This window comes from Suricata suricatta, chromosome 8 (genome assembly GCF_006229205.1).
Source record: "Suricata suricatta isolate VVHF042 chromosome 8, meerkat_22Aug2017_6uvM2_HiC, whole genome shotgun sequence".
NCBI lineage: Eukaryota > Metazoa > Chordata > Mammalia > Carnivora > Herpestidae > Suricata > Suricata suricatta.
The window spans coordinates 94,456,834-94,528,775 of NC_043707.1; the positions used below are offsets into that span (position 1 = coordinate 94,456,834).

At 42.3% G+C, this 71,942-nt stretch overlaps 2 protein-coding genes and 1 long non-coding RNA gene across 4 annotated transcripts in view; 1 reads left to right on the forward strand and 2 right to left on the reverse strand.

The window, feature by feature from the left end:
• Positions 1–27,190: 27,190 nt before the first annotated feature.
• Positions 27,191–57,961, forward strand: LOC115299891 (cytochrome P450 2J2). Its single transcript, XM_029949427.1, has 9 exons — positions 27,191–27,482; positions 37,564–37,726; positions 40,524–40,673; positions 41,075–41,235; positions 43,697–43,873; positions 45,922–46,063; positions 48,555–48,742; positions 51,760–51,898; positions 55,930–57,961. Exons 1-9 carry the CDS (start codon positions 27,273–27,275, stop codon positions 56,106–56,108), a joined length of 1,509 nt encoding a protein of 502 aa, XP_029805287.1. The 5' UTR covers positions 27,191–27,272; the 3' UTR covers positions 56,109–57,961.
• A 2,646-nt stretch (positions 57,962–60,607) lies between these two features.
• Positions 60,608–65,150, reverse strand: LOC115299412. Its single transcript, XR_003912176.1, has 5 exons — positions 64,917–65,150; positions 64,485–64,768; positions 63,604–63,831; positions 61,190–61,472; positions 60,608–60,776 (listed from the first exon to the last, which is right to left on the reverse strand). It is a non-coding gene; the product is annotated as an uncharacterized LOC115299412 (long non-coding RNA).
• Positions 65,151–66,251: 1,101 nt separating this feature from the next.
• Positions 66,252–71,942, reverse strand: part of HOOK1 (hook microtubule tethering protein 1) — a 65,237-nt gene continuing 59,546 nt past the window's right edge. For both annotated transcript variants that reach the window (XM_029948778.1, XM_029948777.1), the window contains exons 21-22: positions 71,417–71,485; positions 66,252–69,747 (exon numbers count right to left, since the gene is read on the reverse strand). In XM_029948778.1, the coding sequence (XP_029804638.1) occupies positions 69,577–69,747; positions 71,417–71,485 (240 nt within the window). In that variant the 3' untranslated portion in view covers positions 66,252–69,576. The remainder of the gene's footprint in view (positions 69,748–71,416; positions 71,486–71,942) is intronic.

Below are 71,942 nucleotides of genomic sequence, written 5' to 3' on the forward strand. Positions count from 1 at the left end.
AGCAATCTGCGTGTTCTGTCTCCCCTCATGAGTGCCCCTCGAGCCTGCCCACCTCCCCGACAGCTTCATCTTTTGGTGACAAGTTCACAGAACAGCACACACTGTTCCTGTCTGTTCACCCAGTGCTGATGACCAGAACTGGGGTGTCCCATGGCTCTGCTGGCACCCTTGGGCACAAGACCCAGTGCCCAGCTTCCCTGTACCTCCTGTATCTCTTCCTCATCTCTCCTCCCTGGTGCTCCACTAACTCTGCCAGCTGTCTTCTGCTAAGATGGTCCAGCTATCTCCTTGTAGGGGACAAGTGGGACTGAGAAGGGAAAGAAATGAAGTGGGGATGTAAGACAGAGAAGAGACAGCAGAGAGAGGAGGATAACAAGGGGAAGGAGAAAGAGAGTAATGAAAAGATGGGGCTCTAAAATAATTTCAAATATGTTTACGTGATGCCACTCACATAATACCATCTCTTGTTTGATGACTTGGAGGATGTTTTTTAAACAAACATTTGGGGGAAGGAGCAAAGAGGGGCAGACACTAAAGGGGTTGTGTTGAAAACATAGTACTAGTTTCAAATAAGCCATTTTGGATTCACCTGTTTCCTTTAATGCAATGTTAACCTCAACGAATGGAGATCCCAGTGGGCTACCTGCATCTCTTTCAGTTCAGATTCTGCCCATTTGGGAGAGCACAGAAGGATCATTCCTGCATCAGAAGCTATGTGATACATGACCTGGGGGCTTCCTAGGGATGCGAGCTTTGCAGACCTGGCCAGGCTGGAAGACTGGCTGCAAGCTGTCTTTTCACGTGCTTTGGAAATGTTGAACCTTTGATCTTGATCACAAGACACAAAGTATTTAGGTAGGTAAAAATATTAACAAAATAGTATAATACTACCTCCAAGGGCCAGTATTTCAGTACTTCAAAATAGCATGTCAGAGCATAAGCCCATCCTGTCTACGCCCCGTGCAGCCCATTCTTCCTCATGAGATAGGAACATGAACATGAACTTTGCTCCACGACGTAGACATAGGAGGCAGAGGCTGTGCCGAGTGTGTTTTCCATCTCATTCAAAATTAAAGCGCGGAAAGCCCAACCTTGCTCACAGATACATGCTCAGGGACGGCACACACAAAGGCGAGCCTCCTCTGCAGAAGGCAGATAACAAGGCAGGTGCGGGCAAGCAGAGGCTGTGGCAGCCTGTGAGGGAAACGCCAGCCCAGAGGATGCCTTGATAACAGAATCCCCATCCCTGCTGCTCACGGGAGGCCACGTTAATGCAGCTTAAGGGTTATTTTCTCCTTTAAAGAATAGGTTGGGTTTTAAAACCTCATCTTCTTCCAGCTGACAGTCTCATGCTCTGCCAAGCTCTGTTAAATACTGACTCATTGGAAAGGAACAGCCCTTTCTAAAGGAGAAATTGGATGTGTATTTGTGTAAACTTCCTTTAAGAGGTTTGCATAAACCCCTTGTGATTACATGGCCTGGAGATTTGTTCTTGGCTTTGTGGCCCCTCCAGCAAGGGCTTTCTTTAGGAGTTATCTCAGCTCATTCTTAAAACTTGTGTAAGCCTTTGTATCTGGCGTTCTCAACCGAAGCCATAAAACTGCATCTGCTCAAAGGCTGGCTGGCTCAGAGATGGAGGCTCAGGTCACATTTCAGCAAGAGAAAAAGGAAGATTAGATATACACTGTAAATGCAAAATGATTGATTTGGGGAGTAGTTTTGCCTGAAGACCTTAGATTTCCTTGATCTAAATACCTTGTCCTTTTCAACCATCCACCAATAACACTGAGACATAAATGCCGTGACTTCACAGCACGTTAACAATCATCCAGAAAGTAAAAAATGCAGTCACAGGTGTTTGGTTTGGTGACATGGATGAAAATGTATATTATTTACCTCTTTCCCTCAACATGAATTAAGCCAGCTCAGTTGGTGTGTGAAGACAGTCACAACTGGAGTGTCATCTGCCTTCATTCCCATTCACTGCTTTTGCAAAGATGCTCCTACATAGAAATCCAACTGTTTTGTTTGCTTGTTTTTTCTTTATCAGCCCCACCTGCATTTTCCCAGGAAAGCCTATGGAGTCCTCACCATCAACCATTCACAGGTTAGTTACATGTTTGTACTTAAAACATTAGATACACCATTAGTGCAATAAAGCAAGAAGAACATGGGCTTTGGAGTCCAACAAGCCTGTACTCGGTTCTCAGTTCTACCACTTACCAGCTGCACAATCTACCTGAGCCTCAGTCTCCTCATCTGTAAACTAGGGATAGTAAGAATTTTAAAAAATGTACATCATAGGATTGCTTTCATAATTCAATTAAATGAAAGAATAAACATTCTTAAGGTGCCCAGGATGTAGCAAGTCTTTTATAAATGTCTTCATGAAGGACTTTAAGTAAAGATTGCCCAGGAAGGCTTTGGACACAGGAAAAGATGAGGAAGGAGAAGAATGTTCCCATGAAAAGTTGAGGCACCAGCCAATGAAGCTGAGCCTACATTACTACCTGGCTGAAGGTCAAGCTTAACCAATGCTACTTCTATCTTCTACCCTCCTGACCCTGGGTCAACTAGTGACAGGACCAGGAGGGATCTATGATACATGTCAGAAGGTAGATGTTGAACATCACCACTCTTCCAAAAGAAATTAACCCTGCCATACACCAAAGATATGGGAATTTATTAACACAAAGTCATACTACTTGTGTTGATCAGAGTCATGCTGTAACACTAAGCTCACTGCCATCGTTCCACTGAGATGTTACCACCAGGACAACCACACAACAGGCATAAAAGAAGGGTATCTGGGGAGTCCATACAGCAGAACAGAGAAACCGGACCACTCTGGTGGTGGGTGGCCACTCACAGTGTCTCTTACTCTGTGTCTTTTCTCACAAGCATAATCACTCTCTTCTTGGGTTAGTGACATAGAGTTAGAGTAGCCCAGGTGTCCGCTCTCTGAACACTGCTCTTCTCTGTCCACAGGCACTCTGCAGTTGATTTCATCTAGCCCATGGCTTTGTATATACCACCTATATCCAGAGTTTCCCACTTATCTCCCCAGCCTGGCCCTTTCTTCTGAACGGCAGGCATCCAACTCATTACCAGTAATCTTCACTTGCATGTCTAAGAGTTACCTCAACCTTAACAGTTCCAAAAATGAACTAATTCCCCACCACCATCACAATTCTAAACCTTTCCCACCTTCTCTCTAAAAAATGACAACTCAGTTGAACCTTAGAATCATTCTTGATGCCTCTATTTGTCATATTCCACATCTATGCTATTAGCAAGTCCTATAAACTCCTATCTCAAAATATATTCTCATTTCAACATTTTCTCGTGACTTTCCAAATATCATTCTGGCCAACGCTCCCCTACATTATTACAATAGACTCTTAACAGGCCCCAAGCTTCAACTGCACCCTCTTGCAATATAAATTGTCTTTCCACATAGCTTGAAGAGTTTATTCTTTTAAAACATAAGGTAAGTCATCTCATTTCTCACTCAAAACCTTCCATTGGCTTCCAAGGCATTCAGAATAAAAGGCAATCACTTTGAAAATCCTCATAATCACTCAAATTTTGCTGAATTAATGAATCTATAATTTTTAAGTAAATTCACAATATGGAATATTCATCCTATTTTCCAGAGGAAAGAAATCAAGATTTCAGGGGACATCAGTCCAATTGGTGGCCAAGCATGAACTTTATATATTTCTTATATTTGGAGAACTCCCCATATTATGCATGTCATCTCCAGAGTAGAAGTCAGACTTCATTGTTTCCAGTCTCCCTTACAGGTAGGAGAGTGGTCTGTGACCTAGGTCCTGCCCATTAGTTGTCACCTTGGCAAGACTTTCATTCACAATGTACAGTGTAAGGAAGCAGACACTGGTCGAATCCATTCCTGGAGTGGGTAGATGGCAAACAGGGGTGATGTAAGCTTCCATTGACATCAGTGCCACAAATCCTCAAGGTAGTATTCACATTCTCTGTCTCCACACCACCAGTGCCTGGTAGAAGTGAGATGGAATGAAAGGGAGTCTGAAAAAGCATTTGCGTATTGTTCTCCCCGTGCAACCATCAGACCCTATTCTCTATCCAAGCTGGCATCTCTGTGACCTCCTAATACTTGTTTACATTTTGCTTTAAACCAGTTTAAATGGGTTTTCTTTATTGCCATGATTAATCAGAGACCCAATCTCTCAGCACCTTGAAAAAAAGGAGGCAACTGGTCTTCTGCTTGCAAAAAGTGGACCAAGTAAATAAAAACCATCATTAATAGTCTCAGATTTCATTTCTTAGGTATCAAAACAGCATAAATGATGGTCAGTGTTTTGCATTATAAATGTGAATTTATAGAATATGCCTGCACCAATAGAATACAACTTTTATGTGTTTATTTTTCAAGTGAAATCTTATATTGTACCCTAGTATCTAAAAGCATTCTAATAAAACATTTTAAAGCTGTCTTGTTTATAGATGAGAAAACTGAGCCCAGGGAGAAAGTGATTTGTACAGGAACTTATAGCTTTTCATAAGCAATGCAGGGCTAGTCTTAATGCCCCTTGACTCCCAATCCCATGTAAGTTCTAATGCAAGATGGTGTCTCAATGGAAAAGAGGGATTCAAACAGATACTTCTACAACAATGTGCATAGCACCATTAATCACAATAGCCAACTGATAGAAAGAACCCAAATGTCCACCAACAGACGAACACTCTACTTATGTGTCTAGATTCAAATGTCACATAGGTGAAAAACATGCCTGCATTTATTGCATTCAGGAACATGCAAAATGTTAAGGTCTGCAACATTCCTCATGTGAAACCCTCCAATGTCTTCCTGTCACTCTTGGAATAAAATCTATACTTCTTAGTCTGGCCTGCAAATCTCTACAAAATAGGACCGTGACTGCTACTCCAAGCTCATATTCTATTCCCTTTCTTGGATTAGACTCTGGCCACACTGGTCTTCTTGGTCAGTATACAAACTTACCAAATTTTCACCACATCAGAAACACTCTGCGCATGCTTTCCCCCAGCTAGGATGCTCTCCCCATGACCTTCACATGGCCACCTGCCTCCATCCAGGTAGGTCCCCATTCAAATGCCACTTTCTCAACAAGGCCACTGCTGACTCAACTACCCCTTCCACAATCTCTCTCTAGCCAATTACTCTACTTCATTTTCTTTCACAGCAATTGTCACTACCAGAAATAATATCATCTATTTATTTGTTGCTTTTGTCTTTTGTTTTTCTCTAGAATGAGGGCACTCTGGGTTTTGTTTGTTTTGTTTTGTTTCAGGCTCTATATAACTCATCATGGCAGTCCCAGGGCTTCAAGCAGTGTCTAGCACAGAGAAAATGCTCAATAAACAGTTGCTGAACACATAAATGAACGCTTCCCCTGCTCATCACCAGAGCATAAGCTTCCGTAAGATAGGTTATGGGGGCTTAGTGAGCATTCAATGGAGAGCAGACCTGGACTCTGGGACAAAGGGCAGCCCCCCGCTGTTGTAAGGGGTTTGATTCATCACATACGTCCTGGCCATCATTCATACTCTACACCCAGCAAGATGGAGTAAGGCCAACCAGAGGAGAGCTTTTCCTGGACTTTTCCTAAATGTTCTCCAACTCTAAGATCTTGCTTATTTCTCTCACTCAGCTGACCACACAATCTTTGAGTCTCCTCCAGTTGGTGAGAATCCTTTCCATGCTGTTGCGCCGTCTACCTGAATCTCTTTCTCTAAAGCTAAGTGCCCCGTTTGTTTGCTTACGGTACTGCGCGAATGTATTTACTTACGTTCATTCAAACCAATCACAGATACAAGAAGGATTATGTCTTGTTCGCTGCTGTATCTCAAGCGCCTGGCTGTGCTGCGTGGGGTCTGGTGCACAATTAGGACCTCAGCACATATTTGTTGAACGGGAGAATACATGAATAAATAGTGGGTCCCCATTTGTGTTCCCTGTACATTAACTGCGTACCATGTGCATAATACACAGGGCTAGACAGCAAACACTCACTAGAACTAGTCTCTGCTCTGGATTTGCTCCTGATTTCCACTGCCATTGTCTTCTCTGGTTCTGCCTGGCTCCCTGATTAGGGTTCCTTCTAAAACCCCTCTCAGCTGTCCTCCTTGCCTCCAACACCAATTAGACAATGGCTGATAACTTCACCTGGCATTCTGCATGTCGGCATCTGGATTCCCCCACCCCTAACAAGTCCCATGCCTCCTCTTGAATCTGCCATTGCTAAGCACCAGCTGATGATTGCCCAGACAGAAGCCATCTGCTGGTTATTAAGGAAAGTTAAATAAGCAAAGGAGCTCCAGGGAAGTTTAGCAAAAAAGAGCACCATATGCATAGAGAATTGGCAACCGGTTGGCCCCTCTGACACCAGGTTCATTATGGCTACGTTAAGCATGCTTCACTCGAGATTATTCAGCTTATTGGCTCGTGGGAAGCCCTTCTGATGAATCTACCCTCATGCTCCTCCCTCGTGCAAAAGCAGCCCCATAACACTTCATTAATACTTCTGTCATTCACTCTGTCTCAAACATAAGTCTCATCAGGGACCAGGGTGGGCCTGATTCTGGGCACCAGTGAGTTCAACGCACATAATACCTTTGGAAGTCTGTATTGTGTTGTTTATCATGGTGAGCAAAACTGACACCAACCTTGTTCCTATGGAGATTATAATAGAGTCATTGAAACCATGGTCTCAACGACCGACAAGGTAAGAGAGGTAGAGATCCAATCCAAACTGGTTCTCAAAGGTCATTAAAGGTCAAAACCAAGAATGTCAAAATCATCACTTACAAACTGAGCCAAAGCTACAATACTATAAGGCAAAGGCCAGAATTTAGCTGCATATGGAACAGGAGAAGAGCAAGATCAGGGGAGAAGCCTAGAGGGTCCTGAGTGACTATGCGGAGTAGGGCCCAGGCTCTAAGATCTTGCTTTTAATGACCAAACATTTCCCTGGGCACAGAGAAGCTGGAATGGTGTGTAAGAAACAGGGTGCGCTCATTTGCATATTTCTTCATTCAATGTTTGGTGATTAACTATGATGTTCTAGCCCTCATGCTATATGACCCAAAAGCTAGAGAAGTAAATAAGATCTAGGCCCAGGTACAGGGTTCTTGTAGGCTTATGTAAAAGACAAAGACTCCACATACTAGTTAAAATATTAAGACAATCAGAAGTTTCTGGCTTAGTTACCTGAAATAGAGAGGTTTTTTGCCTTATTTAAAAACATTTTTTAATGTTTATTTATTTCTTAGAGAGAGAGCTGGGGAGGGGCAGAGAGAGAGAGAGAGAGATGCACACACAGAATCTGAAGCAGGCTCCATGCTGTCAGCACAGAACCCAATATGGGGCTCAAACTCACAAACTGAGATCATGACCTGAGCTGACATCAGACACTCAACTAACTGAGCCACCCAGGTGCTCCTTCCTTTATTTTTTTAATGTGAGACCTTAAAGAGAAATGTTGTGGAGGGTTGAGTTGAATGACTATTTATTTCAAGGTTAGAATAGTAGATAAGGTAGCATTTTTTTTTCTGGGCCTTAAAAGCCACATGGAAATTGGACACACAAACATGTAGTCAGGAAGAGCTTTAGAAATGAATAACAGGGAACTAGAAAGGCAGTGTAGTACAGTGGTAGGGAACAGGAACATGTAAGTCAAATTGATCAGAGCCAAATCTTGGCCCCGCCACATATAGTTGAGTGAGCGTGAGTAAGTTATTCAAGCCCCGCTCTATCTCACTTTCCTCAGCCAGTGTGGAGATGGCTTCAAATATGGCAGCTATATTCCCCTCCCCCCCCCGCCCCCCATACTCCCTATAAAGTGACTTTGCCACTCTTCCCTTCTTAAGGAGCCAACAGAATGCGGTGAATATAATGCTGCATCAATCAGGGCTTAGGCTTTCAGAAGCCTTGTGGCTTCTGCTTTCCCATCTTGGATGCTGTGGAGAGAAACTCAACCTAGACTTCTGAGTGGTGGAAGACCATGTGGAGAGACTGGCCACATGGAGGAGAATCAAGGTGCCTCAGCAGACGGCCAGGTCCAGGCCTCAGGTGTTACATGGCACCACCTTGGATCTCCCAGTCTCAACCACGCCACGGCAGGCAGCACCATGTGGAACTGAGTTAAACGTACTCACTGGGTTCTGAACGTCCAAAGTCCTACCCAGAGAGTCGGGAATGATGAAATGACTGTTGTTCTAAACCCCTATGTTTTGGGATGATTTTGATGCCTATTATAGCTGGCCAACAACCCAACTATCTAACTCATTCTATATACGTCACTACCACAGGAGGTGGCAGAGTTTGGTAAGCAAAACAGAAACAACTCCATGTATTCCAGAAATAAGGAATTCCATGTGAGCGTAAGGACTTGAACATTCATTGGAATAGCTGGGGGAGCAAATGTCAGGGAAGCCAGCACGGAAGACTCAGCCTTGGCAATTGTAAAGGGTGATTCTAAAGAGCTTGTCATAAAGTTGATGAAGATCTCTGTGAAGTTCCCACCAATTATGTAGCAGCAAAATAAATGGTGTCAAGAGCTTGTAGGAAAACCTCTGAGAATCCTTATCTGCCCTGGCTTATGGCTGCAGCAGACTCTTCCTTCTCCCTCCCTTCCATCTTCCAAATCCCCTGCTAGTGCTGCTCATTGGCCAGTTCTAACCCGAAACCCCATAGGAAAGGGATTCCAGCAAATGGAGTCCATAGCTTCTTAGAGTCCTTGGATGGAGCACTAGTGACCTCAAGTTGACAACAGAACTTGCAGCTCAAGGAATAATTCACTAATTGTTAGAAAGTCTGGATTCTCCTGTTCATTTCTTGAGTTGGACCGTGTTCCCTCAAATCCTCTCAAGTTAGATGATAGAGAATAGGAAGGAAGGAAGGAAGGAAGGAAGGAAGGAAGGAAGGAAGGAAGGAAGGAAGGAAGGAGGGAGGGAGGGAGGGAGGGAGGGAGGGAGGGAGGGAGGGAAGGAAGGAAGGAAGGAAGGAAGGAAGGAAGGAAGGAAGGAAGAAGGACGGGAGGGAGGGGGGAGGAAAGAACGAAGGGAGAAGGAAGGGAAAAAGAGAGGAAGGAAGAAGGAAAGAAGGGAGGAAGGGAGGGAGGAAGGAAGGAAGGAAGGAAGGAAGAAAAGAAACCTATGTATCCAAGAATATCCATGGGATATTGTCCACAGATGATAGCAGCAGTCCTAGGGCAAATCCAGGCAATGGAGCAGAACAACCTAGGGTGATTGGGGCCATTATGAAAAGTTCCTGGCAAGAAGTCTCCTGCAAAGGAAGAGTAATAAGGGCTTTTGGCCATCAAAGATAAAGGTGTCCCACAGAGATGGGGACCTTGCCTCTTTCATGGTTGGAGGTGACTGAGGTTTATTTATGACAGAATTATTTGGGAAATGTATGCAGTCTGCAGACTCCATGGTAGTTATTGGCATTCACTCGTTCATTCTAAAATCACTTTTTGAACTTCTCCCATGAACTAGGAACTTGTCAACGGTTAAAAGTTTCTTTCCTGGTCTTGCAGAAAATTGGGCAAATAAATCAAACATCTATAATAAACTAAAATATATGTGTGTGTGTGTGTGTGTGTGTGTGTGTGTGTGTGTAGCTGGGGGGAATGTAAAGATGTAATCCAAGCACCAAATGAGAAAGCAATTGATTCTAGGGTTTAGAGATAGAATTTGGAAAAGCTCAAAGACAAATGGCTTTTATATGCATACTTTTCAAAGATGGTTAGAAATTTACTGCAGACAAAAGAGGTCAAGGGCGTTTCATGCATATGCAAAAGCACAAAAATGTGAAAGTGTACAGTGCCACCTGGGACCCATAAGTTGTCCAGAAGGTCTAGAATCAAGTATTTCAGAGGAAACAGTGCTCAGAGTCAGGGTAGAGAGTGGGTTCTGTCAAGTTTTAAAGACTCCTGAAAGCAATTTTGGAGAGTTCAGATCCCGGCCTTTAAGTCAGTAGTTTCTAAATGGACTTTCATTTGTACCAAGGGTTGAACAAGACTCTGTGAGATACTGAAAAAAATGTTTGAACTTCTGTTATTATTGCTGACAATAGCCATGAAAATGAAGTACTCAAACTGAAATAGAATAAAAAGTTTCAAAAATACTCACGCATATCCAATAGTATTGCTCTCACCATAAAAATATGAGTATGAATACAGCAAAATGCTTTGCAGTGTTAATTAAAACATTGTAAGAATTGTTCTTACTTTTAATTATTTTTATTTTTATATTTTATAACATACATGATTTACAACTATAATTGTGCCTAATATGATTTATAAAGACCTAAATGAATCTATGTTGTGGGTGCAACCTGAAAAGCATTCTACTAATAAATGTGCATAATCAAAACATTTGAAGGGCACTCGGAAGTAATGGAAAGCCAGCAGAAGTTTTCATGCAACTTAGTAGCCTATTAATATCAATTTATAGGCATTCCGCTCTGGCCACTATTTAGAGAACGATTGAAGGAGAAAAAAATGAAAACAGGGAAACCATTTAAGAGGAATGTCCAGTAGTCAAGGAGGGAAATAAAGGTGCTTGAATTGGTTGCTTTCTGCTGTTTAAAACTCTTAAGAATATTTGAAGTATTTGCAGTTAATATTTGAAAGCAAAGGCACTGGTCTGCTAGTGGGTTGCATAGTGCTAGGGCCTGGAGTGTGTGAAGGTTCACCCTGCATTCCTCCAAAAATAACTCAGGCTCTTGGTAGCAGGGGCACAGGAGTCCCACAGTATTTTTTAGCTAAAAGTTATGGAGATTTACTCTGGTATAAAGGGAGTCAAAAGGCATTCCAGGTCATGAGATCGTACATTCAGAAACCCAGAGCAAAGAGTGTGCCTGGCATGCACAGGGAACAGAGAAATACCCTTGGATGTGACCAAGGATAGAAAGGTTACTTGGCCTCAGATCACAAAAGGCTTGGAATGCTATGCTCCCTAAGGAAGTTTTATTCCATGATCAGTTTAAACAAGGGATGTTCTCTGAAAAAAAGACTGGCATAGCTAGAGTTTCATCAGTGAATGGCCTTAGATCTGGGGGCTCGGTGTTTGGAAAGCAACAAAGAGCAAGAGTTTGCCCGGCAACTAAGTTTCTGTAACTTCATCTTATGACCACATGGGGGCGGACTCAACCCATTGTTTCCCCAAAGTTCTCAGGCTTCTCTGAACTTACATCAGATTTCACCTGAGTGTCCTAAGTAGTGACACACTCTGGTGGTGGTCAGCATTGCCTGTCTTTGGGAGAATGCACTTTTCGGAAATTATGGGTGCTTTAGGATTTTCATTAATAGCCTTGAGATTCCCAGGTCAAATTCTTATCTGTTCTTTCAGTTTTCAAAGTGCACAGATGACATCCCATAGGATCAATAGCCACGGTAAACACCAATTGTAAACACCACTTGCTTTACAAAGATCAGCCCACCATGTAGTCTAACCCCATAACCTCCATCTTACAGATAAGAAAGACACAGATAAGTCCCAAGCTGGGCCACTGCCAGAGGAAACAGTACAATTGGGAAATGAAAGGAGGTAGAGAGGCAGAAAAACAGGAAAGATTAGGAGCATAGGTAATCTGTGTCTCAATCCTGTCTTCACCACTTATGTATGGCTGAATAACTCTGGGCAAGCTCCTGATCTCTTCCGGGCCTTTGCTCCCCTGTCTCCCCTTCCTCAGATTAAATTAGTTTCTAAAAATCTATTTTTAATTGCTTCCAATGATGCCAGTATTTAACAAGTACCACATGCATTTGGTGTTTTATAATTTCAAAGATTATATTTTCACATTTAGAAATTCTATTGGTGCTAGTGTAAGTACAGGTTATTTTGCTATATGTGAAATACCCCATTTTTACCTTACAAAGGCGAATCTTTTCACTATCTTTCTGAATATTTGACCTACTTTCCTTAATGTCTCCTTCAGATTGCTTCATTTTATTCCAAGAATGTGAATTCCAGTCCTTCTCCTTCTTCCCCTCCCTCCTCCTCCTCTTTCTTCTTCATCTTCTGACACAGTCAACAAATACTTATTAAGGAACCACTATGGGCTAGTCACTGGTGATACCACAGTGAATGAAACAAATTAAAAACAAAACCTGTTTGTGGAGTTTGCATTCTAGTGGGGAGCGGAGGGAAAAGGAACAGACACCAGTCAGAGCGTGTAGCATGCAGAATGAGAATTTGTGCTGCAAAGGAAAATGGAATAGGAGGAGATTTGTCATTTTACACAGGGCAGTCAGAAAAATCCTTCTTGAGATGATAATTTCTGAGCAAAACCAGAAGGCAGTTAGGGACAGAGCTGTGCAGGGGTCTGGCTGAAGAGCTTTGCAGACAGAGAAAAGAACAAGTGCAAAGGCCCCGAGCCAGGAGGTGCCCGGCACATTCCAGGAAGGTACCATGACTGCAGCAGATTGAAAGGGGGGACAAGAGACAAGGTCAGGGAAATGACAAGAACCAGATGACACTGGGCCTTTGGGGACATCATGAGGATTAAAGCCCTTCCGGCAGATGTACGAGCAGATGAATGACATGACCCGATTTTGTTTTTTAAAGGACTGCTGAGGCAGAAGCCTCTCCCTTGCTGTCCTGCCCAGGGCTCCCTTGCAGTGTACTGAATAAACTTCGAGTTTTTTTGTTCTGCTTTGAGTGAATTCTTTCACTGCCCATGCCACCGGCCTCCACGAGATGGTGTCCTCCCACATTTGGTGACCTCATGGGGAACTCCTGCCAGACCAGGACTTGCCCGGGATTTTCCAGGCATTTCTCCAGACGTTCTCTCCGTGGCCCCAGCTCTGGTCCTCCCTGGGGCGCTGACTGCCTCTGGCCAAGGTTACTCCACGGCGAGGATCTGAAGCCGCACAGGGAACCAGCCAGACCACCCTTGCCCAGAACGATGCGGCATTGCCCCCTCTTGCCCTTAGAAGGGATCTTTCCCTCCCTCTCCTCTTTTTTCGCCCCTTCGGCAACCTAACCCTAGTACAGATAACTGAAGATCTCTGGCCATGGTGGCTCCCTGGTGTGGTCTGAAGGTCCGAGGGTGAGCAGGTCAGACAGCCAGTTCCTGTGAGGGCAAAGGACCCCTTTCCTTGCCCTTCCCCCCATCCCCCCAAGGCCTCCATTCCCAACGTGTGGCATAGTTGGGAGCAGAAGCTTATCCAGGGTGAATCTGCACCTGTTATGGACTCGAATGGGACAGCTACCGCCTTGCTTTTTTCAGGCCCCCCTCCCTTTTTTTCCTTGTGTCCATGGATCCAGCGTCCTCCTTGATCTACAGGCAAAATACATTCCTACACATCTGAGTGGCTTCCTCCCTCTGGGACCACACAGCCCAAGGATGGTTTTCCTGGGAAGAAACCTGGTCATGGCTATCCTGGCTTCTTCCCTTGTTAGGACCCCTGGCCCCAATACTCATATTCCTGATCACTGGTCCCACTCTCAATCCCTTTGTTAAATTTGTCTCTTCTAGAATCCAACAATTCCATATACGAATGACGGCTCAAGAAGGATTCCAGCCCATGCCATCGGAGGAGCCCCTTCCCCTTAACTCCCACGGACCTGGACACCAAGGAATTTCACGCACACCTCCTACCAACACATGAATAAAACACCATGCTCTGGACTCGTCCTGCACAGAGGCCACGATGGGCCCACAAGTCTAGGTAGGGACAGCGTGTCTGCCCCCAGCACGAAGCAGCTACTGAAGATGAGACCTCCACCCAAATGCCAAAGATTCGTCATTGTCCACCCGTCAGAGGGGAATGTAGAGGCCACGTTAGGGCAGCAGGTTTGAGCAATGGCGACCTGAGTCAGGTAAAAGGGTTCACAGTGATCACGGGGTGAATGCAAGCAAGCTCCTTAGGCGGCCCAGCTCAGGATAGCCATAGGCCCTGGCTGACCAATGGGCAACGTACAGCCGGGCACAGTGCCCATACCTCACACTCCCCTCACCCTTAACTAGAGCCGCCCACTGCCGCCCCCTGCCCACGGCCTCCCCTTGGCCAGCCTACTCACTGCTCCCTCGCAGTGTATTCAACCAACTTCCAACTCAATTGGAAACAAAAACAAAAACTGCACAGGCCTGAATCTGCATGCATGTTTCAAAAGGCAACCACAGGAACAGGAAGACCATGCTTTTGCATCAAGCCACAGCAGAATTCAAAGAAAATGTGGCTAAGTTATATGACAGCAGCCAGGATGGTTTTTCTAAGCATGACACAAAGCTGGGAAGCCCTAAAAAAAAAAAAAAGATTGGTAATTCTGACTCTATGTTAAAAAACAAGCATTCTATATGGTAAAAATACTATAATCAAAGCCAAAAGACCAGGAGAAATGTAAGGAAAATATTAATATCATAAATCATAGATAAAAGTCTACTATTGGGTGTAGGTCACGAAAAATAAATGTAAATGTCTTTTACAAAGATATGCACCACATCACTTTTGAGGTTCAAAATAATGTAATTAAGAATAGTAAGTAATAAAATTGAAACCAAATGCAATCATTTCTCATTAATCCGATGAGCAAATAGCCCACAGCTCTAAGCTGGCAGGGGTGAAGGGAGACAGATCCCCTCATGCAGAGGTGGTGGAGACTCTAGAAAAACCAGTTACATCAGTATTTAAATGAATGTAAGTCTTTGATCCAACCTGTCTACTTTTATGAATTTACAGATGTTTTCACTCAAGAATGTTGAAAATGCACGACAGGTCACCTGGGTGGCTCAGTCGGTTAAGTATCCAGTTTGATTTCGGCTCAAGTCATGATCTCACGGTTTGTCAGTGAGAGCCCCACATCAGGCTCTGCACTGACAGCACGGGGCCTGCTTCAGACTCTCTGTCTCCCTCTCTCTCTGTCTCTGCCCCTCCCCTGCCTTCTCATTTGTTCAAAAACAAACAAACAAACAAACAAACAAACAAATAAATAAATTTTAAATAAAAAATAAAATAAAAAACATTTTTAAAATGCTACAAGTGTCTTCCCTGAACAATTGTTTATAATTAAACTGCTAAAAACAACACTAATGTTCATTGTGGGGGGCAATATAGACAGTCATTTTTAAAAACTACTTAGATGTAGGGTCACTGGGTGGCTTTTTGGGTGAAGTGTCCTACTTTCCACTGAGGCTCAGGTCATGATCACATGGTTCGTGGGTTCCAGCCCCAAGTCGGGCTCCACGCTGTCAGCACAGACCCTGCTTAGAATTCTCTCTCCCCCTCTCTGTCTCTCCCTCGCTCGTGTGCACATGTGTGCACACGCTCTCTCTCTCTCAAAACAAATAAACTTTAAAAAAACCTACTTAGATTGTTACATACTGACATTAAATGATCGCTAAGACGCTTTATTAAGCGAGAGTTGCAGGATCATATCGACAGTGAGGAACTACGTGCACATTAACACGACTCAAGCCTGCGCTCGGAATACAGAGGCATGCGCACCCGCAGCTGAGTCCTGCGCAGAGCCTCCGCTTCACCCACGCCCGCCCCCTCAGCACCCCACGGCCAGGCTTGCCTTCTCGCCACTCCGCGGGGACCCTCTGAGAGGGGCAGTGACTTCCACACGGTCTACTCGGAGAGTCACTCCCGCTGTTCCTCCCTTACTTTTGTCTCCGCAGATTCAACACATTCGCATTTCCTCCTGGGAAATCCATCCTCTCATCTCCTCGGGGATGCCAGCCTCCTCTTTTCTCCTCCCGCCCCTGGGGTAGGCTGCCAGCCCCTGCGGCCACCCCTTGGCAGGATCCTGCAAACTTCTCTTGGCCCACCTGAAACCATGGAATGAACTCATCCAGACTTGCTCACACTGGCTGGCTGCTTAATGAAACTTCAACTTCTGAATGTACTTTCGCAGGTTTGTTTACCCGGCTTCTAAGAACTACCTGCTCACCCCTGGTTTGCCCCCACCTCACATTCCTCGTCCTCCACCCCTGTTTTCTCATGAGCAAGCTGTGGGCCGGTAAAGCATCTGTTTTACCATCTGCGCCTTCAGACTCTCCCTGGTGTGAGCAGTTACACAAAAGCCTTCCTCTGTTCTCCGCTTGGCAGGTCTTTCCTTCAGGAGGCTTGTTTGCTCCTTCTCTCTTCCACTTCTACGTGTTGGCATCCCAGGGACTCTCTCCTGGGACCTCTCCATTCCTCCATACATACCCTTCGTCAGTGACATCATCCAGCCCGACAATTTCAACACACTTCTTCCCAGAACACCAGACCTGAACATTCAACCGTCTACTCGACATGTCCACTTGGGTATCTAATAAATACATCAAATCAAAATGGCCAAAAGGGAATTCTACATTCCAAATTTAACATCAATTTCCCCCATCTTTTTTTAATGTTTGTTTTTGAGGGAGAGCACGAATGGGGAAGGGAAGGGAGAGGGGACAGATGATCTAAAGCAGGCTGCACAGAGCCCAATGGGGGCTCGAACTCACAAATTGGGAGATCATGACCTGAGCTGAAGTCTGGTGCTTAATTGACTGAGTCACCCAGGTGTCCTAAGCTTTCCCCATCTTAACAAATAGCTTCCTAATTTTGACTTTATAAGCTCTAGAGTCATGTCAAAATTAGGAAGCTATTCAACCATTATACAGGATTGATTATCAAAGTGGGGGTTTCTAGACAGCAGAAGATTGGTGAAAGAAATGATCTTACAGCATCTCAGGAAGATGACTTAAGTTTCTTTTATAATTATCAGAGGTATTTACAAAAAGTAAGCCAAGTTAAATTTTGCTTAGGTTCATAAAATAAGCTAGATTGTATGTTGCTTACATGACTTACATGGCATTGTCTGCTCAGGGAATTTTCAAGTTTAGGCTCTATTTTATATTTCGCCTAACAACCTTTGAATATTCTAAATCCTAGCCTTTTCTGGACCAGCATTAGGAACAAATTGGCATCAAACACGAATGCCGATCGCCTAACAACACCCACCTGTGTCCTCGTTTTCCTATCTTATCCAGCCCATTTTGCCATCACTTGTTGATTCTTATCACCTGTAAACATTTGTCATGGGTTGTATGATGCAATGTGTTTGGCAATATGTATGTATAGATGTGTGTATATCAATGTGTATATATGTATATACTACACATATAGTAATGTGTATATATGTATGTATAAATCATATTATATATCTTATATGTATATAAAAAATATACACCTATTGACCATTTAGCATCCATTATCTTATATTAATGGCACCTCAGTTTTCTTTTTGGAAATTACAGCTGCTCCACTGTGTCACGTGGTAATGGGATTGTAAATCAAGGCACCTGAATCCCCTAGCAAAGGAGCTGGTGTATAATCCAAGCCAGACCAGCAGGAATCTCACCATTTGGAGCCCTGAAGGGCTGGGAGGAAAGGAGGTAGAATTTGTTCTTTCCAGCAGCAGCCCTAGATGGGGCAGTGAAATGATTCCTGCAGCCTAAATGCCTGCAGACGTCTTCATGACGTGCCACTTTGGCATATTGATTGTTTTGAATTAAAATTACTTAAGAAACAGCCAGTTCAAGAAGGACACTCTGACTCTCCTTTGACCTCCTGAAAGCTTTAGGAAATAAATTCCCCATGTGAAATGTGCCCTCCCTGCACCTGGAGGATAGGAGGGTATTCTTGTCACGGGATAGAGGAAATTCAGGGCCAAGAAGGCTGTATAAATGAACTTTGTAACTTCTTCATTGAAATTTGCTACCTCAAATGCAAACCCCTTTGAACTATCACTTCTCCACAAATTATTGTTTCTGTCTAAAAAGGTATAAAAGCTGCTTTGGCCGCTACTTTGAGCTTCATATTTTTGGGGCTCCACAAGGTATAAAGTTAAGTTTGCTTTTCTCCCGTTGATCTGTCTTCTGTCGATTTAATTATAAGGCCAGCCAAAGAACAAGAAAGGGAAGAAGGGAAATCTTTTCTTCCCCTTACAGGCTTTAACCCACTCCCAGATTTTGTCCTGTGTTTTGAAGCCTCCCCTCTGAATCTTCAAATAGTCCTCCAATCCTGTCCCTTTTTAGTTTTCTAGAATTGGTTTTGGGGTGTCTTTCTTTTTTTTGCTTATAAGATTGTTTCTTTATTCTAAGAATCAAACATGTAATTCTATTTATACATGCAATACACATTTTTATTACTTCAATTTTTATCTCTAATAGCCACTGAAATAATACCTTTATCATATTAGCACTTCTGTCCCCCCTCTAATTTTTTCTGTATTTATCAGATATGCTGGATGAATAATATTTGTATGTCATCTCAAAACTGAATGGAACAGAGGCGCCTGGGTGGCTCAGTCGGTTAGGCCTCCGACTTTGGCTCAGGTCAGATCTCACGTTCGTGGGTTCGAGCCCCGCATCAGGCTCTGTGCTGACAGCCAGCTCAGAGCCTGGAGCCTGCTTCCAGTTCTGTGTCTCCTTCTCTCTCTGCCCCTCACCCTCTCATGCTCTGTCTCTCTCTGTATCAAAAATAAATAAAACATTAAAAAAATTTAAACTAAATGGAACAAAGCAAAGAACCTTAAAATAGTAAAGCAAAGGTAGGCAGTAACTTACAAGGGTATGCAATCGATACTATCATTTGCATGTGTGTGCGTGTGCGCACATGTGATAAATGAATGGCAGAGCAGGATTTGAATTTGTGCAAGTTATTAAGTTAAAAGTTTCAAATCGAGTCATTTTAGTGCACAGAGAATGTCAACTAAGTGCTGCAGAAAGTAAATGCTTGAGAAACTTCTTAAAGAATGAGGGAATGTAAGATAAAATAATAAAGATACTTCACAGATCAATTTCACCCTCTTTATCTCACTGGGGTTGCCCTGCAATCATTTTGAGGAAGATCATTAGGAATTGCTGGTCTCCATGTTAGTGCTAAAGAAAGTGCAGTTCGGAAAGGCTAAAGCCATTCCAGAAAGCCCTATGGCTATTAAGAAACCAAACCAGGAATAGACCCAATGCTCTTTTCTTTACATTATAGTTCCCTTTTATCTTTTTTCTCCAAAAATGTCAATCTTACAGAAGAATTATTCATAAAACTCCCTTAGAATCTTCCTCTAGATTCACTAGGTTTTTTGTTTGTTTTACTGCATTTGTGTTCCCATTTCTCCCCTGTTCCCCCCTCTCTCACCTCCCCCTCTCTTCCTGTCCCCCCCATTTCTGTTTATCTGAACTATTTGAGAATTACAGGCATCATAATATCTAACCTTAAACACTTTAGCATGTATATACTAATAAAAAGGATGTTCCAAAACAATTAACAAAAAAAAATTTTTTAAAGGATGTTCCTACATAATCATAATAAATTATCACACTTAGAAAATTCAGCATTGAAGGGCACCTGGGAGACTCACTTGGTTAAGTGTCTGACTTCTGCCCAGATCATGATCTCACAGCTCATGGGTTTGAGCCCCGAGTTGGGCTCTGTGCTGACAGCTCAAGCCTGGAGCCTACTTGGTATTTTGTGTCTTCCTCTCCCTCTGGCCCCCACCCCCTCTAAAATGAATAAACATTAAGATAAATTTTTAAGGAGAATTTAGCATTGATAAAATGAAAATTTCTGTCATGTGAATATATTGTTTTCTTAAAGCAGTTTTAAGTTTACAGAAAACTGAGCAGATACTACAAAGTTCCCACACTCCCCTTCACCCAGTTTCCCCTATTACTCACATCTTAACATCTTGAATTAGTGTGGTACATTGGTTACAACTGATGAGCCAGTATTGATACATTATTATTAACTGAAGTCCAAAATTCACTCTAGGGTTTACTCTTCCTGTTGTACGGTTCCATGGGTTTTGACAAAGGCATGTCACGTAGCCACCACTACAGTATCATACAGAATAATTTCACTGCCCTAAAAATGCTCTGCTTTTCTGCTCACTCCCCACCTCCATCCCCCCAAACCTCTGGTAACCATTGATCTGTTACTGTCTCCCTACATCTTGCCTTTTCCACAATGTCATGCAATATGTCGGCTTTTAAGACTGTCGGCTTTCACCAGGAAATATGCATTTAAGTTTCTCCCATGTTGTGTGTGTGTGTGTGTGTGTGTGTGTGTGTGTGTGTGTGTTTGTGGCTTGATCGCTAAAATCTTTTTATTCTTGAATAATATTTCATCATAACCATGGATCACAATTTGCTTATCCATTCACCTTTTGAAAGACAGTTTAGTTGCTTTCTGTGTTTGGCAATTATGAGTAAAGCTGCTATAAACATTATGGGCAGGCTTTTGTGTGGACATAAGTTTTCAACTAATTTGGATAAATACCTAGGAGCATGATTGCTGGATCCTATGGGAAGCCTATCCTTAGCTTTGAAAGAAACTTCCAAAGTGAATGTACTATTTTGTACAACCACCAGCAATGAGTGAGGGTTCACATTGCTCCACATCCTTACCACCATTTAATATTGTAGTTTTTTGGTTTTGGTTTGGTTTTTTTGCTTTGCAGTAGGTTTGTGGTGGTATCTTACTATTGTTTAAATGTGCAATTCCCTAGAGGCATATAATAGGAAGAGTCTGTTCATATGCTATCTGTATATCTTCTTTCGTGAGGTGTCTGTTCAGATCTCTTGCCCATTTTGTAATTGGGTTGTTCTGTTGCATTTTATGAATTCTTTGTATACTTTGGATATATTTAATTGGGTATATTTTGTGCAGATATTTCTCCAAGTCTGTGGCTTGACTTTCCATTATCTTTTTTATTTTAATTTATAATATTTTTTACTTATTTTTGAGAGAGAGACAGAGTGTGAGCAGGGGAGGGGCAGAGAGAGAAGGAGACGCAGATTCTGAAGCAGGCTTCAGGCTCTGAGCCAGCTGTAAGCACAGAGCCCCATGCGGGGCTTGAACTCATGAACTGCGGTCATGACCTGAGCAGATGCCAGATGCTCAACCGACTGAGCCACCCAGGCGCCCAACTTTCCATTCTCTTAAGAACATCTATCACAGAGCAATTTTTTAGATTTTAATGAAGGGCAGCTTAACTTTTTCTTTCATGGATCGTGCTTTTGCTGTTGTATCTAAAACACGTTTGTCTTTGGTGGCCATAAGAGGACTAGGTTTCATACCCACCTGCCAAATCTTATAAGTTTACAGAGAGGCCTTGACCGGCTTCAGTCATGGATACCATTCAGACAGTCTCAACCCCACACTTGTAAAGTTGTGTCCTTGGGGTAGCTTCTGGGAGCTGGGAAGGCAAGCCGACTGCGCATTCCAGGGACAGGGGAGGGGATGGGGGACTCCAATTGCCTGTATCCAGCTCTAGGGTCAATTGGCACTCACATCTCAGTAACCTAGCCCAATAATCCATAGGGGAAGATTTGGTCCCACTCCCGAAACAATTGTCCTTTGACCTGGCCTTTGATATCTGGGCAGGATTTTAACATATATTCTAGGTGGAGAGACTGGCAAAAGAACCAAAGTGAATGGTAGGATAGAGCATGGTACAAAAACATACATGAGCAAGTAGGACTTAAATTGAGCCTTGAAAGATGAATTAGGATATTTAGAAGGAGCAGCCAGGGCACTCCAGGCAGGAGATAAGAGGTAAGTATGTCCAAAGGTGAAAATAAACAGTTTATAGAGCAAAGTGTGAAGTCGGGCTTGCGTGGAGCCAGAGTTCACTTCTGAAGATAATTGGACACTTAATCTGAGGAGGAAGGAGGCTGGCAAGGAGCCCAGAGGCTTTGGAGGCTGAGGAGGAGTGTTTACAGGTGACACAGGAAAAAGGAATTTCTTCCTGATACGGTTCAGGCAAACAGCACTAATTCTGCTCTCAAACAAGCTGCGTTGGAGTTTTTGCTCTGCCGCTCACCGGCGTTTTAAACTTGACCAAATGATTTCACATTCACAAACCTCACTTTCCTAATCTGAAAAGTTAGGACGTAGCATCCGCATCGCAAGCCTGTTAGAAGGATTCAATGAGATAATAATGTAAAATGTCCTACTAACCCTTCCCTATAGGAAACCAGAGCATTAACATTCTCATCTCAGGTATAAGAAAAGATTTCATTCTTAGTTTCTCCCACTGAAGAGTTAAATATCAAAGGTATGGCGTGCCCCTTCATCCCAAAACAAGATTGGAGTCACCATGTTTCTTTGTGAAGGTGTTTTATATTCTCAGAACTTAGCTCGTACCCTTCCAGTGAGGACTGAAGGACCCCAGCGGAACAACGAGTTCCTGAAGGGATTAGGGGAAAACTGACAAGGAGGCAGACACTGAAGATGATAAAGTCAGTAACATGATCAAAGGTAAGAACAAAATGAGACCTACAAAATAGCTAGCTAAATCTTTCCAAGAATACTGGTTCCTGAATAAGGCCAGCAAGAGGCCAGCTTGGTTCAAAAAGCAGTAGACAATCCAGAGCTTTACAAACCAGGGTAAAACTTAGCTCTGGGTAAAGGATAAGGCCTGGAAAGTGGCAGAGAACAGATGGCTGGGGATATTTTATTTCCTGTTCTGTGTGCTAGTTATACAGGATGTGTTATCTTTCCGCAAATTCATTGAGCTGTGCACTTATCATTTGTGTACTTTTCTGTGTATATGATCTACTTCCACAAGCAATTTAAAAGCTTTCCACACCAGAATCCCAGGACAAAAGGGACTACTCACCATACACTTACATAAATAAGAGAGGCATTTTAAATGTGCCATACTGTAGAAAAACAATCAGCTTTTCCATTAAAAAATTGAACTTCAATCCATTAAAAAGTTATGTATGAATTAAAGGGTATCACGTCACATTGGATGACCTTATCTGTCACGAAATGGTGTCTACCCATTACCTGCAAAGAACGGACAGAACAGGTTTCTAAATGGTGCGCAGTATAGGCCCATCTCTGTATCTAACTCTGTGTTTTCCCGGAGGCCTCACGAAATCATTTAATCTCAGGGCTAGAGAGTCTGAGAGCCTTTCTGGTCCAGCATTGCCCCTAACAGTTACGCTTCCTCTCCAGCTCTGGTATTCTGATCTCGCTTTGAATGATGCCGGTGATAACTAATTCGTTTGCACCCTGTCTCACAGTTGCTATAATCTATTTTCTTGTTGGTGATTTTGAAAAATGATGAGTACATATCTTTGAATAAAAATACTGGGTTCTTATTTTGACTGCATCACTTATTCTGCCTTTGTGACTTTGACAAAACACTTCACTGTTCTGCACTTAGTGGACCATCTGTGTAATGGGAGTAATAATTTCACTGTAGAGAAAGGGTTGTGAAAATTAAGTAAGATTCAGCTACAAGTTCTAAATATTTAATACCCAAAACTGTGAAATCTCATCGATACTGCTCAGTCTCCTCAGGACACATTCCACTGAAGTTCTTAACTACAATTATCTGAATGTCAGCTATGTGAAAGGAATATTGCATGCATTTTTTTTCTAATTCTCAAGAGTGCATTTTCACTTAAGTATGAAGATTTTTCCTGTTTACTTCTAGAAGGTTTATAGTTTCAGGTCTTACGTTTAATTCTTTAATCCTGTTTGGGTTAATTTTTGTATATGGTGTAAGATAAGGGTCTAATTTCATTCTTTTGCAGGTAGATCTTGTTTTCCCAATGTACCATCCTTTCTCCATTGTGTAAAATTGGCACCCTTGATGAAATTCATTTGACCACATGTATGTGGGGGCTGTGATGTTCCATTGGTTAATATGTCTGTTTTTTATGCTACTACCGTACTTTATTAATTGCTGCAGCTTTATTAGATGTTTCGAAATAAAAAAATGTGAGTGCATCAGCTTTGCACTTTTTTCTCAAGACTGTTTTCGCTATTTGGGGCCCTTTGTGGTTCCATATGAATTTTATATGAATTGTACTACTATATTTTCTATTTCTGTAAAAAAATGCAATTGGGATTTTGATAGGAATTGCACTGAATCACTTTGAGTAGAATAGACATTTTAACAATATCAAGTCTTCCTATCCATGAATATGGGATGTCTTCTCATTTATTTGTGTCCTTTTTTCAACAGTGTTTTATAGCCTTCAGTGTGTAAGCCTTTTACTTCCTTGCTTAATTCCTTTTTTGTTTGTTTATTTATTTTTAAGAAAGCACAAGTTGGGGAGGGGCAAAGGATCCAAAGTGGGCTCTGTGCTGACAGCAGTGAGCCTATGTGGGGCTTGAACTCATGAACTGTGAGATCATAACTTGAGCTGAAGTTAGACGCTTAACTGATTGGCCACCCCTGCTTCCTTGCTTTATTCCCAAGTGTTTTGTTGTCTTTTTTTTAATGTTTATTTATTTATTTTGGAGAGAGAGAGAGGACAGGGGAGTGGCAGAGAGAGAAGGAGACAGAGAATCCAAAGAAGGCTCTGTGCCACTAGTGCAGAGCCCAATGGGAGCCTGAATTCACAAACCATGAGATAATGACCTAAGCTGAAGTCTGAAGTTTTACTGACTGAGCCACCCAGGTGACTTTGTTTTATTCTTTTTTAAGCTAAACTAATATGTCTTTCATGATGGCGTAATCTTATATATAGAAAATCTTAAAGATTTTACACAAAAAAATTGTTAGAATTAGCAAATGAATTCAGCAGAGTTGCAGGATACAAAGTTAATCAGTTGCATTTCAGAGCACCTGGGTGACTCAGTCAGTTAAGCATCGGACTTCAGCCCAGGTCATAATCTCACAGTTCATGAATTCGAGGCCTGTGTGGGTGGGACTCTAAGCTGTCAGCACAGAGCCTGCTTTGGGTCCTCTGTCCGTTTTCCCCACCCCACTGTCTCTGCCCCTCCCCTGCTTGTATATACTCTCTCTCTCTGAAAAATTAATAAATTTTTAAAAAACCATTAAAAACATGAAAATTAGTTGCATTTCTATATTCTGACAACAAACAATCTAAAAGAGGTCATTTTTTTTATCCACTCTGACAGACTTTGTTTTTTAATTAGTGTATTTACACCATTGGCATTTAAAGTGGTTATTGATACAGTGGATTAATACTTACCAAATTCATTACTGTTTTTTACTCATTGCACTGATTTTTGTTCCATTTTTGGCTTCAATTCTCTCTTTGCCTTTTCTGGGTTTAATTGAGCATTTTATATAATTCCATTTTCTCTTCTGTCTCAAGTGTATCAATTACATTTTTTTTTTAATTAAGTGGTTGCCCTGGAATTTGTAAGACACATATCCAAATGATACAAATCCACTTTCAAATAACACTGCACTTCTTTACTGGTGGTGCAAGTATCTCATAATTTTTTTCCTACTTCCTTCCCTTACGACATTTCATCATTCATATCACTTATTCATAAGCTATAATCACTGAATACATTGTTGCTCAAACTGTTATTAGATCAATTAAGAATAAGAAAAACAAGACATCTTACTTTCATTAATTTTTTTCTCTAATGCTCCTTTCTTTATGTAGACCTGAGTTCCCGACCTAGATCTTTACTTCTTTCAGAAGAACTTCTTTTAACATTTCTTGTAAAGTAGTTCCACTGGCAGAAAACTCACTCAATTTTTTGTTTGAAAAAAATCACTACTTCTCCTTCACTTTTTAGAAAAGCTTACTAATTTAGGATTTATTTCTATAAAAGCATATCAGCAAATATTAAAATGTTATACTTGCAATTTTAATATTATGATATAAACACAAGACACAAAATATCCAGTGTTAAACAGTGATCCCCTTGCCTCTGTTTAAATATTGAGTATTTTTTATACTTTATAGAAAGGAACTTTTAGAGTTTTGTCAACACTTATATTATGCACTATTATCCCTCACCTAAATCTTCATGAAATCTAAAAGGTTGGTATTAGAGTAGCTATTTTTTTCTTCTTGAATATTCTAAGACATGCCAGTTTAGATTAGCCTTCAGAGTTCCAGAGCAGCAAAGATATACTAATACAGGACACGTGAACATGTTTTAGCACATTTACGTTTGTTTTTAGTATGACAAATGCCTTCAACATTCAGATAATGTGGAAGAAACATCCTAAACAAATATAAAAGATTTGATGGGCCAAGTTACTTCCTAGCAAAAATAATACATTGCTTCAAGCAATTTTTAAATTAAATCCTTAAAAGCATTGGAAAAACATTTGTGTGGTGGCAGATTAGACAAGTAATAGAAATCTTTGTTTTCAAGTAAGTGGTCTTAATTTTTCTTCCTACAGAAGTTTAAATCAGCTTATTATAAATATATGTAAACCATCAATTTGTGTGGTTTTCAGGGAAAGTCCAACACTTTGTTCATACAAAGTCTATGAGAAGAGGTCTTGATTTTGGAGAAGAGATTATCCTATCCGATCCTATCCTATCCAGGTTGTGTTTCTGTGTTAAGTACATGAGGGTGGGCTATAGTACCCCAGAACTATGCTTCGTGTTTTGAGGATGGTGAGGTACAGGCAGGTGGCACAGGATGGCATGGGAGGTTGGAACCTGGGGCCTTAACACCATCATGGGGCTTCAGAAGGGAAATCTCACAAGGCATACCCCAAAAAAGACTAAAACACCTTCTTCCAACGTTAATTGAGCCCCTGTTGAAGACTAGGCTCCGATGCTGGGGGCTTTGCTGTAAAGCTTTTTAGTCTTCAAAGAGTTACAAATACAGGATCTTGTTCCGAGATGTTGCAGACAACGGGACTTATTTATTCACCGCGTCTAAGCCACTTAACCTCTAGGTGTCAGTTTCAACAGCAAGATGGAAGTAAGAACATCTCTTTCGTAATTTTGTCAGAATGAAACCGTTCATGTACAGGCTCGATGCTGCCTGGCTCTTAGTGAGACGCCCAAGAAATGCCAAGTGCTGCTGTTATCGAGGCAGTTCACCGGCAAGATGCCAACCTTTGGATGAGAGAGGGCGACCGAAAAACCCAGAGCTCGAATGCCTGTGGCGCTCCCGGGGTGATGCACCACCTACCCAAGATGCCCTCGTCTCAGAGGGAGACGGGCTTTCTAAATAGCAGAAAACAAGGCGCCTGGCCTGGTTCAAGGGCGGTGCGGGTCCTCTCCCGAACTCGCTGCCAGGCTTTCCGGAGGGCATCACGGCTGGTGTGGGGCCGAGGTCCAGGGAAAGGAGGAGGGAGAAAGGAAGCCCCAGGGCGCGGCAGCAGGCGGGCGGGGCCAAGACTGGGGCTGTGGGGGTGGGCGGGGTGCAGCGGGGAGCCTCGCGAGGCAGGGGCGGGGCGGGGCGCTGCGCGGTTGGGGCGGGCCCGCAAGCCGGGGAGCTCAGCGGCGGGGACCCGCGGGGACGTCCCCCGCTCGGAGCTCAGCCGAGCGAGAGAGGACTCTGCGAGCCATGCTCGCGGCTGTGGGCTCCCTGGTGGCCACCGTCTGGGCAGTGCTCCATCTCCGCACGGTCCTGCTGGGTGCCGTCGCCTTTCTGTTCTTTGCCGATTTCCTCAAAAGACGGCGTCCCAAGAACTACCCGCCCGGCCCCCTACCCCTGCCCTTCGTGGGCAACTTCTTCCATCTGGACTTTGAGCAGTCGCACCTGCAGCTTCAGCGGGTAGGAGCGGGAGAAGGTGCAGGGCTGTGCCCTGACCCTGACCTGCAGACCAGGGGCCACCCCGGGGATCGAGGGCGGGAGGCTGGGTGGCTGTGCAGCTAATGCAGGTATCCTGGTAAACCCTGCTCTGAGCCCCGGTTTCCCCATGGTCAGCTGGCGTGATTACACCTGTCCTTGCTAGAAGTATAATGATTTTCACTGTTTACTATTGAGGTGTGTCAGACATGCTACATTTTTTTATTGTGTACCTCCTGAAATGTTCTGGGAACAACCTATATATGATATCACTTTGTCCTCTTTAATATCATTATCCTTGGGGAAAAAATGCTGTACCTACCCTCTTTGAGGCTATATTTCTCGAGTGTAAAATGATAATAGCACTACCTAAATCCTCACCACTTTTCAATAACTGAGCCCCTCACTTTCAATCTCTTCTCCCTGTGATCTGTCACTAACCTAATCTTTTAAAAATGTTATCCCTCTGCTTAAATTTTCTTAGTACTTCCCACTGCTTTCCAGTGTTATGATTTATTAGGGAGCTGCTTGGAACTCTTCTTGGAAAGCCTCTTTTCACCTTTTTAGGACCATGTCCCGCCAGGGCTCACTAATTCTGGCCCCTCTGATTTCCTTAAAATTCCCTCCAACATCGAAACTTCTCTGAAGAATCCTCAGCTGGTTTGCTGCTACTCAGCACAGGCACCTAGCTGAATGACAGTGCTGTGATAGGTGGTTGTAAAGATTAAATTAAAAAGTCAATGGTCAGACATGGTTTTTAGTAGGTGCACAATATTGGTCCCCTTTCCCTAGGCATGCCTAGAGCACTTGAAACACATCCCTGTCTACTCAAGTACAGAGAAGGTCTTATCACTCTCTTGGAGAAACACCTAATTGATAACACTAAGTGACAGGATTAGTTACAGAATTTTAAAGCTAGGCTCCTAAACCTATACCCTTGTTTAAGAAATGTGTTGTTTATTTTCCAAGTATTTGGAAATTTTCCTGCTTTCTTCCTGTTAATGATTTCCAGCTTGATGTCATTATGGTGAAAGGACATACTTTGGATAATTTTAGGTTTTTTAAATTCATTACAGTTGGTTTAGTGACCCAAGATACAGTCCCATGCATGCTTGGAGGGAAAAAAAAGGCATTCTACAATTTGGGGGATGTGTGTTCTGTATGTATCAATTAGATATCATTGGATGATCCTATTTATTTCTTCTATACCTTTCTGTACCCTGACCTCTGATCTACCAATTCTATAAATCACTGGGAGTGGCATAGTGAAGTCTCCAAAGCTAATTGAAGGTTTGTCTATTTCCCAATTCCATTCTGGTAGTTTTTCCTTTATGTATTTCCCATTTCTGTTATTTGGTGTATACACATTAAAATTATTGTATCACATTGGTGAATCGATTCTTTTGTGATTATGTAACGTCCCCCGTATGCCTGGTGATTTTTACTGCCTGAACGTTAGCTGATATAATGTGACCAAACCAGCTCTCTTTTGATGATTATTTGCATGGCATGTGCTTCTTCATACTTTCACTTTTAACCTATTTGTATCACTATATTTTAAATGAGTTTCTTGTAGACAGCATATAGGTGGGTCATTTTTTTTTTCATTCTGCAAATCTGTCTTTTAATTGGTGGATTTAGATAACTTTATTATTTATTTTCTATTTTCCCCCTCTATTTTTTATTCCTCTATTTCTTCTTTTCTGTCTTCCTGTGGGTCACTTGAACACTTTTTTATGAATTTCATTTTAACTTATTTATAGTGCTTTTTAGTATATCTTTTTGCATTGTGTTTAAGTGGCTGCCTAAAGATTATAATAGGCATACATAGTTTAATGCCTCTACAATTACAGACATTTTACCACTCCAAGTTCAATATAGATACCTTACAACCGTTAGGTCCTTTTATCTCCCCACTTTAGACTGTAATTGTCTTAAATACTATCTCTCTATATATTGAGAACCACATCAGACAATATTATAAACTTGCTTTAAACTGTTAAGCACATTTTTTTTTAATTCAGGAGGAGTATAGTCTATTATATTTGCCATTTACCCTATGTTGCTATTTCTTTATTTCCAATTTTCCAAAATTTCTACGAATATCATTTCTCTTCTACCTGAGGAACTTTCTTTAGCCCTTCTTTTAGAGTTAGTCTGCTGGCAAAAACTTTTCTTAACTTTCCCTTACCTAAAATTGTCTTCATTTCACATTCATTTCTGAAGCGTATTTTCCCTTAATATAGACTCCTAGGTTGGCAATTTCTTTCATTCAATATTTTTAAATGTTGTACCATTTCTTTCTGGCCTCTGTGGTTTCTAATGAGAAACCACATTTGAATTGCTGTTCCGCATAAGTAATGAGTTGTTTCTCTCTGTTACTGTCAAGAAGTTTTTTTGCTTTTAGTTTTCAGAGATTTGGTTATGGTATGTCTTGGTGTTGATTTGGGGGGGCTTTTGGGGTTCTTAGATCTGTAGGTTGGTCTCTTACCAAATTTGGGAAGTTTTCAGCCATTATTTTTGACTTTCAAGCCATTGCCTTGCTCTGTTGAGTTTTTGTTTAGGTAGTTACATTTCTAAGTTTTAATTTTTCCCTTTGGTTCTTATATGTATCTTTTATTTCTTTGGTAAGATTTTCTATTTACAATTTTTTAGAGCATTTGTAATTGTTAGTAAAACGCATTATAGTGGCCTTAAAAGCTTAATCCTATAAAGTTAAAAAGCTTCTGTCCGGAGGCACCTGGGTGGCTCAGTTAAGCATCCCACTCCTAATTTTGGCTCAGGTCATGATCTCACAGTCTGGGAGTTCGAGCTCCACATGGAGTTCTGCACTGACAGTGCACAGCCTGCTTGGGATTGTCTCTCTCCCCTCCCCTCCCTCTATCCCTCCGCCACTCATGCTGTCTCTCTCTCAAAAATAAATAAATACATAAACTTAAAAGGAAAAAAGGCTTCTGTCCTATTGGGATAGCCTTTTTCTGGAACTTTGGCTAGAGAAAGCAAGCTTTTCTTGGAATAATTTTTGTCTGTACCCATTAGTATCATGATTAGTAGGAGGAGTAAAAATAGAATGCTTTTACTCAGTCTTGTCTGAAATCAGAAATTTGACCTGTGCCTTTGGTTTACCACTAAGATAGATGTGATAAGAAAGAGTAAATGATTTGCCTGTCATGAAACTGGCTAGTAATGAAACAGAGGCTAGGAATTTAGCCATTCCCGATGTTTTTTCATCAGAGCAATTAAATTTGATTGCATATAGGTTTGCATTTTTTTATATATTCGGCTGTAAACGAATGGAGTCAAGTGGTGTATTTAGTTATCACTAAATTTACCTAAATTGCTACACTCGAGCAATTTGAAGACATTAATTGCCAACTATTTGCTAGGTCTTGTATCAGGATTTATATGTTCATTTTCATTTGATCTCCACAAAAGACACACAAGTTAAGCATTATCTGGTGGTGTTTCCAGTGAGGAACCTGGCTGTAAATAATAAAGTTATTTTCTCGAGTTATTCCACATAGATAACAGCAAAACAAGGACTTGAATCCAGAACTACTTGACTCTTACACCTATTCTGTTCTTATGCTCCTTGACTTTTCGTGACAGTTAAAGAACAACCGATTTATTCTTGGATTCATTTACGGAACACACATTTATGAGGTGCTTATCACATGACGGCCACAGCACAAAATAGTATATGATGAAATGTGTGCTGTAGACTCGAGATGGGACCCCTGGGAAGGGAACCCTAGAGATAACCTCTTGTAGAATGTTGGAGTAAGTGGGGCTGAGCTTTACATGAATGTTAGGCAAGTGGCCAAGCAGAGTTAAGGGGACAAGAAATTTTAAATGAGAGAGAGTGGCATGAACTAAACCACAGCAGCAGCACAGTGAAGAAACTAGCCTATTTAAATGATATGATGGGAACTTTTCTTGTATTTCCCCCCCTAGGTTTTAAACTTTCTCTCTCATAGCTATATGACCAATTAGAGGAGGATTTATCTAAATAGGAGAAAACCTTATTGGACTGAAGTGGGAGAACGGTAGATAAGGTAGATAAATGTATTAGTTAGGATGCACATTAAGCTGCTTATAACAGAGTCCCCAAAATACAGTGGTATAAAAAAAAAAGATTGAAATTTACCTCTCTCTTACAAATGAATTCAGATGTAGGCAGGAGGCCCAGGATGGGGAGGCCGGTTCATATACCTCAAGATCATCTCCAAACTTCAGCTCCTTCTTTGTTGTGCTCGGGTCCTGCAACACCACTGTGTTTAAGTGCTGGTCCGCGGGAATGGGAATGGTGAAAGTATTGAGCAAGCAGTTTTCATTTAAGGTTGAGACCCAAACAGGGCACACGTCACCACTACTCATGCCCCACTGGCTACCCCTGGAGAGGCTGGGGAACGTGGTTTTTGATTGGGAAGTCATGTGGCTCAACACTTAGGGAGCGCCATCCCTCAGAAAAAGAAAATGTCTTCATCCTTTCTTTTAAGTATTTTTCTTTTATTTTGAGAGAAAGAGAGAGCATATGCATGAGTGAGAGAGGGGTAGAGAGAAAGAGAGAGAGCATCCCAAGCAGGCTCCACACTGTCAGTGCAGAGCCTCACGTGGGGCTGGAAACTCATGAACTGTGAAATCATGACCTGAGCCAAAACCAAGAGTCGACACTTAACAGACTGAGCCATCCAGGTGCCCCTAGCTAGAGCCCAAATTTTATGCCCACAGACTGTTTGCTAAATATCTGGGCCTCCTTTTCTGAACACTGAAAATGCTTTCTAGGATTATTATAAGAATCAAATAACTTCAGGAATATCAATTTGTTGCCAGGGTGCCTAGCACATAGCTGATGCTAATTTTTATATCTACCACTATTCCCCTTTCTTGAAAAGATTAAAGGAAGAAATTCAAGGAGATCCAGTGTTGTTGCCTCCCTGGCATCCCTTGTCTGGCCTCGGGGCTGGATGGGCTGCATTGTCCCACTCTCTGTCCTCTCCTCCATTCCTTTGTCAGTATCTTAACAGAATCCCTTTGCTAAAGTATACTCCCAAACAGATCAATAACAACAAATAATTGTATTATTAATTAGTATTATGGCTACTGATGACAACAATCCTAAAAATGGGAACCTGCATCTTATACATTCGGAAACTGAGCCACAGAGAAGTTAAATAACTTGCCGCCAAATCACCCAGTAAATGTGATTTGTACGTGGGTTCAAACAGATTTGTAGGACTTCACAGTCCAAGCTCTTAAGCCCTCATTTACGTCATGTCTCCTATTCAGACCTCTCCAGACTTCCAATTACACGCAAAACAAGATGCAAACCATGTCACCTGCCATGAAGATGGTCCTCAGTCTCTCGCAGATTCCCTCGCCCAGCCTTGTTTCCTATCTCCTTACTCATATGAGGAGATACTTTTCCCAGGAAACCTGGCCTGGTACCTGGTCCCCTTATGTGCTTCCTCACTCTCCCCCTAAAAATGATTTATTGTACAGAATCGTAAAAATAAGAACTGATTATTTTCCCAAGTGTTCCTTTAGTCTGGGAGCGGCGTTAAGTCACGGACTCACTGTCTCCCCCGCGCTCAGCCTTGACCTACCACACGGTCAGGGTCAGTGCCCTTTAACGAACCCCACATCGCAGTCAAGCCACACAGCTCACGTGTTCCCGAACACCCGCAGTTGCCTCCTTTCGTATTTGCATGTCCTGTTCCCACATTACATGTGCTTTTGCCGGCATCCTGACTTTTGTTTCAGATCTAGCTCTTAGAGGTTTTCAATATATCTGGGATAGAAATTCATTTCTTGTTTCAATAGCTTCATGTCCCTTTCTACCAGCATGATTGCATGTATCACTTCAGCTGTGCCTTCGTGTTTTCCGCAGTCAGCCTTGCCCAGGAGACTTTGATGCCTTAGGAAAACACCATATCATACTGACCTCTGTACTGCCCCCTGGACTATAACTTAGCAATGGCCGGAGGTGCCTGGCAACTCTTAAGCATTTTATGCAAACCTATAGAACTGAACTTGAATTTTCTTTCCATGGACCGTTCTCAGAAGCCTAGCATAGCCCCCAAGAACTACCGGTGACGCCTATGTTCTTAGCAGCGGTTCATGGGCCCCAAGGCACTGTTGAACGACTAGACTCGTGTACAAGAGTTTACTGGATCCATGCCATACACTAGATTTTCAAAGGACTCTGTGATTCAGAAAAGAGTAAGAACCATTGTTGATGATGCTTTATTCCTAATTTCATTAGGTCTGGGTTTTTTTTCTCCACTCCCCGCCTGCCCCACGCCTGTCCTTCTTCCCCACGCAGCCCCCCGTCCTTCCTCCTCCCTCTCTTCCTCCCCCTCACCCCCTCTTCCTTTTCTTCTTCTTCTTCCTTTTCTTCTCCTTCTCCTTTTCCTTCTCCTCCTCTTTCTCCTCCTCCTCCTCTTTCTTCTTCCTCTTTGCTTTATTGGATAGAAATACTTTTGGGGGTGCTTGGGTGGCTCAGTCAGTTGAGCGTGCAACTTCAGCTCAGGTCATGATCTCTAGTTCCTAAGTTTGAGCCCCGCGTCAGGCTCTGTGCTGACAGCTGGAGCCTGGAGCCTGCTTTGGATTCTGTCTCCCTCTCTCTCTGCCCCTCCCCTGCTTGTGTTCTGTCTCTCTCTCTCTCAAAATAAATATGCATTTAAACAATACTTTTGAACAAAAAAGCAATACAAACACTAAGAAAACTTTTTAACGTTATTTTTTGAGAAATCATGTGTGTGCAAGAGTTGGGTGAGGGGGGCAGAGAAAGAGAGAGAGAAAGAATTGAAAGAATTTTAAGGAGGCTCCATGCCCAGAGTGGAACCTGACAGGAGCACTGAAATCAAGAGTCAGACACGTAACTGACTGAGCCATCCAGATGCCCCAGGAAGACTTTAAAAAATACAATTGAATGAGAGGAAGAGAATCTTGCCCCGACTTGTGACAACCCAGCCCCACCCTGCCGCACACCCGCGGAGCAGTTCCTCTATAGGATTTGGTATGTCTCTCTCCAGACTCCTGTGTAATAAAATAAAAGCATTCCCATTTGTAACTTTGTATTAGAGCTTCTACATATCAGTAAGTAAAAAGTTGAACTTTACAATTGAAAAATGCTTAGAAGACATAAACAGGCAATTTAAAAAATACAATATTACTGGGGCGCCTGAGTGACTCAGTCAGTTAAGTGTCCCTCTCCGGCTCAGATTATGATCTTGCAATTCATGAGTTCAAGCCCCATGTAGGGCTCTGTGCTGACAGCTCAGAGCCTGGAGCCTGCTTCAGATTCGGTGTCTCCTTCTCTCTGCCCCTCCCTCCCTCTGAAAAATAGATAATCAAACATTTTTTTAAAATTGAAAAAAATACAATACTATTCATATTGAGGAAAAGATGTTAAATCTTAGTAATATATAGAAACAGCATACGTTTAAGGGGGCTTATTTGATTGATGGGTGAGCACACACAGCTCAGTGCTGGTCAGAGTTTAGGGGAGCAGACCCTCTCACCTGCTGCCCCTGGAGTGAGAATTGCTACACTTTTCCTCTCTTTGTGTCTTTGTTATGTTGGTTTTTGAGTTTAAGAACAGAGGTGAAGTGGAATCTCTCCCAGTTGTCTGTCTCCTGGTAATTGTAGTTCAAGCACTTGTCACACTAACCCCTCCTTCTTCTTGTTCGTTATCCTAAACATTTATTTTGTTCCACCTTATTTTGTAAGCACTTAATCCCACATTTGGAGTTTTTAGTCCTTTGTATTAAATTTCCTGTCTCTTATTACTTTTGTTAGCTTTTTATAGCTCCCGCATTAATTCTTATTTTTCTATTTTCCTTTCTGATGGTGAGCCTATGTTAGCCTCCTGAATCATCTTATTTTTAACCTCTTTTGTTCTCTTACTCATTTTAGTAATGACTTGGGTATTGTTGTACATCGGACAATATGGTCTACCTTACAAAGTGTTTCAGATGCCCGGTGCGTCATACGCTTAAATCCATGTAAAGCGATCAGCATAATGCACAGCCTGGTGCACGTAAGAACTGTTGGACATCACCATAGTCAATACCAGGGCTCCGGGAGGTCATCTACCTATGTTTACACAGTTGAGTATGGCATGAAAGTTCCTGACCCAGTTCTTTTGAACTAGAAATGTACATGGGCAGAAAGCTGGTGGAGTAGAAATGCTGAAGTTCAGTTCAGTAAATACTACTGGAGTGCTCTGTTCCTTCCAATCACACACTGAGATTCTAGGTTGTACATGCACATTGTCAGGAGTCATTTAGCTTAATCTGAGATTTTCAGCCATTCCAAAAACATAATTTCTGAATATTATAGATTAATCCAGAAATCCTTTTCACAAAGACTAAGAAGTTTACCGAGGCAGTCAACAAGGTGAAACAAACAAGATTTTGCTTGATTTTTATAGACCCATTCCTGCTATGTCTTAGAAACAAAGACATGTGCTTTAGAGGCAGATGAATTTGAGAGGGAATCTTGGCTCTACCCTTTCCAGCGAGATAGGCCACACTGTGCTGGAGAGGAACAAAGATTGATGGAAGACTCTGGGCTGAAAGAACAAGGGAAGGATTGAGCTCGGGCTTGGTTTTTAATGTGGGGGCAGGGTGGTGGAATGAGTCCTGGTTTGCTCGGAGCGGGGCGGTGGGGTCTTAGGCCCTAAGGATGACAAGGGGGAGCACGCATGCGTGGAGACTGAGGAGGAGGGGCCGCAGACACCTGGAGGAAATGGGACCCTTCTGTTTGCTACCGCTGCTTGCAACCAGCCACGGCCCCCCAGGTGGACAAGTGGCAGGGGTAGCATCTCCTCAGAGGCATCGCATGAATGAACAAGTCAGGAACTACATTGATTAGTAGCCTTTCACTCTCATCCAACCCCCCTTGCACATATGTGCACAATCTGTACGTATTCATAACACACCACACAGTCTCCCATTGTCTCCCTCCCTCCTTCCCCCTTTCTCTCCCTCTCACTGAACTCTAAGGGCCTGCTGGCCTCTCAGGTTCAAGTCTTTGTCATCAAATCTTACATAATGCCTGGCAAATTCCCTCTACCATTCAGTAGCTTTGTCACCTCGGTGACATTACTTCCGCTATGACTCCTTTTTCTTTTCCGAAAGACAAGGAACACTGTTAAATGCCAGGGGTGGCTGTGAGATTGAAGGAGATAAGGAGCGAAAGGGGCTTCACATGGCACCCGCGTCCATGTGCCCTCCTCCAGCACATCACCCGTGTGCTCCCGGCCTCTCCGCGGCCATGAGCATGCGTCTTCGTCCCTTTGCACACAGAGCCTGTTTGTTCCTCAGGGACTCAAGCGGCTGTGCGCCAGGTACCAGAAAACAAAGTGCCTTTCACACTGTTGCTCTCATTCTTCCTCACAGAACCCTTTAAAGGAGGAACACTTTTTCCTTTTTAGAGCTGAGGCTCAAAAAAAAAAAAAAAAAAAAAAAAAAAGCAAAGCAACTTTCCCAAGCACCACAGCTAGCGAATTATAGAGTAAGATGCCCAGATAGCTCCGGAACTGGAGTGCTTTTCCACACGGCTGGCCCCAGCCCTGGCATGAATCTCCAGTCCTCTAGCATGTGTTGAGGAAGGGCACATTCTCCTCAAGTCAACCTCTTGGGAAGCCCATGCTTGCGACCCAGACTTTCACTAAGCTTTTCCCCCTTTCTTTGTGAGTCATATATTCTGAAATCTCTCCCCTCACTAGATTCTAAGGTGCTTGAGGTTAGAGAATCCGTTTTATTCTAGTTACATCTTCATGCCTTGTTCTTGGGACAGTGCTGGATGCTCATGCAACTTGTGTAGGTTGAATATATGAATGAATGTTTATAAGGAATAGAAGCACATCCTGGAATGAGTTCAGTCCTAGACTAGCTGAGAGGAAGAGAAAAGGAAGCCGAGAGAAACGGTCCCATCGTACCAAGGTTCACACACGGACTCTGCCAGTACAGGACCTTCCTCGGCCACGCACAACCCCTCCATTCCTGGACACGTAGACATGTGCATATTCAATTGTGACTGTTTGCCTATTTTCCAGCTTGTGGAGAAATATGGAAACATTTTGAGCCTGCAGCTCGGTGACATGTCTTTCGTTCTTGTAACTGGATTGCCCTTGATCAAAGAAGTCCTTGTCGACCAGAACCAAAGCTTTGTAAACCGCCCTATAACTCCCATCCGAGAACGCATCTTTAAGAACAGTGGTAAGTTTCTTAACTAATGTACTGTGCATGTGTTTGATATTTTTATGGTCTGTTAAAGGTTCCCTGGAGCCACTGTTCTCCAGGGTGCAGGGCCAGTATAAAGTTCCTACAATGAAAGAAAGCTGGATTCCCACATTTTCTTATTAAAGGCACCCCCCCTTAGGGGCGCCTGGGCGGCTCAGTTGGTTAAGTGTCTGACTTCGGCTCAGGTCATAATCTCACGGTTCGTGGGTTCGAGCTCCGTGTAGGGCTCTGTGCTGACAGTTCAGAGCCTGAAGTCTGCCTCGGATTCTGTGTCTCCCTCTCCCTGCCCTTCCCCCACTCATGCTCAGTTTCTCTCTGTCTCAAAAATAAACAAACATAAAAAAACATTTTTTTTAAAAAGGCACCCCCTTAGAAAACTTGGCAGGGTCCTGTCAGCGGGTTGGGAGAAGCTGTGTCTCCTACATGAACTCGCTCTGGAAGCCCTGATTACTCAGAGATAGCAGGGGAAGAGGCAATGCATTCTTGTTCTCTCTTTCTCTTTCCATTCAAATCTCTTACCCTGGGAAAATGGAAGTGGTCCCGCTTCCTTCTGCTGCTTATGTTAGGGCCTCTTCTTGCCTCTACGTCCTCGTGCTTTATTGTTAGGGGCGTGCCCCACAGGGTGTCTCGAGCCTTCCACTGTGTGTTGGAACAGTTTGGCACGAACACTTAAAATTACCGTTAAATAAATGTAGACATTAAAAAACCTAAATGGGTAACTCAACTCTGTTACTCCACCAAAGCAGCCATTTTTTCCCCAGGGGCTTCCCAATTCCTTTTTGAAATACTTTCTCTTTTAACTCTACCTCCACTGCATTTACTTTGTGAAACATAGTGCTAGGTACCAGCAACACGACAGTGAGTAGTGCTGATATTTATTCAGTAGTAACTTACATTCTATTCAGAAAGACAGTATCAATGAGCACTAAAAACTTCATGCATTAGTATTATTAAGATGCATTTGTCAAGGGCAGCTAATCTAGTCCTGGGATTCAAGAAAGACCAATGTAAATAAATGGTAATCGGTTTAACAAAGTGAAAAAGCAGTCAGGCAGATGGAATAGAATAGGAAGGTTCCCTTAAGTGGGAAGAAGGACAGTGAACTTGAGGAACTGAAAGGTCACCAATGATGCAAGTATAGGGATTCAATAGAGATAATTAAAGGGAAATGCAACTGCTGAGCTTGGTCAGGAATTGTTCATGCAAGTTCTTGCGAAGGGTGTTGGGTTTTATGCTCTAATAACAATGGAAACTCTGGAACGGAATCTAGAACTCTAGAAAGGAACCATCATGTTTACCTGGTATGCTTCTAACACCTGTGTAGGTGCCAGTGTAGGCGCGGGAGATGATTACAGCATTTTAGCTTAGAGAAGGTTCTAGCTTGGACTAGGGAGGTGGCAAGAAATGACAACAGGTTAGGCCAGGTTAGTGGCAGTAAAATACACGGATTTAAGGTATCCATGGGGTAAATCCAACAAGAGAGGATGACCTAAATCATAGCGATGGAAACCTGAATGAGGTGTTGAGGTGGACACCCAAATGTCTGCCTCGTGTGGAGGAGGGCAGGGGTTTGGTTTGGCGTGGGTGGGGAGTTGTGTGGAGATTGTCATGAAGCCAGTCATGGACATGTGAGTTTGAAATGCTTTTAGGTCAGCAAAGTCAGGCAGACAGTTGTGTATGTCTGGAGCACAAGGGCAGAAATAAGTAGTCACCATCTATAATGCCATTTAAAAGTTTAGGAGGTGATGAGATTTCCCAGGAATGGGGTATCACAGGGGAAGAGAAGAGGTGTGGCCCTTATCTTGAAGTACTCTGTTATTTCAAAATTTGATCAAAGAAGATCAACCAGCAAAAGGTATAGGAAGGAAGAGAATTCGGAGGGTGTGCTGTCCGGAGGGTGGGCTTCCAGAAAGAAGTGCTTTGTACTACTGGAAGATCAAGCAGGATAACATTGAAAAGTTCCCCCAGATTCGACAAAGAGGGCTGTCTCGTGGAGATGGTGGAGGGCAAAACCAGACACTAAAAGGAGTTAGAGAATACTCTGGAGGTGAAGAAGGGAGTGTGGCCTTATCTGTGTTGGAAACCTAATGATGGTCTATTCAACACACTAAGATGAGTTGTTTCTGGGTTTTTGTTTCCGTGTTTTTAGTGTTTTTTTGCCCTTTGCCTTTCCATGTGCTAATCTTTTTGCATGGAATAGTCACTCTTCCTTGCTTTCATGAGTCATCCCTTCGAAGATCTTTCAAGTTCCAGCTTAGATAAGAGTCTTCTGGAAAGCCTTGCCTCCTTAGGAGTATAGATTTTATTGTATCCGTGGGTGCATTCTTAGTACATAGCATAAAACTAATACTTAAATATACTTATGTGACCAGCAATTGAAGCATGGACTTTGGAATCAGGCAGATCTGAACTTGGATGCCTGTTCAGCTGCTTATTAACTGAAACCTTGTGGAGTTGACTTTATCCTTTGTGCCTCAGTTTTCTCATCAGCAAAATGGGAGGGGGAAGTAATGATTATACCTACCTCATAGTGTTTCTGTAAGTACCAGTGACATAATGCAATAAAAATACTAAAGTCCTTGCACTGCCAGCAATCAGCAATGCTAGCCATTATATCTACTGCATATCCAGAAATATCTACTGTATCTCTGGGTAGTTTTCAACGGCTTCAGTGCCCTTCTCCTCCCCACCAGTGCATACTGCCATACCATTTGGCAGATACTTACATTATAGAATAAGAATACCACAATGTTGGCTTTTTCTTTTCTTCCAGGATTGATCATGTCCAATGGCCAGATTTGGAAGGAGCAAAGAAGGTTCACCCTGACAACCCTGAAGAACTTTGGTCTAGGAAAGAAGAGCTTAGATGAATGCATTCAGGAGGAGGCCCGTAACCTCATCCAGGCGATAAAAGAGGAAAATGGTGAGTGTTTCCTAGGACAGGTGCAGGAGATTGTGACTGTGTTCATTCACTGAACAGATACTTATTAAGTGCCTTAGTCCCTAACCTGCACCCAGCACTCTGCCAGGCACTGAGGTTGTTACCATGAACAGCTAACCATGACCTTGCCTGCATAGAGCTCTAGGATTAAGTGAAAGAAGATTAATATTAAGCCCATTACTGTTTTTAAACCCTGGTCATCAGCTTGACTTCCCAGGTATTGACTATTTGCTATATGTCAGACCCTAAGTAGGGGATTGTGGCTAGAGCCTCATATGGTTCTGTGCTCAAAATGTCCTCTGTTCTAGGTCCTGTAGAGGAGACTCTCAGTAGAAAATAGAAACCAACCAATCTGAAAGATCCATCTCTTCTTCCACCTCCAGGACAGCCTTTTAACCCTCACTTCAAGATGAACAATGCAGTTTCCAATATTATTTGCTCTATCACCTTCGGGAAACGCTTTGACTACGAGGATGAACAGTTTCAGGAGCTGCTGAGGTTGCTGGATGACGTCACCTTTCAGGAGGCATCAAAGAGATGCCAGGTGAGAGGTTAGGCTATTGGGGCTGATTTCCAACACAGATCAGCTCTGACTTTTTGGTTTGTTTAAGCTAAAACATCACCTTTTGAAATGGGCTTCAACTCAAACTTACTTGAAGTCAGTCTGTTGCCTTTAGTGTTTTCTGATACTATAACTGGATATTTACCACATACTCAGAACGTTTCTAACATTCATGTTAAGTACAAAACGTTACATGATGTACAACTATGCATCCATGTTGTTCTCTTTAAAAAGCACAATATTGCCTTCGCCTTTGGAGTCCCGCCCTCCACATCCCTCCCTAACCGGGCTTCTGCCTCCACAGATTGTTTGCAGGTTCATCCATGTTAGTTGTTCTTTTCTTTTTAAAATCCTGAATAGCATCTCAATTGTACGAATACGCCGCTGTTTGTTGTTCCGTCCTCTCTTGATGAACAGCTGGGCTGTTCCAGTTTGGGGTGTTATGGATAAAGGTGCCATGAACATTCTTGTACAGTGGTTCATGTGGACACGTCCATCCCTTTCTCCTGAAGTTATACCTGGACATAAACGATGCTTAAAAGTTTCAAATGTGGTTACATGACTTACATGCCCATCAGCACTTGGTATTTTCAATCTTCTCATTCCATAGGGTACAGACCTTTGGGATTCAATCTTCACCCCTTCCTTGGTGGGCCCTGAACTCCATTTTGTCCCTCTGGGTCTGTGAGTCTGTCAAAAACTCTGATTAGCTTCTTGATCTCTCCGCCACTTTTCTGAATTTGGAAGACACTTCTATGGGAAAAGCAGCCCCAACTGTTAAGGTTGCCTTTCTAGTATCTAGAAGTGGATTTATTTTTATTTATTCCTGACAAGTATCTATTCCTGGAGCTTTACGGACCCACTGAATCCAAACCAATAAAGTGTTAGCCTGATTCCATGCACATTAAAAGGGTGCGATGAATGTGAACTATTATTATTATTATCAAAGTTAATTTTGAATTCCTTTCACTCATTCCTAGTCACAGTGGTCCCTAATTCAACAACTCCATGTTCTTTGGCCCCATGAAGGCAGAAGTTAGGAAATCATGAGAGTTCATTCAGTGGGTACACCGCTGATCTTCCCCAGGGAAAACTAATTCCTGAAAGGGTTGGAAGGGGCAGTAGGGTAAGGTTAATAAAGCATTTCTTGGAGTCCCAATAGGCCAGGCATCTTAATGGATGGCAATACATACTTTACCATAGTTAATTTTTACAAATGCCCCCTGAAAGGTGAAGCGTCATGGTGTGTGCAAGCAGGTATGGGAGTGTGTGATAGTGATCTGCTGGCTCGGTCCTAGGTGCTGTATGGATCTCATGTCACTCAGTCACCAGAATAATCCGGGGCCCCCACTGGCAGCTGGTTAAACTGAGGAGCCACAAATTACACCATCATTATCACTGTCATTGTAATAACAGAATGTTACAACTGGAAAGCAGCATAATATCTACTGTATCTCTATCTGTTTAAGTCTGAGTGATTTTCTATTATGTCATGCTTCTTTCTACCAGCATATATCATTGGAGAAAATATTTTTTAAAATACTTTATTTCAGTAAAATATATCTTACCTACATGGAGATTACATTATAGCAGGGCAGACAAATACATAAGATATGTATCTACACCTATCTATATCTAAACACCTTACACACACACACACACACACACACACACACATATTTGTGATAATTACCATGAAGGAAAATACAACAGGATATGGGAATGGAGAGAGGCTGGCAGGGGTTATAGGATCATTAGGTTAAGACCACCCCAAGGAGGTGACATTGGAACAGCACCCTAATGCAGTGAAGGGCTGGAGTTACACAGATTTCAGAGGAAGCGTGTTCTAAGTGCAAGGAAGAGCAAATGCAAATGCCCAAAATAGAACGTCCTTGACATCACCACAGGGGCCAGCGGTACTGCCCTGGAGAGAGTAAGGGAGAGCAAGATGGTGGGAAGTGATAGCAAAGGAGGTGACAGGTGTGTGCAGTGGCTGGCTCATGCAGAGCTTCTGTGCCAGGAGAATGACGTAGAGCTTTGTCTGAGAGCCATGGGCAAGTCATGGGAGGATTGAGAGCCAAGGAGTGAAATGATCTGATTAAAGTCTGAGATGATCCCCCGACAGCTCTGTGGAGAGCAAACCAGGAGTGGGTTAAGAACGAAATCAGTGAGGCTGATGGAGGCTACCACAGCATCCAGGTGGGAAATGGTGGTTTGTACTAGGGGAGGACGTGGCTGAGGTGGTGAGACGTAGTCTGAAACTGGACACGTTTTGGATGGAGTGCTAAGCGCTTTGCTAGAAGGTGAGAGAAGCGTCAAGGTGACCCCAAGGTTTTAAGAGCCAGTAAGTGAGAGATGGAAAGAGAATATCTATTATTTTGTCTTAAAAAGTGAAAAATGGGCACCAGATTGTCTCTGTGACTGTTTCGGTTTTCTCAATTAGCTCTACAATATATTTCCATGGATTATGAAGTTTCTTCCTGGACCCCACCAAACACTCTTTCGCAACTGGGAGAAACTGAAATTGTTCGTTGCTCATGTGATTGAAAACCACAAGAGAGACTGGAATCCTGACCAAACAAGAGATTTTATTGATGCTTACCTCAAGGAGATAGAAAAGGTGAGGAAATCAGAGTTGTTTCCTTAAAGAGCAAATGGGGGAGGGCGCCTACTAGTTTCCTGTTGTTGCTGTAACAGATGACCACAAACCTGGGAGCTCCAAACAACACACATTTATTCTCTTACATTTCTGGAGGTCAGAAGTCTGAAATCCGTGTCACTGGGCTAAAATCAAGGTGCTGGCAAGGCTGGTCCCTTCTGGAGGGCCTACAAAGGAATCTGTTTCCTTGACTTTTCCAGTTTCTAGAGGCTGCCTTGACTCATGGCCCCTTTTTCCATCTTCAAAACCAGCATAGAGCATCTTCTCTGCTACCATCCTTCTCTTGTCTCTCTCTTATAAAGACTCTTGTAATTACTGGACCCACTGGAATACTCCAGAATAATTTTCCCATACCAAAAATCATGTTTTTTAAATTTTTTAAATGTTTATTTCTTTGAGAAGGAGAGAAAGACACAGAGTGTGAGAAGAGGGGCAGAGCACGGGAAATGCAGAATCTGAAGCAGGCTCTAGGCTCTGAGCTGGCAGCACAGAGCCCTCTGAGTGGCTCAGATCCAAGAACAGTGAGATCATGACCTGAGCAAAAGTCGAATGCTTAACCAACTGAGCCATTCAGGCGCTGCCCCCTCCCATATCAAAATTCTTAATTTTATCTACAACATCCGTTTTAGCATATAAGGTAACAAATACCCACAAGTTCCAGAGACTAGGATATGGACGTCTCTGTGGGTCATTATTTAGCTTACCATGGGGGATCAAAACAGACACAGTATTTCATACAGTGGTGGAGCAGCCTTAATTCAGGATTGATGAGGCAGGTAGAAATAAAGAGAGGGGTAAATGATACTTGGCTTGAGGCCTTGGGGATGCTCAGATACTGCCTCTTCATCTTCTGTTCTCTGCCCTTTATCCAGATCTGAAAGACTACACACAAAAAGAAAACTAAAAATTCAGCTTCAAAGCATTCTTTCATTGTTAGTTGGACCTGTGCCCAGTCGCCTGCCCCTTCCCTCAGCCCCCAGTGCAGAACATAAGAAAAGCTGAGTTGGATGCCAGACTTCAGCCTCAGGGCCTGAGTAGGACTTCTGCCTTCCTCTCTGATCTTCCTATCCTCTACTTTCCAACATTACAAGAAAGGAGCAGGGAAAAGCCAAATTGGAGATGTAGCCTTTTAGCTCAGTAACCCCTGTGTTCAATATACATTGATGCATCAGTGTCACTGTCATGATCATTGACTCGTCAGATTAGTTGTGCCTCCTCTTGGAATTGACAAAATGGTAGGTTTCTATCCATCTTCCCTTTTATCTCACCTTATTGGCATAACATTAAAAGAAGCATTAGTTTCTCCATAAAGGAGGAGACATCACTTGCTAAATATTGTGTAGGTCTGGAACCACACATTGAGAGGACTGTTGGCAAATTGAAGCTTCTGGGGGAAGGTGGTAAAGATGATGGAAGTCCATGAGGAATGGTTGGTGGAATGGTTTTCACCTAGAAAGGAAGACATTAACAGGGAGATAGGAGAATTGTGTTCCATAAGAGGAATTCAATTTATTCTTCCTGATATCAGCATAAACATACTGAGTACTTGTTATGTGCTCTTTTCATTTCATGTAATTTATAATGTCATCTTAAGGGACGTGCATATTTCATTTCTATTTTCTGAAACAGGAAACTGAAGCACAGAGAGATGAAATGACTTGCCCTAGGTCATACAGATAGTGAATGGGGTAGCTAATATTGGAACCCAAGTCTGTCTTTCCAATGAAATGCTTCTCTTTTCTCTATACCAATAGATTCTTCCAAATTATAGGCCTAAAAAAGAGAAGTGTCTTAATTTTCATCCACCAAAGCTAGCGAAAGCTTCCAGCACTTGAGACGGGAGGATGCTAGTGATATTGCTGTAATAAGTCTACCTCTTGAGATGGCCAAAGGGAAAGATAGTTCTCCTGGGAATCTTTTCTTCCACAGTCTCTCCCTAGGCTGAAGCCCCTGTGTGTTGTAGTAACCAAGAACCCACTGAATAAACCAATAAACATTGTGATTTCTAGAATAAGGGCAATGCGACTTCAAATTTCCACGAAGAAAACCTCATCTACAGCACCCTGGACCTCTTCTTTGCTGGAACCGAGACGACTTCCACGACACTGCGCTGGGGTCTGCTCTACTCGGCCTTGTACCCAGAAATCCAAGGTGAGCACGTCAGTGAGTGTGCCTGGGCCAGGAAAGAATGGTGCCTCCTGGAGCATATTGCCCCCAAGTCGGGACTATAAGATTGGAAAGAAAGACAGTCATGAGGTAATGTGGACTTGAGAACAGGCACATTCTTCAATTTTTCTGTTAGGACTGTGATGGGTTCACATAATACCAATATAATAGAGTCTCTGGCCTCAGGAAACTCAGAATCTAGAGTGAAATCAGTGACGTCAGTTGACACTGTGGTGAGTTCCAGGAAGAGACGTACATTCTTACATGAAATCTGGTTACAAGCTTCTTTAAGTCATGTCTTCCATTGGCCTGTGGATAATGTTCCAACTTAGTCTGGCATATCATGCTCTCTGATGTGCCTCCTTCTGCCTGTCCAGCCTGAGCTCCACCCACCCTGCATGGTGGCCTCCCAAATTACATGTTGTTTTCTTTGCACTGTCCTTATTCATGCCTCTGCCATCATACCTGCTCTTTCCTCTCATCTGCTTCCCCATTTTCTCTACGTGGTAAATCACCTGCTGTGCTTGAAGAATCTGCTCAAATACAACCCCCTCTAAGATGGTTCCCCACTCTTACAGGAAACTACGTACCCTAGCGATGAGATTATTATTACTAGGATTTTTTCCCTCCTCTAGAGATGACCTAGCGCACCTGTCATCCATTCGAAGGCAGGTTTTTTTTTTTCTCTCCTGGACCCAGAGCAGTTTGAGCACATGAGAGATGGGATGTTAGGATACAGTTTTTCAAACTATGGGTAACAGTTTGTTAACAGGATATAAAATCAATTAATTTAGTGGATCAAGACCAACATTTTTTCCTAAAATAAGAATAGAATAGAAAAGATCAGAGTACTTCCCACATGTGAAGGGAAAGATTGTTCATGAAATTTTATTTCTTTCCAAATATTTACATAAAAGTATGTTTTATGAGTCACGATGTAAAATACATTTGAACTACAAATTACATTTTCTAAAAAGTTGAAAAGCTACCTCATTAGGATATAGATTTGACTTCTGTAATAGGGTCTCCAAAATAGCAACAGCTTAAAATGATAGAAATTTATAGCCAGCTTCATAGCACCATTATTCACAATAGCCAAAAGGTAGAAACAATCCAGTGTCTATCAATGGAAGAAGGGATGAAAAAAATATGGAATACCATGCAATATTATTCATCCTTAACAGGAAGGAATTTCTGAGACATGTTATAACACTGATTAACCTTGAGGACATGATGCCAAATTAAATAATACAGTCACAGAAAGAGGTATACTGTGTAATTCCATTTCTATGAGGTTTCCAGAGTAGGCAAATTCATAGAAACAGAAATTAGAATGGGCGTTTCTAGGGGTTAGGGTAAGAGAAAATGAGAAGTTACTGTGTAGCAGATGCACAGTTTCAGTTTCTCAGGGTAAAAAGTTATGGAGATTGGCTGCACAGTGTGAATATGCATAACATTATTAAGTTATGCACTTAAGTATGGTTAACATGGTAAAGTTTAGTCACCTATATTTTACTATAATTTTAAAATTCATTAAATGGCTTTAATGGTTTTATTTTTAATCACATATATTTTACCATAATTTTTAAAACTCATTAAATTCTAGGGGTGCCTGGGTGGCTCAGTCAGTTGAGCATCTGACTCTTGATTTCAGCTCAGGTCATGATCCCAGGGTCAAGGGATCAAGCCCCCTGTGGGGCTCCACACTTAGCAGAGAGCCTGGTTAAGGTTCTCTCTCTCTCCCCTCTGCACTCTTTCTAAAATAAAAATAAAATATATTAAAAAATTCTTTCTCTCAAAAGTAAAAAAAATCTGAGCTTGACTCATCAGAGCCCTTTGGGTTCTAAGCTCCTGCCAACATGTTGCTCTGTGGTACCTAGAATGATGGCCTTGTTTGTACTCTCAGAGATGGCTCCCCAAGGGCTTCCTGTCCACACGTGGGAAGAGGAAACACATACCCTTTCTTTAAGAACGTGTTTCAAGTATTAAACAATCCTTCTACATATACTCCACTGACCAGAACTTTGTCACGTGGTCACACCTCCAAAGGAATCTGGGAAATGTAGTATGTAGCTGGTAACCAGGTGTCCAGCTAAAAATCTCTATTATTGTAGGGAAAAAAGGAACACAAAAAGAGGGGCACAATTAGAAGTGTCTTTGATTTGCTGGGTGCTCACCTAAACCCATTCATGTAAACCTCAAGACATCCTTAAGAGGAAGGTAGATGTATCCTTACTAATAAGAAGAACAAACTGAGGCTCACAGAGTTTAAGTAACCGGCCGTAGTCATGTTGTAGAGCAAGAGTTTGCAGCCAGATTTCTAAAACCCAGGTCCACGTTCCACTCCAGTATACTTCCTGAGAACTCAGAGTCTACAGAGCCTGCTCTAGTTTTGATCCTGGTTATGCCATTCTGTAGTTTAATCAGGCTTAAGGAAAGTGATGGACTAGTCGAATAACAGAACCATCTCTTCCAGAAAAGGTCCAAGCCGAGATCGACAGGGTGATTGGCCAGTCGCAGATGCCAAGTACAGCTGATCGAGAGTCCATGCCCTACACCAATGCCTTCATCCACGAGGTGCAAAGAATGGGAAATATCATCCCCCTCAACGCGCCCAGGGAAGTGACAGGTGACACCACTCTTGCTGGATACTACCTGCCCAAGGTAATTAGGGACTTCTGGCCTCAGGTCTTCAAGCCCATCTTTTAGAACTCTGAACCGGAAATTGCCACGTACTCTTGTCCTAGGGAATCACTTAAATGGGAAGAGAGAGATATTATACCTGAGATAACACTAGCTTTTTTCTCCATGTGTGGTCTTTGGAACATTAATTCAGTTGGACCTTTATGGAGGGGAATGTGGATTCCTAGGTCAAATATGTTTAGGCAGGGCCCAACTCTTTGCTGGGGGATCTCATGGGTCTGTTTGTTTGTTTTTACTATGCAACATGCGTCATGGGTCTTTGCGGGGATACAACAGGCAGCAGCTCTCGGACTCTGCTGTGGAGCCGTTTCTTTGCCTTTGTGGAGCCTCTCACGGCACGAGGAACCTGCCAGACTTGCGACATTCTGCTTCACAACCCTGGGGCTCTAGAGTATTAAAATAGGAAGGGACAATTGAGACCACCTGGGCCAATCTCACATTAATGCTGGTGTCTCTAGCATGATGTCTCCAGGAGTATTTTTCCAGCTTCTACTCATAGCCCTGTGGTGGGACTGTCCCACGAAGGAAACCAGTCCAGTTGTATACTAATGAATTATTAGAAAAGGGAGAAAGGGACCAATGCTTATTAAGCAATGAGTATATGACATGGGCTATATAGATTCTTTCAAAATGTATTCATCAGTCCTCTGAATACCTGTTATTCCCATTTTATAAATTTGGAAGTCGAGGCTCATAAAGCTTGCATAAGATCTCTCAACTACACAGTGGTAAGAGGTGCGTCCCAGAACCAGACCTGGTTTGTTTCCCAGGCTCATCTTTTTTGTACTACACCATGTCCTCTCCACAGGAGATGCCTTACTTGGACTTTTAAAAGAGTCTCCCTGCAATTATTCTTGGTCCCTGTTAAATTCCTGTCCTCACCAGGGAGTCTTAAGACCTAGGCAGACAGCTCTCCTCTGCCCTCTAGTGTCCTCTCTGGACACTGCACATTTACAGTTCCTTTGCTTTCTCGAGGCCTTGGTTGGCCTCTGTGTATCCATTCCAGTTTGTCTCAGGTTCCTCTGTGTGTGTCTTACTGGGGATTTCCCTCAACAGGCAGAACCAGAGGAGCTTACCTATTCCTATACCTATTCCAGGGCTGTTTCCCTTCACTGTTTCTTACTGACTGATGTCTTGTGGGTGAAGGCTGAGGTCTAAATGATTTCTCAGGTGCTGTTTGCATTTTTCTAGCAATTCATTTAGTTCAACAGACTCATTCTATCACTTATTTTTAATATCAGCTTTAATAAAGATCCCTGGGACTGAGAGATCTTACTGACTGTATCTCGTAGAGTCCAGGAGCCATGGCTTTGACATGAACTAGACCTTGTACAAATCATGGCTCTACCTCTGCGACTGCATGATTCAGGGCACATCACTTAACCTCTCAGAACTAAGATTTATCTATCTGTAAAATGTCATTTAAAACAACTTGACGGGTGGAGAGAAAATGAGGTCATGCACATAGTGTTTAGTGTAGAAAGTGCTCAAACTGCAAGTTATTTATTAATTTAACAACTATCCATTAAGCATGGAAAAGGCTGCCACCTGGGAAAACTCTAAACAAAAGAACCACGCAAGTATTTCCTTACAAACCATGGTAACTGTCCAAGGGGAGAGCTCACTGGCTTCCATAAAGACGCAGGCCAGGCGAGCTGGAATGGGGAAGAGGAGCACGAGTGGTCTGAGAGGCCTTCCAAAGGGAAGTGGTGTGTGAGCTGAGGATCAGAGAGTGACCGGGGGAGCGCAGTGAGAGTAGGGAGGAAGGGCATCCAGGCAAGGCGAACAGCTGGTCAAAAGGCCTGGAAACGAGTGGGAACGTAGCATGTTTGAGAAGCTGAAGAAGGCGTCTGTAGTAGCAGTGCAGGAAGGAGAGTGGTTCAGACATGGGGCAGGAGATGGGTCTCTCCCCTAAGGGCGATGGGAAGCCACTGACGGCTGTTCAAGATGTGGGTGGGTGGCTGGGGTGGCATCATCCATTATGTTCCAAGTTCACTCTGCTTTTAGAAAGGGAGCAGACTGAAAGAGGAGAGAGGCCGAGGGCATGGTGGGCAGCTCTTACAAGAGCGTAGGCAAGGCACCTGGGAGCCTGGGTCGGAGGCAGGGGTGGACACAGGACCAAGAGACATTTAAAGTAAAATTGAGGGGCGCCTGGGTGGCTCGGTCAGTTGAGCGTGCAACTTCAGGTCAGGTTGTGATCCCATGGTTCATGGGTTCAAGCCCCATGTCAGGCTCTGTGCTGACAGCTCAGAACCTGGAGCCTGCTTCGGATTCTGTGTCTCCCTCTCTCTTTCTGCTCCTCCCCTGCTGATGCTTTGTCTCTCTCTCTCTCTCTCAAAAATAAACATTAAAAAAATAATGAATGAATGAATGAACAAATGAATATAAAGTAAAATTGAGCAGCCTCACTCAAGGACAGGATGAAGGCAGAATGAGGGAAAGGGAGACAATACAGAGGCCTTCTAGGTTTCTCGCTGTGTCCCTGGATGGACAGTGGCTCCTTTCAGTAGGGGACCTGATTCTATTATTCAACCTCCTGTGGAGTGTACCAGACACTGGAGGGAAGAGAATGGGAGAAAAAGAGATGAATGAGACATCTTCTACCTGGGTAGAGCTGCCACAGTTATCACTTCACTGAGCAGCTGGGTTGATTTGGGCATGGTCCTGGCTAGCTAGCTTTTGCATTATTCTCTCACTGGTGTAGACATGTCCCTGTAGAAAGACACATTCTGCAGTCAGTAGAAGCTACACTTCCCTGGTAAAATTCCCTGCAAGCTCATCATTTTAAGCTGTACCATTGCAAAGAGCAGGGTACTTGGGGGTGGTGGTAGGAGTTGGGCTCAGAAGACAGTGAGAGGGGAAGGTGAGGGAGTCTGTGGTGTAGTCAAGCCATGGCGTGTGAGTCAAGGGACTGTTACCCTTGTGAGTACACGTGTTGTACGGGTCAAGCCTTGCCTGAGTCTTTTCTGCTTCTCTAGGGAACTGTGATCATGACCAACCTGACTGCACTGCACACGGACCCAGCAGAATGGGCCACCCCTGACACATTCAATCCGGAGCACTTCCTCGAGAATGGACAGTTTAAGAAAAGGGAATCCTTTCTGCCTTTCTCAGTAGGTGAGTTGTGACAAAGAGGAGAGTCAGAATCCACAGTCCCTTTCTTGCCCTTTCCTACCCTTCTCCCCGCCATCGGTGGCTTTTTGAAGGTTTCCAGGTAGCCCTGCTCAGCGGGACTCCCCTCTTGCTCTTCTTCACACCGTGGATTCCTTACTTCCTCAGCCCTTGGTTGCATCTGTTGGAGGTTTTAGCTTTACTTTGTTCTGTTCCTCAGGACACTGGGGACAGAGACTCAGTCCTCAGCTCTTGCTCACAAAGAAGGTTGGACATTTGCCATCTTTATAAAGTTTTTAAATGTCTCAAGTTCTTTTTAAAAGCCGCCCACTCACACAGAGCTGGAGCCAAGGTTTAACAATAGGGTAGGGTGGGGCAAGGAAAGGGGCTACTTGTTTATCATTATGGCCATCAGGAGTGACTCTGGGTGCCACTGTCCTAACTAGATGGGATTCTACCCCAAGAGGCCCTTTTGATTTAAACATTTTTAATTACCCTTTAAAACTCTGATTAATACATTTATATGGCACAAAGCTTCTAAAGTACAAATGAGGATGTAGTGAAAACTCTCACATGTTTCCAAGCTAGCCAGTTTCAAAAGGATGTTTTAACTCTTAACACTGTAAAATGAATAACAAAAATTCTTAGTATATTCCAGATATTGAGTTAGGTATGTTGCTTAGAGTTTTCAAGGAATTCCCTGATTCTTGAATTTTATAAAGACTTCTTGGGCATCTATCACGTGTCAAGCATCATTGAGGATTTGACAACGAATGAAATAGAAAAGGAAACAAAACTGCTCTCATTAAGCATGTGCTCTCATGTAACATCACCGGGTTCACATGACTATAAACATTTCAAAGATAATGAGACAGAGGCTTAGGAAGGATAACTGTGGCAGCTAAAGTCATTAAATTCATGTGGCACAGCTGGAACTCAATGTTAACCAGATTTATCAAAAACTAAAGCTTGTGTTCTTCCTAGCACTGTCTCTGAAACATATACATATATGTATGTATGTGTGTGTGTATATATATGTATATATATAAAATTTAGTTATACAGTTATATTATTTAGTTATATATATAAGTACATGCTACATATATGTAACTAAATGCTACACAGAGCCCATACTGTGAAATGCATGATAGTCTGCTTATCATTAACTTAAAAAATAAACGCAGATTGGATTCTTGATCCAATATTTTTTTGCTGTTGATGACACTAAGGCTCAGAAGGGGAGGAACCGAATTGGAAGCCATGTGATATGACCTTAAGTCCAAGGTACACCACCACCCTGAGTGTTACCTGGGTTGATCCTGATTAGATCTTTGCTCACATTGGACACGTCCCTCCCTGATAGGAAAGCTGGTATGAGACACAGGAATACCTTTCAATCTTCTGTCTACAGTAGCTTCAAGTTTTGTATTTCAGTCCCAAGTCCCAGCCATCTATTTCAAGGTTTATAATTCTTGCCTCTCCAGTGCTTGCTATTGAGAATTTTGTCACACCCTCTTAATTATAGACTTCATTTGCAAGCACATTATCTCATTTAATCTTTGCAGCAACCCAGTTATTAATTAGGAAAGAGATCAGTATTTCCTTTCTTCATATAAGGAAACAGAATAAGAGAGAGAAGCTTCTTATCCAAGGAATGAGGCAGAACAGGGCCTGTGAGTTAAAGTTTTACACTTCTAGTCTACTGCTGTCTTTAGCACAGTGAGAAGGTAACTCATCTTCCCCCTTCAAGTCCCTTTCACTTCCATTCAGAGTTCATTTCACAGGTGCCAGTCAGCATATGTACGCATTACAAACAGGCCGGGAACTCCGTGGCTCAAAATGATGTTATTAAAACAATATTAGTGCTTACACATGTATAGGTAGGTAGTTCTGCTGGTCCTAGCTGGGTGTGTTTGTGTGTTTGGGAGGTCAGCTGGCTGAAAGGCTGATCTGGGACGACTCCAGCTGCAATCACTGGCCTTTCCATGTTATCTCTCATTCTCTGCAAAGCTTGCCAGAGTTTGTTTACATGTTATTGATAAGATCCCAAGCAGGAGAATGGGTGGAGCTAGAGAGTGTAATGCTAAGCAAAATAAGTCAGAGAAAGACAAATGCCGTATTTCACTCATATGTGGAATTTAAGAAACAAAGCAAATGAGTAAAGGGGAAAAAAAAAGAAAGACAAACCAAGAAACAGACTCTTAACTATAAAGAACAAACTGATGGTCTCCAGAGGGGAGGTGGGTGGGGGAGGGGAGAAATAGATGATGGGGATTAAGAGTGCACGTGTTGTGAGGGGCACTGAGGCATGACAAGAACTACTGGAGCACTATGTTGTCCACCTGAAACGAATGTAACACTGTATGTTAGCTATCCTGGAATTACAATAAAAAGCTTCATAACAAAAAAAAAAAAAAAAAACACTAGTCATGGACATGGAGGGATCACCTGCAGGTCAGCCAAATGCAATAGCTGACACTCGATCAGTCCTCTTACAACAAAGGGCACTAGTGGGACCACTGGCAAAACCTGACTGGGCATCTCAGGAGGAATGGTGGTGATGCATCAGTGTTTTCTTGAGTTGGTGGTTATATTGTAGTTATGTCGGAGCATGTCCCTGTTTGTAGAAAATACATATGAAAAAGTTCACAGGCACCGTAGATAGTGCACGCTCAGGTAACTTGGGAGAAACAAGCTCTTTATATTATTCTTGCAGATTTTCTGTACTTTGAAACTTTCAGAATAAGCTTAAGGCATGATATGGAAAGTATAACAGTAAATAACTGCAATATGCAGAAAGCTATCTTAGTAATGCTGCCACCCAAAATGCTTTATTTAAGAAGTGTTTTCAGGGGCTCCTGGGTGGCTCAGTCGGTTAACCGTCTGGCTTCAGCTCTCAGGTCATGGTCTCACAGTTCGTGGGTTTGAGCCCCATGATGGACTCTGTGCTGACAGCTCGCTCAGAGCCTGGAGCCTGCTTTGGACTCTGTATCTCCCTCTCTCTCTGACCCTCCACTGCTCGCACTGTCTCTGTCTCTCAAATATAAATAAAAAACATTAAAAAAAAGAACAAAAGTGTTTTCAATCATATTTTTCCATTTTTTGCAAATTAACCAGATGAAGTTAATGCTAAGCTATTTTATAGCTAGAATGTTTATTATTATAATACTTTGTTTTGCTCTGTAAGGTATTAAATTCATTGGTCTATTTGGCTTCAGTATGTAGCCCACACAATATATAAAATAAGGTTCCCGTCTCAAACACACACACACACACACACACACACACACACACACACACACGTTTTTCTTGATAAGTGGAGAGGTTACTTAGTCCCAAATCACAGGGCTACAACTGGAGGAGTTGAACAGGCTCTCCCTTCTGCTTCCAGGTCCTCCCTCACCAGTGAGGACTGGGATGTGGCTAGGTTTGGTGCCAAGTGTGAACCAAGGGATCCAGCAAAGGCCCCACATTAGAACCAAAAGCCCCACTGGGGGAGGGACCACTCTGTATAAGAAGGACTCTTCAAGGAGGGAGCCTGAGATAATTCCAATGTAAAGGACCATCCATGGTTGTGAGGTCCCCAGTCATTAAGAAGGAAAACAAGACACATGGGAAAGATGTCCTGCATTTTAGAAAACCTGCTTAGACATTTACTGGCTTCTACTTTTCAACTGTTTTCTTTTAAGGAATGAAAAAAAAAATGAACAGTTTCTTGTGTTGTTGTCTGATAGTAGTGTTGTTTGCTGGTTGATTTTGAAAAGCCCTTAGGCTACACGTCCACCTGGCCTCCCTCCTCTTCCATGCCTCACCCTGTACCCTTGCCCTGTGAGTCAGCTGTTTGACCCTTGACCCTCAAAAGCATTGGAGTCCAGACTTCTTCGCCTGGGTGGCTATCAGATTAAATGAGCCTCCCTACGTAAAGCTGTGGGGCCTACCAGCCCCTTCTACTCAGGTTTTGCAAGAAGTAGACGCAGCCCCTGCTAGGCACCCACACTAGATGGGAAGATGACCTGTCTCATGTTTTTGTCTTCCAGGAAAGCGGGTGTGCCTTGGAGAACAGTTGGCCAAGTCTGAGCTGTTTATTTTCTTCACTTGCCTTCTGCAAAATTTCACCTTCAGGGCCCCTGACAATGAGAAGTTGAGTCTGAAGTTCAGAGCAGGCATCACGGTCTCCCCAGTCAGCCACCGCCTCTGTGCAGTCCCTCGTTCCTGAAGTTGTCAGGGAGGGAGAGCAGAAGGCACTGGCGCCTGCTCAGAATGAAGGTGACAGAATGAAAAGTGACTCTGAGGGGCGATCACAGGAATTGGACCCAGGAAGCTCCGTGCAAATCCCAGCTTTGCCGTCTCCTCCAAGGGAGCCTTGAGCAGATCTTTTATGTTGTGAATGATTTACCTCTGTGACAGGAGATGAAAAGCAAATAATGATTCTAGCTCTAAAGGAAGAACTGTTGTAATAATCAGAGGGAGAATGGACTTTGAGTGATTTAGAAACCACGAAGCTTATCATAAAAGTTCTAGCTGAAATCTGCCTCTTTCCTGCTCGCTTCCTTAGACATGGATTTGCTTCTGGCCTGTGGAGGTGGCTCAGGTCAATGTGGTGCCAAATGGTTGGTAAGAGAATGTGGACCCTGGGGCACCAGACGCTGGCCACAGTGAGCTCACACACGGTAGCGCTGGGCAAGCATTATCTTGCTCAGCCCTGAGAATGGCCCTCTGGCCAGTTAGCAGGGCAGCTATCACCCCTATTTATAGGCAGGTTTTTAAGCAGCAGCAGTTTGTAAGGTTTAAGTAAAGAAACACTACCTTGGCCTTGAACTCAGGAGCAAGGAGGGCATGACCACTGTCAACTAAACCTGGGGAACAGGTTTGGGAAACAATGTGGAATTATCTTCTGTCTTTGAGGGCAACTCTTGGCCTTAATTCCTCTGTCAGGCATTTATTCTCAAGCTGTTCACCTTGGATTTAACTATGTGGTAGGTGTGAACTTTTCTTGCAAGTAGATGGGTCAGCTTTTGAAGGGTAAATATTACCAGCCTAAACTCAACTGAGCCCTGGTACAGTTTATAGTAGGGAACCAGAAATGCCACACTCCTGCTCAGTCCTTCTGAGGGGAGACAATGGCCTTACAGTGGGAAACCAGGTAACATGAATGGGCCATGGAGTTTTGATCCCAACCCCAATGCAAACAAACACAAACACCTGGCAAACTGGATTAAACCACATAGATCTTTTTTTCTCTAAGGTAGAGACACATGTATGCTTCTGCCTGCTCTTTTGGAACTCTGCTACCACCACTTAATCATGCTCCTGGTACCCTGATGATGAGAAACACGTGGCCCAGGCATCGCTGTGATGTCGCCCTGGCTGCCAGCTAGTCAACCACCAGAGCTATGCTAAGAGCCTCGGACATGAGCTGGATCTAAGCACATCCAGCAGCTGAATGCGCATGCATGAGGCATCCCAGCTCAGACAAGAATTGCCCAACTGAACTCAGCCTAAATTGCTCACCTTAGGTTTGTGAGTTAAATGGTTGTTGGAAGGAAGCTACTATGTTCTCAGGGGTATTGTGATACAACAAGAGTTAATACATTCCTTCAGGGCAGGAACAGTATCTGTCTTGTTTAAGAACAGTGTCTGGAATATAATAGGGCTCAATATAGTGAATTAGTGGATAAAATAAGGTAGAATAACCTTTCACTCCAAATCAGTTCTCCGCACTGCCTCTGTCCTTGTCACCTCATTCTAATGACCTATTTCTCAGTCCTCAGGCCAACCTCTGTTATAATCCTGTAGGAACACAGTAGAGAAGTACAGGCTTGTTCTTACCTCACTGTTTCCTTCCATTTCCTACATGGCTTTCTGGGATGGGACCACCTATTCCTCTTCCCCAGGCTTAATTCTCAAGAATGGACTGAGATCCATGGATGGGTATTTTGTACTGTCTGGTTCATGTTGTGTTTTTGTACATTCACCATGAACTACATGTTCTGCTCTGAAAAGCTAAGAACTTTGCCCTGTGTTTTTGAAGCGGATAAGAAATTAAACTAAGCAAGAATAAAGGGTCAATGCAAAGGGTCACTTTCAGGGGCTGGCACGGAATCACTGATGTCTGTTGCAACAGTCGGGGTCAGAACAGAGGCTTCTCTTAGCCCAATTACATCAAAGGCCCAAAGATACCACAGGGCTCTGAGGTATATAAAACAACATTAAAAGATGGGGGTAGGGGAGGGTAGCATGGAGAGTCAGGTGAATTGGGGTCCAGGCCTGAATTCAGCTCTAGGTTTTACCATTTATTCACTTTTGCTTATGAATTAAACAGGCTGCTTTACTTTGCTGAATCCACATCCTAGTCTGCAAAATAGAATGAAATAACACCTCCTGTGGTAGATTATGAGACTGGTCAGAAGACCCACAATCCGCCTCTGGGTTGCCTTTCTTGGTGGTGCTCCTTCCACGGGACGATTTTATATAATCGCCCTGGTGCATCCAAGAATGGCCATGACATTTGCTCAGTAAAATGAGAGCACAAGTTCCACAAGTTCAGCATGTTTCTTTGTTCTCTGCCATGAGACCAGCACTGTCCCAGATAAGGGTCTGCGGCCTACATCCAGGTGATAAAGACATAAAGTGTAGGCCTAGCTGATTCAGGATGGACACAAGGTACAACAAACCTATTTTGTTGTGAACCACTAAGACTTTGGGATGACTAGTTATGCAGCATAAGTGATCCTAAACTGTCTGATACCATCAGCATTTTAATTGCGAGGGCCATATAGACTTGTTTGTAGTTACTGTGAACACCAATATGTGTGTGTGTGTGTGTCTATATATACATACACATATAATATATATATATATGAAATTTACTTTAATACATATTAAATACATATGAATTTTTTATATATAAATGTATATATTATATATATTAGTTATATATTAAAGTAACAGTGTGCTTAGCATATAAGAGATTAAATTGTAGTTGCAATGCTGTTATAGTTATTTCAGACAAATACTCCAGTTATTTCTACACCTTTTTTCCTAGACAATTTGATCTTTTCCTCACTGGAGTCACAGAACAGTATGTTCCCCCGTTGACTCCAGGATCAGCACAGACCCTTCGCAGGGCTGCCGCAGGGTGAAGCCCCAGGGCAGCACCACCAGCTGTCTGGACTCAGACTGTGGATGGCCATGTGTAGGGCCTGCTCCCTGGCCGGGCCTAGGATAACTTCTGTGCTCTTAAAGCTGCTCACCTCGTCAAACACATCTCAGCATTTCTGCCAAACTAGTGAACTCCTATCATATTCCCCAGACAGGTTAGGTCCTCTGTCATCTTCACATCTTTACATAAGCTATATTGTTCTGTATGAAATCTCTCTCTACGCGTGGCATACCCAGCCTACATGTCGGCTCTTCAGTGACAATTTTCTTGACTCTCAGCCAGTTGGTTGCTTCCTCCTCCATTTTCTGAGAGTTTTATTCCAAAGCTTTAAATTCCTATATCCATGTAACCCCTCACGCAGGCCCGGTCCCGGACAGTTTTGGGGCATCTAGGAGATGCTCCATAAATGTTAGTTGGACCTGCTGTCTGGGTCTGAGGAGCTGAGTGACTATGGCAGAGCAGCAGCTTTAAAGGGGCAGCGTGTCATTTCCTGCTGCCACGTGACAGGCTCTTAGTTTTATGTGCCTCAAGTTCACATTCAAAAGCTGCATACTAAGGTGCTTCTACTTCAAGAACCCTGATTTGTGGAGAGAAGAACTTCCAAAATGGCAAAGCAAGGACCTCCCAAAAGCCACTCCTCTGTAAGAACAACAAGAAAACTAGCAAAATTTGTCAGAGTCAGCATTTCCAGAACTCTGAAAAGTAACCAAAATCTTGCAACAATCTGAGCATTTGTTTATGGTGGAAAAAAATAAAAATAAAGGAGCTGGATCGCCATCAGAACAAGTGCTGTGGCATCTGAACCTGCCCTATTCCTGCTCTCTTCTCCCCAGCCCTGCAGTCTACTTTGAAAAGCCCTGCAGCAGCTTCCCAGCTATGGAGCTGAGAAAGCCAAGTGCCAGGCAACCACTGGGGCGGAGGGGGACCCTTGGAGCCGCCCGAGGCCTGTGCCCAGACAGCAGTCACTATTTGACCTGTCTGGCAGTTCCCTGAAAAGCCCCATTCTCAGGGTTTATCTTTATTTGACCTGACTCAAAGTTCTGTCGGTGTGAACCACACTGTAAGGTATTTGTTAAACAACAAAAAAATTGGTAACAGTTGTACCACATTGTGGTTGCCCCAGGTGGCAATACCCGGTGGTGCTAACGAGAGGATGGAAAGGGAAAATCGGGAAGGAAATGTCCATGGGGCTTCCGACAGGTCTACCATATTTCCGCGGGTCTAAAAGGCCAGGCACATGCAGGGACTGTGCATGGCCCTTAATCTCTCACTCTGGCTAACCGTGAGGCTCACATAAGCTGGAAATGAAGGTGAATGCAGAGTTGTCAAGTACCTGCTGGAGTGTAGAGATGCAACTCAGGTCCCAGGCAGAGCCTGAGAGGCCTCCCGCTTCAAGGCATTTACGAAAACCTCTGTCTCCGGGGTAGGGGAACTCAGTTCTAACAGAGCAGAACGCCCCCTGGCTAGACAGGACGAGCAACGGAAATTTTACAGAATCAATCCTTTCTCAGAAAGTCACCAAACAGCAAGCAACAAAAATAACAACAGTTACAGTAACAGACCTGGGTGGTTCCTGATTTCCAGAGTTTCCCCATTATATCACTTACAGTGTCAAATTTTTAACAAGGTATGAACCATCTAAAGAAATAGGAAGCTATGCCCGACACAGAGGATCCAGAAGAAATAACAGAAACTCCCTGAGGACACCCAGACAGCGGATTTCTGAAACAAAAAACTTAAGATGAGCTATTTTTAGCAACTTTAAATTATTAAAAAATTCTAACTAATATTTCAATTTAAAAGACTTTAATGTGAGATATTTTTGCATATATTTTTGGTATACAACTTGTCTTTATATGGAAGTTCACACTGTGAAAAAAATCACCAGTCAAGCTACATAATTTATCTATCATCTTTATAGCTAACCTTGTGTGTGTGGTGGGGGGGGGGGTGTAGTTAAATCTATCCTTCTAGAAAATTTCAAATACAAAATGCAGGAGTGTTAACTATCATCACCACGGTGTATATTAGATCTCCAGAACTTATTCACCCCACATAACTGAACCTTTTTGTACACGTTAGTGGACATCTCCCCGCTTCCCCCACAACCCAGCCACTGGCAAACACAATTTTACCTCTGCATTTATGAGTCGGGCTTCTTAAGATTTCACATTTAAGTAAGATCGTGCAGTATTTCTCTTTGTCTGTCTTAGTTCACTTAGCATGATGTCCTCCGGGTTCACCTCTGTTGCAAGTGGCTGTGTTTCCTTCCTTTTCAAAGGCTGAAAATACTCCTGATTTCTTCTTATTGCCATATCAAAGAAGTCTTCCGTCTCTAATATCCCTTTACTTTCTAGCCTGCCGTGTTATTTCTTATGGATAGCATAGTCTTGATTGAAAAGTTTAATCAATTTTCATCTAAAATAATGATAGAGAAGAATTTATTACCATTTTGTTAACTAATTTCTGTTTGTTTTGTAGTTCTTCTCTCCTGCTCTCTTCCCTTATGTTTTCTTCTATTGATAGGCTTTAATTCTTTTCTCATTTTCTTTTGTGTAACTTCTGTAAGTAGTTCATGTGGGGCTTACATAAACTATGGTTATAACAGTCTATTTTAAGTGGGTAACTTCACTTACAAACACATTTCTACACTTATACCTCCCCCCACTATCCAGTAACGATGTCACGATTAACAACCATTTATACTGTGTGTCCATTAACATCATTTATGGTTGCTATTAATACTTTTGTCATTTATTCACCACTGTAACAGTAATACAATATTCTGGTTTTGTCTAGATTTACCTTGGCCAATGAGTTTCACACCTCATCTTCTTGTGTTGGTGTTATTTAGCATTCTTTCATTTCAACTTGAAGTACACCCTTTATTGTTTTATTTTTGAGAGAGAGAGGGAGCATGAGCCCAAGCACATGAGCAGGGGAAGGGGCAGAAGGCAAGGAGCAGAGAGAATCTTAAGCAAACTGCATGCTCCACCCTGAGCCTGACCCTTGATAGGTCTTGACCTGACCTGAAATCAGGAGTCTGACACTTAACCCACTGACTGCCCAGGCACCCTCCCTTTGGTATTTCTTGTCACGCAGGTCTAGTTGTAATGAATTCCTTCAGCTTTTGTTTATCTAAGAGTCTTTGCCTCCCCCTTTATTTTCGAAGGACACATTTGTCAGGATTAGTACTCCTGGTCGGTAGTTTTTTTCTTTCAGCTTTCTGAATATATGGACCCACACCAGTATATTCAAGACTGCAAGATTTTGCTGAAAACTCTGCCAACAGTCTTTAGGGGGTTCTCTTGTGTGTAACATGTCGATTTTCTCTTGCTGTTTCAAAATTCTGTCTTTAACTTTTGACAATGTGTCTTGGTGTGAGCCTCTTTCATCTTATTTGGTATCCTTCGGGCTTTGTGGATCTGTTTTTCTATTTTTTTCCTAGGTTTGGAAAGGTTTCAGATATTACTTTGAGTAAGCTTTCCGCCCACTTCTCTTTTTTCTTTCTAGGACTCCCATAATGAGTATTACATAAGTCCCTTAAGCTACCTTCGCATTTTCATTCTCTTCTTTTTGACCATTTTACTGAATAACTTCCAATGACCTTTTAGTTTACTGATCCTTTTGTCTGCTTTATCTATTCTGTTGGTGAAGCTCATTTTTTAAGTTTTCAGTTCAGCTAATATATTCTTCAACTCTATGATTTCTGCTTGGTACTTTTAAAATATTTTTTATATTTGCATTCTCACTTTGCTCATGCATTGTTGTCCTGAATTCCATGAATATCTTTATGATCATTATTTTTTTTTTTCATTTTCTGTTAGGGTAAATCACAAATCTCCATTTCATTAGGGTCAGTTTCTGGAGATTTACCTTGTTCTTTTATCTGGAACAGATTTTCCTCTTTCTTCATTTTCCTTGACACTCTATGTTGATTTCTCCACATTAGGTAGAACACCTACCTCTCCCATTCTTCACACACTGGCCTCATATAGGAGATGAGCCTCACAAATCAGCCTGGCTGGAGATCCTGGATGCCTCTCAAACCTCTGCTTGTCCAAGCTGCCATCCTTGTTGTGAGTGGCCCCCAGGAGAGCAGAGTCTGCCAAGTCCTGTTAGTGCCTCCAGACAGGTGAGGTAAAAAGCCAATTCCTCACACAGCAGCTGCAAGAGTTGGAACGCTATGTGTGTGGTCCAATTCCTTCTCTCCCCAGGGAGAAGCTAGCAAGTGGAATTTATCACTTAGCTGGGCAGAGGAACTGTGGCAAATTCCTCCTTCCACATTTAGACCACACACTCTTTCAAATGGCTACTTTGTCTTCTGTTGCCCCAGGGTCCTAGAAAATGCTGAGTCATGTGGCTGGGTTAGAAGCCAGTCCCTTGGGTAGTAGCTGAAAAGGCTAGAGGGAGGGAGGCTAGGTGTGAAGTCCATCTCCTAGGGAGCAGCTGGGGACTTGGTTTCACTGCTGCAGCAGGCTGGGTTTAGGAGTTGCAGGAAGTAAGTGCCCATATACCTGTTCAGAAATCATAAGAGATTAGTCATTACCTGTGTAATCAGCTCCCAGAAACAGGCAACTTAGAAGCCAGGCCGTCGGGTAGCAACTGGAAAAGTCAGGGCGGTATTATAGTCCACCTTCCAGAGAGATGCTGGGTTTTATTGCTGGAGCTCAGGAGCTGAGATGAGGAGCCGTAAGAAGAGCCTGCAGGACCAGGGAAAGCTGTCATGTTCTCTGTACATCGGAAGGGACTACAGAAGGCCAGGCCTTGTCAGCTCCTAGAGAGAAGAAAGTTAGAAGTTAGACCCTCAGGCAGCAGCTGGAAAAGTCGGGGCACTAGATGCAGAGTTCAGCTCCTTCCAGGGAGAAGCTGATGCCTACGTTGTTTTCACTGGAGTGAGCCAGGGGTGGCGGGGTGGGAGGCATGGTCAGTGGGGGGGTTGGAGGGTAACTACAGGAAGTATCCACAAGTGTGGACATGCTTTCAGAGGACTGGGGAGTGTCTACCCCATCAGCTTCTACATGCAAGCCAGTTATTAGGCAGACCCTCAGGCAGCAGCTGGAAAAACTAGAGTGCTAGATGTGCAGTCAGACCCCTCCAGGGTGAAGCTGGGAACTGAGCTTTACTGCCTGCCACTCAGCACTGAGCCAGGGGAAGAGCCCTGAGAAGTGTTTGTGTGCCCACTTAAAACCCTGTGCTTGCTGTGTGGGGTCCCAGGATGCTAGCAAATCCCAGGCCTCATCAGCTCCCAGAGGTGATGCCTTAGAAGCCAGTTCTTTAGGTAGCAGCCATAAAAGTTGGGATGCTAGATATATGGGCCAAGCCTTTCACTCCTTAGGGAGAAGCTGCTTGTTGGGGGGAGGTGTTGCCCCCAATGGTGTGGTGGGGGTAGTGGGGTTTATGGAACAAGTGTGTCTCAGCTTTCCGTACCTGTTTCAATGTGGGGATATCCTTAGTCACCTGGTATGCACAAGTCTCCCTCAAGTGTTTTTCTGGATTTCTCTCTCAGATATCAATCCATGTATGACAGTTTATTGAATCCATGGGCGGTGCATTTCTTAATTTCTTGCCTCCTCAGATATCCTTCAGTGTGGTTTCCCTTATCTCTTCAGAGCATCTTGAGAAGGATTTCTAAAGAAAACATTCTGTCCATCAACAAGTCTAGTTCAGCTAGTACGTATGTACTGACTGTGTAGAAGATACTGTGCCAAGTGCTGTAGGGAAAACAGAGATGAACCAGACACGGCCAGTGACCTCAAGAAACTTAGTGTGGTGGGACAGACAGTTAAAAAGAAAAGGTATATCACATTAAGGCCACTAAGACGAAGAATTGGAAAACTTGCAAAAAAACAAATCTCTCACCTTATTTGCGAAAACTTGTTAAGATTTATGGAAGAGGGACATATTTGAGGTGAAGCAAGCAGCAAGTCTGAATTGCACATGTTATTACTTCTGGAGATTACGTTGCTGGGGCCCAGCTAAAACCACAACCAGCTTAACAGCCCAACTTCTGCTCTATCCCCCAGCGTGTCGCTGTGCGCAGCAAGATGTCTGAAGGTTTCACTTCTCTACATTTCTGTAGTCACGAATCACCTGAAACTTGAGATGTCGAATGTGTCCATTCCACCTAGGCATCTGTGATGACAGAAAGTTCTTTACTTGCACTCTCCAATAGTGTAGCCACTAGGCTAATGAGGGAATACAAGTTAAACTTTGTTTAAATACCTGTTGTGGCTAGAACTACCATACTGGTCAGTATAGGTCAATAACCTCTGGCCATTCTTGGTGAAAATACTGATAAAATTATGGGATGATGTTGGGTCAGCATTTATTGTAAAATTCAGAAAGTCCGATTTATGGAATCATGCTCTTTTGGCAACACGGGCATCTATCTAAAGTGAGATGGGACTTTATTCTCCATTTTTGCATATCTGGCACAGGAACTTCATTCATGTGATAAAACAAATATTTACGGAGCGTCCATTCACAACAACAGAATTAGGCCTTTCTGAGACATGTTTCAAGAATATGGAACACCTGCACTTGCCTAAAAATTTCACAACTTATTATGACACACATGTATAGAATGGGAAATAAGGATGCTGGAAACAACAAAACAAAACAAAACAGCTTTAGAAAACATTCCTTATGTAGGAGAAATTCAGGTGGGAAGTGGCAGGTGATATGACTAGCGGGCAGCATCAGGGATTCAAATTCCTTCATCTTGGTTATTCCACCATCCCTGAGGGTTGCCCCCTCACTACTGGTCACATGTGTTTGGCCAGACCTTAAATGGCTCCAACCTAGTTATAATGGGGTCTGGAAAGTAGTTATTCTTCCCACCCTTCATCTTTGGATAGTGAAATCACAAGCTAAAATATGGTATTCTGTTACTAAAGGAAGAAGGGTAGAATGGATATTGAAAGATAAGTAGCAATCTCTCAAAGAAAACCCAGAAATATTTTGGATGTCATGACAATGGAAAATGTCTAGATCCTCATGGCAAAACTGGAGACGTTAAAAAGAGAACACCAAAAAAACACTTTTACACCTCTTCTCATTCACTAAAAATTAAAATGAAAAGCTAAATTAGAAGAATTAATGCAATTATTTTTTAACAAACTAAATATTTTAAGTCCTTTATTTAAAGCAGTGAAAAAATGTGCACTTGTACCCATTAAAAATCCACCAACACTGTCGGACACAGAAATCAGAAAGTTTATTTAAAACATTTCACAACTATTATATTGTATTGGACAATCATTTATTTAAAATAATATCCTAAATACTTACAAAAATAAATCAAGTATTGCTTCTATTTTTCAAGTGTCAAAGTCTTTGCCATAGAAAATAGAAAGAACCTTTATAAACTAAACATAACATTTAAGCTACATCAAGTTTAATAACTGCACACTATTTTCTTTAATGGTTGTGCTTTACAAATTCCCAAGCTACTTCTTTGCAATGTACAGGTTCACAACAGGAATGTATGCATACAACCATACATACACATTTTTACATAGGAACGTTTCTCATTAAATATGCCTACAGAGAACCTAACACAGCACTGTGGCCTAAAAGCCACCCCACAGAGCCAAATGTGCCACTATACAGAAGCAGGTGTAGATGGAGAAGCATTATCTAACATTCACATTAGCAATCCAGCTATCAGAGGATGACATCTTAATGAGGGATACTCAGTTTACTGTTTCTAGATAAGACATTAATTCTTAGTCTATACTAAGTCATAAAGTTCAACAGTCTTATTCACTGAAAAAATAGAATTAAACTTCAAATATTTCTCAATACATTAAGTGATCATTGTCATATGTATATGCACTTTTAACTGAAAAAGAGAAAGGAATATTAACCTTAGAACAAATTTTCAAAATTCAAGATCATTTGCAAATTGGTCTGTGGTTTTACTCTTTTATCAGTGGGGCATCCAATTCCTTTTCAAACAGATAGATGCTGGCTTTTTCTTCCCTGGCATATGCACTCCAGCGTCAAAACACAGACATAAATCATAGTTCATGATGACTATTTATAACGCTGTACCACCCACAGGGTGTCAATCTCACTACATCAACCAGATGTGGAAAAGAATCTCACTTCTGATCAGTTCCTGAATTTCCATAACGTTAATCACAATAATACAGAACTTTATAATTAGTCTTGTATAAATACTTCTGTATCAAGCATTTTAAATTCTATTTATCAACTAGAAAAGTGATAAATCACAAAATTTGCTTTTTCTCTATTAAAAAAGAATCTAGCTTTCTGTCCTTATTCATAAATTTCATGAATTATTTAGAAATTCTAAATATAATTGAAAATTTATGAGCAATTGGCTGTGAAAATACTAATTTATTGAAATTGATGTTTTACAACAAATTCCAATAAAAGGGAGCCTGAAGAGCTTGTAAAATCTCAATCATGAGCAAGTAGTAAACACCAAAGGAGCAGATGTCTTACACTGACCAAAATATACCAAAATGTCATAATATTTGGAAAATTTTAATTAGCATGCTAAAATATTTTCAAAGGGCTATTTCATTTCACTAAAAGTTGCAGGCAAGCAGACTATCAGAATATACAAAAATGCAAACCAACAATACAATTGCACCAATAAAAACCATCAAAATCTAAGAGGTAGTCAACAGAAGTAACCCTGATGAAACACTATATCCTGACAAATGCTCCCTAATCGTAAGACCTAAATGCAGTATGAAGTTCTTGTATTTTCAGTGATTAGAAAAAATGTACTGGCAGATAATCTGAGAACCAAGTATCGAAATGAATAATACTGTCAATGGAACAATACTCGTGTTTGCAAAGAGAGACTGAAAATAAAATCTGGACCAGGGGTCTCCAGCCTGCAGGCCTCATCCGTTCCTCCTGCCAGTTTTGTAAAGAAAATTTTACTGAAATGCAACAACATCCGTTTTGTTTATATATTGTTTACGGTTGCTGTTTTTACACTGGGAGCAGAGTCCAGTACTTGGGAGAGATCATATGGTTCAAAAAGCCTAAGGTATTTACTGAACTATTTGCCATCCGTCTCCTCACAAAACGCTTGCTGACCCCTAGTCCAGACACAGGCTGACAGGTATGCAGTTGTCGAAGGGCGTTGGAGAGATTAACCAGGAACCTCACAACCTAAGGTATTCAACTATAAGGAATGCAAAATGCTAATTATGCCACAATTCAATTCCTTTTCATATCTGAGAGAGTCCCAACAGTTTTCTTCTTTTTATGTTTGTGGTCTAATATCAAAGAGTATTTCCAAGTTACTAAAGAAAGGTTTAGTACAGCACTGTCCGAAAGAACATTTCGCAATGACGGAAACCTTTTATATCTGCACTTTCCAATACTGGAGCCATCAGCCACATGTGGCTGTTGAGCATTTGAAATGTGACTGATGTGATCAAGGAACTGAATTTTTAATTTTAATTAATCTTATTTAAATTGCCACATGTGGCTTGTGGCTATAATGCTGGACAGCACAGATGCAACTCAAGATCTAAAGTGTGACTTCTAAAAATGGCCAAAACAGTTAGAAAATAACACCTCTGGAAATAAAAGCTTTGTATAGAAGTGAACTGAATATCATAAAGTCAGTCCCAGACACATTCCTTAATTTGTAAACAAAATCAAACTGATTCCAGATGATTCCATCACCACACCATCTTTTGCAGTCAAGAGGAAAAACTATTATAGCATGTTTTTTAGCAAATGCCCTGATCATTTTATGCTTAAAAGCAATAGTTATGATCATTATATTAAAATATGTATGGACGTTTCACACAAATTAATTTTTTGCCTTATTTCCCATCAGAAAAATCACTTATAAAAGTCAACTTATCTCCATACCCTTAATATTTCAACCATACTGTACAGAAGCCCTTGTTTATAGTAGGTACATATGAGAACTATGAAGTTTCCTGAATCTGCAAAATCTCCAGTCGCTTTTATATGGCAAAAAGTTATTTCAACAGTCAAATCTTCCAAATGTTATATCTTCCATTACATGGGGAAGTAGACCCATCTGATGACAGATTTGAGGATAGAGGTAAAACCTTATATGTATCGAGTCAAAAAGTGTAACTCTTGTATAGTTCTCCATGTACCTACTCAGCACAATTTTTCTATGGACCCAAGCAATAAAGCAAATGTAGATATATTTATAAATTACTTATTACTGATTATACATTGCAGGTGAGCCAAGTTACTGGTACTCCTGAAGACATTAAGCTAAAATATACAAAGGCAATTTGAAATTATAATACTCTCCGAAGACAAAAGTTTGAGATGTGTGCCTAATTACATCTTCCACCAATTACTCAAATATACTCCCTTAGAGAAATAGCTGATTCAAAGTCGGCTGACAAAATTAAATTTTGTGCATATTAATTTTAAAATAGTTGATATCCAGCATCATTAATTTCTTTTTCAATCTGGCAGTTAATTGAAAGATACAAAATATTTTAAGGGCACTTCTGTTTATGTTTTCTTTTGTAGTTTAATCAGGGGTTGTAGCAGGAACCTTAACAGAGAGATTTCGTCTGGTGTTGGTGATGTGCCGCTGCTGGGCCAGGAACGACCGTGCGGGCGCGCACGCGCCAGGGTCTCGGCAAGCACCACTGCCGCTCACGAGCCTAGATTCCATCCCCAGCTTCTGGAACGCCAGACTCTGCACAAGCATAAGCAAACAAAGAACAAGCCTCTTCAGTTTGTCAAGTGCTTTTCACTTGACAAATATAAAGTCATTTCCTCAAAACAATACTATAAAGCTGATTTTATAGGAAAACTAAGGGTTCAACAGCTAATTAATCTGTATGTTGTCAGGCTAGCAAAGAGGAAGAAGCAAAGGCATAAACCCCAGTTTCTCTATTTTAACCCACTAATTTGAAATCATCAAAAACAATAGCTTAAATTAATATTCTAAAATTAAGCTTTATTATAACAATAAAAAAAGGTTCCAAAGTAAATTTTTGCGTTTAGGCCTTCACTCCACCCACTGTGATCACACCTAACAAGAGAAAAGCTTAGAACAATGATTCTCAAATACAGTCCTCAGATTAACATTTATACCTCTGGAAATCTGTTAAAAATGGAAATTCTCTCCTGTACATTCTACCCAGACCTATTAAATCAGAAGTTCTGCAGCTGAGTTCCATAACCTGTGTTTGAACAAGTCTTCTGATGGATGCCAAGGCGTGAGAACCACCACAGTTCAAACTCACTAGCGTCTATCTACATACTGATAAATGACACGTTACCATAGTTGTGGATATTGGGTTTTTAGTAAGCAAAGTAATTACTTCTTCTCACCAGACCACATAACAAAATTTTACTAAGCCTAGAATCAGTAGGAATTCTACTGGTCACACAGAATATTATAAATGTTCAAAAGATAATGGGTAGAAAAGGAATAAGTAATGCATTATTTGGCTCTATTTAACAATGTATGTATCGAGAGGCTACAGAGGAACAAAGGAAATAATACACAGTTACCAATCTTAACTAGGATGACTGACTCACGAGGGAAAGTTCTGGGAATACTTCACATATAATTTCCTTCAAGGCCTTGCTAAATTAGGCCAGATTTTATCAAACAGAGAAGGGAAGAGCACAGCCTGGCAGTAAGGTGGCATAAAAGAATGGGCATGTTTGAAGAAGGACACCCTGTTCTTTGTGGTGAAGCACGGGGCTCACACATGGGGAGGCCATTAGCTGACATTCTCTTATACTAAACCGTCCACAGCTGAGGCAGATAAGGGCTGTACTCTTCTCTATTTCAGTTGAAATAATCCAAAAGAACCATATACATCATGAAATGCTTGAAAACACTGATAGTAAGGATGACAAGGTAAAAAACACTTCAAATAATTTTAACTATTTTCTCCTTTTAACACAGACCTACAACTACTGAACAACAACAACAAAACAGTGAAAGACACACTCAGAGTCTTCATGGGATGTTAAAATAAATGTTGAGTACTAGTGATTTTCATTTCACAGATATTCCTATTTCTACAGAAACCCTTCATGAAGCACAAATTAAGTATTTTAGCTCAAATAAGGCAATTTTAAAAATATTTGTGAACTGCTGTATGCCTGCTTCATGCACGTCAACTACAAACATTAAACTACAATACATAATTTGGATTATAACTAACATTAGAAAGAAGAGAACATGTCAGGAAATACCTGAGTACAATGCACACAGGGCAACTTCAGTTCTTTATGTAAACATGCATATGTAAGGATTTGTGGTAGAAAATATATTTCTTTCTATGGCTCCTGGTCAAAACATTTGATAAACACAATGTCCAATCACCGGTCGAATGTCAACTCACCTTATTGTACCAGGCAGAAACAATTAGTTTTTCTTCATAATCACGGAATTTTGCTACTTTACATTCACTCTGGAAAAAGACACAAGGACCATCAAAATCCCAGAAATAAACCCAAACTACCAAAAACGGAATCATTTTTTCACTGTGCTCATTGAGAGAATTTGAAAAACGCATTGTGTGGCACATAAAAGAGTCAAAATCTGAACTGAATCACGGAAAAAGCAGGCACAAAAATGAAGGAAAATCTACTTAACGGAGTAGAGTACTTTTTTTTTTTTTTTAAAGGCGAGTGTGGTTCCTTTTTTCCCCCTTTTATTTATTTATATTTTCTGAATGAACTCTAGTCCACATAATTTTAAAAGGAGCTAATATTATAGCAGAGCTCCATTGGCCACTAAGGGACATCCACAGGATTGGCTGTTGTGGGAGAGACAGAGACCATGTAGCAGAGCACATAAACTCCCACAAGCTAGTGAGATGTTTGTAATAAACATACTAAGTGCTAAAACATGACATTGCCAACCCC

Excerpts from the sequence above, each read along its gene's own strand:
- LOC115299891 (XM_029949427.1), top strand. The coding sequence starts at position 27,273 with ATGCTCGCGGCTGTGGGCTCCCTGGTGGCCACCGTCTGGGCAGTGCTC. Across the intron at positions 43,874-45,921 it reads ACCTCAAGGAGATAGAAAAG|AATAAGGGCAATGCGACTTC; the intron begins GTGAGGAAATCA and ends TGTGATTTCTAG. Across the intron at positions 51,899-55,929 it reads CTTTCTGCCTTTCTCAGTAG|GAAAGCGGGTGTGCCTTGGA; the intron begins GTGAGTTGTGAC and ends TTTGTCTTCCAG.